At 44.8% G+C, this 70952-nt stretch overlaps 3 protein-coding genes and 2 long non-coding RNA genes across 7 annotated transcripts; 2 read left to right on the top strand and 3 right to left on the bottom strand.

Moving 5' to 3' along the window:
* Window positions 1-2071: 2071 nt before the first annotated feature.
* LOC103634652 (magnesium-protoporphyrin IX monomethyl ester [oxidative] cyclase, chloroplastic) lies at window positions 2072-4274 on the top strand. Its single transcript, NM_001322283.1, has 5 exons — window positions 2072-2574; window positions 2657-2721; window positions 2804-3131; window positions 3230-3328; window positions 3522-4274. Exons 1-5 carry the CDS (start codon window positions 2104-2106, stop codon window positions 3783-3785), a joined length of 1227 nt encoding a protein of 408 aa, NP_001309212.1. The 5' UTR covers window positions 2072-2103; the 3' UTR covers window positions 3786-4274.
* A 21930-nt stretch (window positions 4275-26204) lies between these two features.
* Window positions 26205-26698, bottom strand: LOC109941584 (uncharacterized). The gene is made up of 3 exons (XR_002264243.3): window positions 26548-26698; window positions 26366-26443; window positions 26205-26283 (listed from the first exon to the last, which is right to left on the bottom strand). It is a non-coding gene; the product is annotated as an uncharacterized lncRNA (long non-coding RNA).
* Window positions 26699-26912: 214 nt separating this feature from the next.
* On the bottom strand, window positions 26913-27267 carry LOC109942004 (uncharacterized). The gene is made up of 3 exons (XR_002264595.1): window positions 27180-27267; window positions 27023-27085; window positions 26913-26931 (listed from the first exon to the last, which is right to left on the bottom strand). It is a non-coding gene; the product is annotated as an uncharacterized lncRNA (long non-coding RNA).
* A 3209-nt stretch (window positions 27268-30476) lies between these two features.
* On the top strand, window positions 30477-39581 carry LOC103634653 (COP9 signalosome complex subunit 2). 2 transcript variants are annotated; one of them, XM_035961579.1, is made up of 13 exons: window positions 30571-30767; window positions 30870-30962; window positions 31099-31319; window positions 32497-32575; window positions 36299-36539; window positions 36617-36691; window positions 36771-36905; window positions 37943-38130; window positions 38245-38313; window positions 38389-38479; window positions 38559-38693; window positions 39032-39144; window positions 39234-39581. In XM_035961579.1, exons 3-13 carry the CDS (start codon window positions 31211-31213, stop codon window positions 39319-39321), a joined length of 1323 nt encoding a protein of 440 aa, XP_035817472.1. In that variant the 5' UTR covers window positions 30571-30767; window positions 30870-30962; window positions 31099-31210; the 3' UTR covers window positions 39322-39581. The 2 variants fall into 2 exon arrangements, with proteins under 2 accessions (XP_008655477.1, XP_035817472.1); XM_008657255.3 differs by lacking the exon at window positions 31099-31319 and having other exon boundaries at window positions 30477-30767; window positions 39234-39534.
* A 1997-nt stretch (window positions 39582-41578) lies between these two features.
* On the bottom strand, window positions 41579-45910 carry LOC103634654 (uncharacterized). 2 transcript variants are annotated; one of them, XM_020543372.2, is made up of 5 exons: window positions 44479-45910; window positions 42480-43922; window positions 42305-42397; window positions 42136-42221; window positions 41579-42041 (listed from the first exon to the last, which is right to left on the bottom strand). In XM_020543372.2, exons 2-5 carry the CDS (start codon window positions 43348-43350, stop codon window positions 42039-42041), a joined length of 1053 nt encoding a protein of 350 aa, XP_020398961.1. In that variant the 5' UTR covers window positions 43351-43922; window positions 44479-45910; the 3' UTR covers window positions 41579-42038. The 2 variants fall into 2 exon arrangements, with proteins under 2 accessions (XP_020398961.1, XP_020398962.1); XM_020543373.3 differs by lacking the exon at window positions 44479-45910 and adding an exon at window positions 44035-44390.
* Between the last annotated feature and the right edge of the window lie 25042 nt (window positions 45911-70952).

Below are 70952 nucleotides of genomic sequence, written 5' to 3' on the forward strand. Positions count from 1 at the left end.
TGAGGTAATAAAGTACTATTTCCGCTATTATTTTGAGCAATGTGTGATGATGTCCAACTATGTAATCGCTGTGTACATGAGTTTCTGATCCTGACACGTACATGGTTCGCATTCGGTTTGCCTTCCAAAACTAGGTGTGACACTAACCTACCTTATATACTTGACAGGGTTAGGGTTACATGGTTAAGCATATCACTATTGATATGCGTACATTTGTGGAGTCGTCTACAACTAACCAGGAAGTGTGTGAATCTCTGCTCGTCTTACCTTGTCTTCTACATGCGCGAGAGTTGGTTGTAAATACTTCATGCCCACGTCTTTGAGTTCTTCGTTATCCATTGGTTGAGCCCGACTGAATTGCCTGCAAGGCCCATTTGTCTGCTCCTAATCAAACATTTCCACGACCCATAGACTAAATTTGTGTCACCGAGACCCAGGGATATTTATCCCCCACACATGTGGTTATGGTTGGTAGCTCCTCTTGGCGGCAGCGGGAGTGTGGTTGTGTATCCCGACCTCGTCGTCCAATAGGTTAGGTGTTTCTCCCTTCTTCTATAGAAACAATTTGGCGCGCTGAATTTTGCTCGACACAAGTTCTTTCTTGAAGTTGATAGCTAAATCTTGTAATCAATGGTGGGCCAATAATGAATTTTTTTGCATATGTATTAAGACGCTTGGTCTGATTTCGAAATTGTCCAGAGTTTTTTATGTTGTTTTCATTGCAAAATGTAGCCAACTGTGAATAGTCCTTTGCAGAGTAATAAAAATAATAGTTTGGTTCTTTATGACTTATTAACCTTACAGGCAACTTTACCTTACTATGCAATATAGGGTCCATACCAGATTCCTCCCCATACACATCTTTTATTGTGTATACCACTCTAATCACTAGTGTGTATACTTACCAAAGTTTATATTTCAATTCAAGATTGAGTTTGGTTAATCCATCTTTAGCATGTCGCTTCCCTGTGGAAAATACGATACCTTGAATACTTCCAGTGAAGGGCTACAATAAGACTCCGTACACTTGTAGGGTAAAATCCAATTGGCATAAGAACCGCCGAGGGTTACTGTTTTATATGTTTCCATTTTTCAGATTTGAATTTAAATTTGGTTTTCAAATTCAAATCAAATGAGCTCTAAATCACTTCAAAAATTTACAAAAAACAGAAATATTCAGATGAACATGTTCGTGAATTTTGGCTCTTTTCTTGGTCATAATTTTTGTATAAAAATAATCTCCCCTTTTGAAGTGATTTTGGACTCTTTCGGAAAAATATAGGGTAAATATGCTTAAGGAGGAGAAAAAATTTATTCCCACGAAATTGTAACGTGTTGTTATTGGGTTTAAAGGAAATTTATAACAAGCAAAAGTACGGTGACTTCAAAAAAAAGTTTTGTTATTTAGTTGATGAATACTCCCTCTAGTACTAAAAAATCATTTTGGACAAGATTTAAATTAAACATATAAAACTTTAACTATTAATAACAGTTTTGTTATTTAGTTTTAAAATCTAATAGACATATATATAGATTTATCATAAAAAGTACTTTTGTAAAAATATAAATATATTAAGAGTTTATTTGTATTTAAAAAATAGTCAAGGCTATATTTTAGAGATCGTGTCGCTGTCTTAGATGACTTGTATTTTGATAGCGGAGGAATTAAGAGCTAGAGTCTGAACGAATGAACCATTTCTTTTCACCTAGTGGCCTACAAAATACTCTCTCCGTTTTTTTAGTTATCGCTGGATAGTTTAATTTTGCACTATCCAGTGACAACTAAAACGAAACAGAGGGAGTATATGGTTTGGAGAAGAAATAACACCAAGCGTGGGTGGAGAAAAAAGAAAATTAGGGAGAGAGAGAAAAGATACAGCGAAAAGAGTGTGGCTAGATTTGGCTCCCTCACACATGGCGCGCGGGGATTAGAAGACCCGGATTACACCTCATCGCCACCTTATCTGTGACCGCTCGCAATCCCCGCTGCCATGTCGCCACGCGGCGGCCGCAGGATATGAGCATATACGCCTCCTCCCTGAACTAGAGAGCAGCTCACTCCCGCTGCCCAGTCCTCGCCACCGCCCAGTCCATCGCCAACCAATGGCCTCCGCCATGGAGCTCTCGCTCCTCAACCCCGCCGCGACGCACCGCCACCGCGGCGGCCTCGCCGGCCTGCCCCTCGCGCGGCGCTCCGTGGTCCGCTTTCGCGTGTCCGCCTCCGCCGCGGCCGCGGCGCCGCCCAAGTCCTCAGGCCCCAAGAAGCGGGGCAAGACGGAGATCCAGGAGACGCTGCTCACGCCCCGGTTCTACACCACGGACTTCGACGAGATGGAGCGCCTCTTCAACGCCGAGATCAACAAGCAGCTCAACCAGGCGGAGTTCGACGCCCTGCTACAGGAGTTCAAGACGGACTACAACCAGACCCACTTCGTGCGCAACCCCGAGTTCAAGGCCGCCGCCGACAGGATGGAGGGCCCGCTCCGCCAGATCTTCGTCGAGTTCCTCGAGCGCTCCTGCACCGCCGAGTTCTCCGGCTTCCTCCTCTACAAGGAGCTCGGCCGCAGGCTCAAGGTTCCTTCCTGCTCCTTTCTTCGTGCATTTCCTCGACCGCCTGGTGGGCGTGTGTGCTGATGCCCTGCTTTTTCCTCTGCAGAAAACCAACCCGGTCGTGGCGGAGATCTTCTCGCTCATGTCAAGGGACGAGGCGCGCCATGCTGGGTACGCACCTACCTTATCTCTTTTCATCCATTCGGGGAGAAATTCAGCTGAAAGTTTCATGTGATTTGCACTCACTGTTTAGGTTCTTGAACAAGGGGCTGTCTGACTTCAACTTGGCGCTGGACCTGGGGTTCCTGACCAAGGCTAGGAAGTACACCTTCTTCAAGCCCAAGTTCATCTTCTACGCCACCTACCTGTCCGAGAAGATCGGGTACTGGAGGTACATCACCATCTTCAGGCACCTCAAGGCGAACCCGGAGTACCAGGTGTACCCCATCTTCAAGTACTTCGAGAACTGGTGCCAGGACGAGAACAGGCACGGCGACTTCTTCTCTGCCCTGCTCAAGGCTCAGCCGCAGTTCCTCAATGACTGGAAGGCCAAGCTCTGGTCACGGTTCTTCTGCCTCTCGGTAATTTCGAGCTATTCTCCTGTTAATATACATCAGTTAGCTCCAAAGGTTGCTGCGCCCCTCTCCTAACAGCTGTGTTACTATATGACCTTTTGCAGGTGTATGTGACCATGTACCTGAATGACTGCCAACGCACTGCATTCTATGAGGGAATTGGTCTGGACACCAAAGAATTCGACATGCATGTGATCATCGAGGTATAAATGAGCTGCATTTTGTCATTTCATTTCCACCTGTTTGCCATACATAGTTCATACTTTTCTGAACAATGTCATTACAAAAGGTTAGGAATTCACATGAAATTTCTTAGAGTTCGCCGTCGACGCTTGGGAGAATCTATGATTTGCTTCTAGAAATGTTGGCGTGAATTAAATATGCGTACCCATGCAGACCAACCGCACAACGGCGAGGATCTTCCCTGCTGTCCTAGACGTCGAGAACCCAGAGTTCAAGAGGAAGCTTGACAGGATGGTTGAGATCAACCAGAAGATCATTGCCGTCGGAGAGTCCGACGAAATCCCCCTAGTGAAGAACCTGAAGAGGATTCCTCTTGTCGCCTCTCTGGTGTCCGAGATCATCGCCGCCTACCTCATGCCCCCCATCGAGTCTGGCTCGGTTGATTTCGCCGAATTTGAGCCCCGGCTCGTTTACTGATTCTGTACAAAGATTTATCCTTGAGTTATTCACCCTGAAAGACAAGCTGCTGGTGCTTTCTGCCGAAGGGGCCTTGGATGAATGGTGAAAACCGCTGGATGGTTAGAGGATCTACATCTTCTTGTGTTCTTCTGTAAAATACTGAGACTTGGGCAGCATAAAAAGCTTGGCAAATTTCTGTTGTGTGGCATCTCCATGTAAGTAACAGTGGACTGCATCAGAAGCGAGCCTTCCAGTTTTGCGACAGAAGGGGGCGTCCGAAGTTGTTGTACTGCTAATGAACGTCGAACTAGCATGATAAATGTATCCCAGCACATTTGGTTGATTGTGTAACACTAGAAAGCCATTGAACAGCGTTTGGCTATGATGCTGTACCATCTGAATTTACATAGCTCCTTTTGTTTTAGCGATGTCATTGTCATGCATCATGAGTGACGTCTACAAACATTTGTAAGAAAATCGTGGTAAAAGATTGTCAGTATTAGCATAGTCCTTTCATCACAATCATATTACGTTCGGAAACTCTACCATTTGCGTTGTTAAACCACACACATTTTTAGAAGGTAAAACACGTAAGTTTAATGTAACAAAGTTGAATTCATATACATGGTTATAAGACATAGGAGTGCCCGTGGGCATTTGTATATTGCTCTTCAGGCTATTGTCACAGTTTCTTTGCAACTTTTTGGGTATACGGCCCTATTAGACAATGCTCTGGTAGACTTAGATCTATACCTGATTAAAACAACAATGGGTGATTTTAGGCTGTCCGCAGCAGATCGTGTAAAATAGGATATTGTTGTGCTACGTTTGCCGCTTGGCTTAGATGGAGGCTAGATGCTAGCAGGCTATATTGTAAACCAGTCACTAATAAGACCTGCTAACTCAATATTAGTCCATGTTGATGTTGGTGATGGAGCTCTTAGAGCATCTCCAACAACGTGACCTATAAAAATTCCTTATAATTTAAAAATAAGTAAATTTTATAGAATTTAGGGCACCAACAAAACACCCCGCTCCAACAGTAAAGCCTCAAATCTAGATTATAGGGCAGCCCACTACGGTGTAGTATATTTGAGGCACTTGAGAGGGTGCCCTATAGTTTTTTGACAAAATTTGTTGAATTGAGGCACTGTTGGAGTGGTTTTCCTGTGTAGAGCCCTATATTTCGATTTGAGGCATTAGTTTGAGGCATTGTTGGAGATGCTCTTATGCATTTATCTATGCCTCAACAAAGTTCACTGTTATGCACATTTTTAATTAATATTTTAGTTATTTTTGTAGTCTATATTTTGTTTGAGGTGGTTTTATCTGTTATTTCTAGAGTTTACCAGGAAACTTAAATTAACAATCAAATTCCACTTTTTTTATGCAATCTTGTGTCTTGTCACACATTGTTGATATATGTTATTGCCAATGGTTTGATAGGTTAGACTGCATTTGATGAGTCTAGATTATAACATTATCTCCAATATTTTGATGTGTTGTGATCCGTGTGGTATGATTTGTTGTAAGTTGTAACTGTGGTCGAAGCTGAAAAGAAACAAAGAAAATTTGAAGAGAAATAAAGGACATGACGTTGATTTGAAAGAATTTTTTTTGCAAAGAGCTGCTAACAGAAGAAAACTCAAGAGCACACTCATGACAATATCCATACGGATCCCTCCACAACTAAAGAGGGTTAGATGCAGTTGGTGGTCTACGAAGGTCGATCTAAATATACAAGTGGCAGTGGGGCCTAAATATGCTTCAACTATTTCAATCATTTGAGTTCGTTTTATGATGCACTTGATGAATGAAATATTTGGACACTCAAATAAATTATGCATTGCTTTGCAAAGGAGAAAGCAAAGTATTGTAAATGCAATGGATCTTTTTGGGTTCACTAAGGTGGAACTTAGTGTTTTGAGAGAAGATGATGGATGGAACAAATTTCTTGAAAAGGTCAATTCTTTTTGTGAGAAGCACAAAGTTAAAGTGGTTGATATGGATGTGAGTTCACTAAGGTGGAACTTAGTGTTTTGAGAGAAGATGATGGATGGAACAAATTTCTTGAAAAGGTCAATTTTTTGTGAGAAGCACAAAGTTAAAGTGGTTGATATGGATGGAAAGTATATGTTGATACATAGGGTAAGAATTATTGAATGGTTGTTTGGTTATATTTATTGAAAGAGAATTCTTCTTGCAAGCCAAGGATGGACACATTATCTCTTGTTTTCAAAATATCAAGGATCGAAAACTTGTCTTATAATATAAGCTTTCTTATCATTTAGATATTTATTATCCTTTATATATTTTAAATATTGGCTCTTATCAATAATAATGATGAATTTCAATTTTTGATCAATTTTATGCTCATCTAAGACTTGTTTTTGTTTGATACATATCATGTGTATGATATAAAATTGTTGCTATGTAATATATTACAATATTATATGTACTAATAATTAGAATTTATACGACATTATATACTAATTTTTTATCTCTTAGTAATTTTGAATATCTATCCTTTAAATCATGGCCTCACCACTAGCATTCTGAACTAGATTCACTGTAAAAAATGTAAAATCTCAACTAAATGAGTATAATAACAAAATAGATATATGAAAAATCTATATATTCTTCTAGTAAAATTTAGAATCACCTTCTATCTCATATTTTTAGATTCCTACAGTTTATGTTACCAAGCTATTATATTCTTACAAAATCTATAGTTAACAACTATTTCAAACAAACATATTTTTAATTTTATTTAACCGTCAGCTTGCAACCGTTTTCTTATAGGTCACAATTAAAATTAGATTTTTAGAAATCTACTGCTGACTATAGTGGTGTAAGATGCATGGAGGAAACTAAAGAAGGCGAGATGCTATTTCGTAGGAGAAAAGACGAAGGCTACTAAAAACATGTAAACCGTGAGAAAAGATGAATGCGAGATGCTATATTTTTAAAACATTTTTGTAAATTAACCATGATAAAGTTGTAAATCGTGTTTAAGGTGGTATTTGGCACAACTCAGCTTCACAAAAATCAACCCAGCTTCGTAAACTTCAGAGCAGCTTTATTTTAAGATTTTGTAAATTAACCATGACGAGAGTTGGCTCGGGTAGTGCGAAACGGTGGGTGATGGGGAATATGACCGCGGCATGCGGTTGCGAGGATGTTAAGCTAGCCCGCATGGCGAGGGAGTTACTTATCTTCCCTTACTCGCATAACATCCCCGATGTTATTGCTGCAGCAATGGATCCGAAGGGGAAGGCCTCCGCTCTGGTATACGGGGTGGTGAACCTGGCTGACCGATCGAGGAAATGGAAGGTCCAGGCGTCCGAGGTTTCCACCCCCGCAAAAAGTCTAAACAGGCTAAAACTGATGTCGGGAGCGGAGGCGACTGACAAAGGCGTTGTGCCTCTGCCTATCAAAGACTATGTCCTCGATAATGTGGAAATACTTACGAAGTCACCCCTGATGGTGCCACCACTAAGTGAATTTTTTTAAGAGTGTAGTCTGCTGGAGTTGCGTTTGGTGCCACGGGATCCTTGGGTGTCTCCGCATTGGGAACCTAGGCGTGGGAGGTTGTGCACTCAGTCGTCGTTGCGCCTCAAGAGGTTGATGTCTTAAAGATCAACGAAGGGGCTTTGAAGGAGGCCGTGCGCACACCTTCGCTCGGTGAGGGCTCTTGAAGCATAATTTGCTGCTTTTCGGTTGCGCTCCAGGCTAATAGTGTGTTTTCATGTTGCTCGAGGTGTCGACTGCTGCTGGGTCATGCTGCCGAGCCTTCATCCGACGCTGTTGACGTTGTTGAGAAGGTGTAACTTTTTTCTGATGGGGGTCCTTTTGGTTTGAACACTTGTCGGGTCTGATGTTGTGTTTGGAATAATGCTTTTGCGCAGGTTCCTCTCTGGGGGCCTGCGCAAAGCGACTCTGAAGTCCTTTTGATCAAGGAGGAAGACCCATTGGACGATGTTTTGTGTGTTACTCCTTTAGCTTGCTGGAGTCCGTCGGTGTAGCATCCCAAAAATTCAAATCTTAAAATTTTCTCAAACTCGCTCTAAATTCAAAATGAATTTCAAATTTCATTTCAAAATGTTTGTTTGAGAGTTGATATCAACAAATAAAGTATAGTGGTCTATATTCTCTCTAAAAATCCTCCTCAAAATATCCTACAAATATTTCTCCAGTGATCCCCCTCAAATTCTTCCAGAAATACCGCCCAGATATTTCCTGAGTAATCCCCTTCAAGTTCTTTCCAGAAATACTGTCCAAATATTCCACCGATATATCTCCAAGTATTTTTCTCTTGAGAAATACCTTCAGAATCATTTTTCAAGTCCCTATAAATATTTTCTTCATAACTTTCCTCATGTTCATACGTATACGTATGCCTCCAGTGTCATACGGTGAGCTCTACAAGCTAATCTCACTTATACAAGACAAATACATACTAATCTCCCACTAATCCTCTCATCCTCTCACTAATCCTCTCATCCCTTCCCCTAATCCCTCACCATGGCTATAAATAGAGGGGCAAGGGCCTCCTCTCATCCCACCCCAGGCCATTTCATGGCAACTCTCTTCCCCCCCCCCACACACACCCACTCCATGTTCCACACAAGCACACACTAGCACAAGGATCGTTCGGTCGTTCTTCGATCGTTCGTCCCCCTGTTCTTAGTTTGTTCGTTCGTTCGTCCGATCGTTTGATCGTTCGTCCGATCGTTCATGGTTCGTTCGTCCGTTCGTCCGATCGTTCGATCGTTCGTCCGTTCGTTCGTCCAAATAATCTTTTTCCTGCCATTATGCTGCCAAAATTCTGATCGTTCGTTCGTTCGATCATTCGATCGTTCATCGTTCGTTCATAGTTCCTATTCATCGTTCATCGTTCGTTCATAGTCCCTATTCATCGTTCTTCGAGATAATCTTTGTCCTGCCGTTATGCTGCCGAAATTCCGATCGTTTCGTTCGTCCGATCATTCGATCGTTCGTCCGATCGTTCGTCCAAATGATCTTTTCCCTGCCGTTATGCTGCCGAAATTCTGATCGTTCGTTCGTTCGATCATTCGATCGTTCATCGTTCGTTCATAGTTCCTATTCATCGTCCATCGTTCGTTCATAGTCCATATTCATCGTTCTTCCAGATAATCTTTGTCTTGCCGTTATGCTGCCGAAATTCCGATCGTTCGTTCGTCCGTTCGTTCATCGTTCATCACTATTCATCGTTCGTTCATACGAACTATTCACCATCACTATTCACCATCACTATTCATCGGTACTATTTATCGTTGCTATTCACTGTTACTATTCATCATCGTTACTATTCATCGATGGTATCTATAATAACTTTTCGTCGTTACTATTCATCGTTACTATTCATCGATCATCCGATTGCCCCAAATTTCAACTACTCGTCCATCATGCTGTCCAGTCCACCTAAGACCAGCTAGACCCATATTCCAGTCATACGAACTCCGGTGACTATGATTTTCCTTCCAGTAGGGAACCTCCCATCTGGTCACCCATCCTAGGTTTCTCCAAGTTGAGCATGCTTAACTTTGAGATTCCTTTGAACCAGGCTTCCAAACTCAGATTCCAATAATTCTTGTTTCTAAATTATTATCAAACTATTCCCTATCCAACCATGTCATCCCTTAAGCCTGGTCCATATTCCAGAAAACTCCCAAAATACTCTTGTCCCATATTCTGCCTATAACCCTCCTGTTCATACTAAGTCGGACGATTCATTCGTCACTATTCTCACCAACAGTGAACTTCACTGTGCTACACCACATACACTCAGCTATAAATACACCTAGCTACCCTCTCCCTCTCCACACACATTCAACACCCTCAGCCAAGGCAAACACCCCATCCACTCAGTTACCCCGCTCTGCCGGCTACACGCATAGTGTCGCTTCGCCTCCAGTCCACCCTCCTGTTATCAGAGCGTTCATGCTGTCTCGTGGAGGCCAGATCTGCAAGTCTACGCCAGGCAGTGGAGCTAGAAGCCAGTTCCACGAGCTCCCCTTCCCCCTTCGTCGGATAAGCACGACAAGCTCACTGGATCCCTTTGATGCATAAATTACCTATGATTTTTCAACCACAACCCTCAGCCTGTTATTTTATGCATGATATGATTTTGAGACAAGTTATTATGGCCACCCAAACCGCTTGCCGCAATCAATCCTTAATATATTTGTTACAAATGATTTGAGAAAAGGTGTGAGTTTTCCAAAAGAAAATGCTTTTCAAAATGTGTATGATGAAGGGTTTTCACCCTTATCACCTTTGAGTAGGGATGATCAGGGACTCCCTGGTTTAGGGGAGGGCCTAAGGGATGGCTCAGCTGGTTTAGGCGTGAGCAGAAGGATTGTCCCCTCTTATAAGGACCGGTTTGTCATCTTTCACTACCCGTACTCATGATAACTACAACCACTCGAGACTGTGTGGGCAGTCACTCAATCTGAACTCGTACGGTCCAACCCCAGGGTTATGAAGGCTGGGGAGCACCGGGAGGATAAGGAGGGGGAATGTTTTGTCCGGTTTGGACATGGTGGTGGCCTGACTCCTTCCGGTATAACCGTTAAGGTTAGGACGTGCGGGGAAAGAAAGAGATTCATATTTGGATCTCATTGATCATGAGATCGCAGAGCCGGATTAGTGGGTAAAGTGTACCCCTCTGCGCAGAGTTCAAACCTATTCGAATAGTCTGTGTCCACAGGAATGGACGAGTCTGGTGTGGTATGGCAATTAGTGTTTTGTTTTCAAAAAAGAGGTGCATTTGAGAAAAGTGGTTTTTAAAAGGTCCGGCGGTTGAGTCGTGAGCTATGGTGGATGGGAAGTCCAGTAGCTGTTTTTGAAAATGAAAACCATTGGGAAACTGCTGAGATACCTGGACGATTTAGTCTAGGGGATTTTGTTCTATACTGAAAAACTTCCTGCTCCTTTTGGAGAGGATGCGCTTTACAAAAATACAAAATGTTTTTCAAAACAACCCTGCATAAAATATTGTTGTTTCTGCAAAATATCCTGAGCTCCACATATTCCATGCATTATATCTGATTTCCCCATTCCGCGGGTGAAGGTGGGCTGCTGAGTACGTTTGTACTCACCCTTGCTTATTTGTTGTTTTTCAGAAAAAGGAGATCGGGTAAGAGTTACGATTGTTCCAAACCTTGCCTGTGGCTGTTGGACCGCTGATTTGCTTCGCTGCGTATATCAGGCTGCTTCAGCCCCACTCTCATGATATGTCCCGAGTTGTGGACCAACTCTTAAAGTTCATCGCCACCTTTATAGGTTTGTCTCGTTTAAGCAGATCTGGAATCATCTGATGTATAAATGTGTTTACTAGCCTTCTGGGACTAGTAATTGTATCACATTTGAGTCCCAGAGGATTGGGAACGCTTCAGGTGGTATCGGAGCTATTAGGTTGGCCGCAGGACGTAACCCTTAGCCTGATCCAAAAGTTTTTGAGTCCAAACTATTTTCTTAAAAAAATTCTTGCTCTCATTCCTTCATTTCAAAAATGCTTCCCCCTTTCCTTCTCTTAGAAGTCAGATGGAGGTCCGTTGCCAAACCAGCTTTTGCCAGAATGAAGATGGTTTCCCCATGTTGTTGAGAGCATGCATAGTCTGCCTCGGAATCAGGAGCCAGCCAGAGTATGATGGTCATGAATTCGTCGAGCATGGCACAGAGAAGTGTGTCATGACTGTATACATTGGATCCAGTCCGCACCATGTGGAATGGAGTGTCACTGCTGCTGGGCATAGATTCAAAGACACCTGCCAAGTCGTCGCTCGCAAGGCATTGAGGACCCTGTGTCAGATCTATGAAGAAGAAGTGGCCGACACCCCGCTCAGATTCTTTCCGCCCTTTCAGAGAAACCGTCCAGTTTGGATGGCCAGGATGCGTGCATTGGAAGGGAAGCAGCTGCTTGAGGATGACCCCACAGTCGTGCACCTCACTGCATACCTGCTCACCCTGGATGCGCAGTATGATTTCTTGGCTCGGCACCACCGTCAGATGATTGCCCGAGCAGAAGATGCAGAGAAACGCAACCATCAGCTCCATGTGGATCTCACTACAGCTCAAGCCCGTGCAACTGCCTTGGAAAGTCGTGAAGCTATTGCTGTTGAAGCCCTGAAGCAAGCCAAGGATGAGCACGTCCAGAAGTTGATGAAGGCCTACTTGGTAACCCATAACCAACGTAGAGCCTTGCGGATCCAAGAGCCCGCTTCATCCAACCCAGTTCAATCCGTGAGAGTTGAAGATCCCCAGATTCTTGAAGGTCACCCGGTCTCTATCAAAGGAGAGAAGAAGACTTGGGAACTGCCGGAAGGAGCCATAGTCTTGGAAGGAATTCCAGTCTTCCCTCAGGCTATGGATAAGCAAGAGCACCCTGAATCCTCCCAAGATCCCTCGCCAGAGTTGTTTGAGCCCCTCACCATGAAGAAGATTCCAGCACCATCCCTTGAAGTCAAGGAAGAAGCTGCAAGCACCCCGCCAGCACCACCGCCCTCTAAGGAGCTACAAGAGCCAGTCCCGTTGGAAGAAGAGTTTGACCCCGTGCTGCCATCTCAGTCGCTGCCAGAAGAAGTCATCAACATCAGCTCCCTGTTGACCCATCCAGGAGATGTCTTAGATTGAAGTTGTGTGCAAGCCTTGCCAAAAGAGAAGTTGCCTGGTCTAAAGTTAGTATGCCCAGTCCTCTGCATGCATTGGGTAGTGAAGTTTTTCTTCACTTTGGCTAGAGCCCTGCATGTATGAGAGGTAATCGTGTAGTCCCGTGCTTTGCAAAACTCTAATTGTGTGGCCCCCTAGGGCATTTCAAAATGAATTTCGCTTGATGTTTTCTCCCCTTTTGAGTGCATATGTGATCCTTTAACGTTAGTGCTCATAAGTCCTATTTAGCATACTTCTCAGTTCAGGAGCCGAGCAATAATAGTTATGCTTAGCCCCCGAATATGAGTAGTTCGTGCTTTGGAAAAACTCTATCCTTCCCTTATTCAAAACATTTGATTTGTTTATGCTTATCATTGCCGAGCTTGTGTGTTTTCTTTCTTTTTAAGAAAGGTTTTCTCTAAAAACATAGATCACAAATTAGAGCTAATCCTCACCTTATGCTTCCATTCTCATCTTAACCCATCTCAAGAGAAAAGCACCTCACCCAAGAAGATACCGGGAAGCTTACCCTTGAAGCCTGGAATAAGCTACAGATGAAACCAGTCCAACCGCTCAGTCAAAAGGTCCGACCGTGAGAATCAAAGCACTGCCCCTGAGTCAAAGTAAACAGGAAAAGAGGACAGAAGGAGTTATTACCATACAGAGAGGCAAAGATTCTTGGAACCAGAGACCACAAACATCAGGGTCATTGACCCCACCACTCACCCATGCCCCCCGCATGCGTGCCCGCCTCCATGCGCACTAGCACCGCCGCCCATGCCCCCTTTGCAGCGCACTACCACCGCCCACACCCCCATTTGCAGCGCACCCACCGCCACCATCGTCGCCGGCAACAGGCCCCCCATCCCCTTGTCGCACCTGCTGCCTCGTGTCACCTGCTCCATCACTACCACTCCACATCCCCCTGAGCACCACCGCTCACCTATAACCCCCCCCCCCACCAGCTCCCTCAACTCCCATCTCGCTCAAAGCAAAGCACACTCCAGATAAAATCCCCTCTGCCAAATCGCAAGCAAATCCATTTTCCACTCCATCGCCCCTAAGATCACAATGCTTGGTGATTCTTGGGTTGAAGACTGTTGTACATGGTTCATAGTCTTTGGTTTCCTCCAATGTGTGATGGTAATACTCTTTGATAGAATCCTCCAGTGGGAAGAGCAAAGAGAAAGAAAGAGGCAGTGAAAAGTGAAAAGTGATAAGAGAAAAGAAGATAGTGAAGAGAAGATAAGAAGAAGGGTCTCCCAGAATCAACCCTATGTCAGTCATTTCTCCGCAGCCTGCTCAAGCAGCAACAGCAGAAGAAGGCCCCGTAACACCCTTGTTATGTGGTACTTCAAGGAGTTCAAATCCCCAAGATTCAAGAGTTCTACCCTCATTCTTTTTAAGTGGGGTAGTGTTCCAGTAAGGTTCCTGCTATGGAGAAAAAGAAGAAGGCCTGTAGCAAGCTTGTGGAGGACCAGATCATCAAAGCATATAAGTTTCTGGATGAGAAGTGGTCACCCAAGTTTTGTTGATGAAGAACCAGAAGACCAATCAAGGAAGGAATCCATGTGGGAGTTCGCAAGAGAAAGGTTTGTGTGTTGGCATCGATGCTTCCTCAATAAGCTAGCTGCCAAGCGAAAGCTGAAGCCTGAAGATGATCTTTGAGTAGCCAGAATCAGCATTTGCAATCAGCAACCAGATGCTCCTCAAAGGCCGGATTTTGTTGAAGTTCCATCTCCTCGAAGAGTCTGCAAAGTGAAGATATGTAGTTGAAGTAAAGCTATACCCATAACCCTTCTAAGCCGAATCTCGAGGACGAGATTCATTTTAAGTGGGGTAGATTTGTAGCATCCCAAAAATTCAAATCTTAAAATTTTCTCAAACTCGCTCTAAATTCAAAATGAATTTCAAATTTCATTTCAAAATGTTTGTTTGAGAGTTGATATCAACAAATAAAGTATAGTGGTCTATATTCTCTCTAAAAATCCTCCTCAAAATATCCTACAAATATTTCCCCAGTGATCCCCCTCAAATTCTTCCAGAAATACCGCCCAGATATTTCCCGAGTAATCCCCTTCAAGTTCTTTCCAGAAATACTGTCCAAATATTCCACCGATATATCTCCAAGTATTTTCCTCTTGAGAAATACCTTCAGAATCATTTTTCAAGTCCCTATAAATATTTTCTTCATAACTTTCCTCATGCTCATACGTATACGTATGCCTCCAGTGTCATACGGTGAGCTCTACAAGCTAATCTCAATTATACAAGACAAATACATACTAATCTCCCACTAATCCTCTCATCCTCCCACTAATCCTCTCATCCCTCCCCCTAATCCCCCACCATGGCTATAAATAGAGGGGCAAGGGCCTCCTCTCATCCCACCCCAAGCCATTTCATGGCAACTCTCTTCCCCCCCACACACCCACTCCATGTTCCACACAAGCACACACTAGCACAAGGATCGTTCGGTCGTTCTTCGATCGTTCATTCCCCTGTTCTTAGTTTGTTCGTTCGTTCGTCCGATCGTTCGTCCGATCGTTCATGGTTCATTCATCCATTCGTCCGATCGTTCGATCGTTCGTCCGTTCGTTCGTCCAAATAATCTTTTTCCTGCCGTTATGCTGCCAAAATTCCGATCGTTCGTTCGTTCGATCATTCGATCGTTCATCGTTCGTTCATAGTTCCTATTCATCGTTCATCGTTCGTTCATAGTCCCTATTCATCGTTCTTCCAGATAATCTTTGTCCTGCCGTTATGCTGCCGAAATTCCGATCATTTCGTTCGTCCGATCATTCGATCGTTTGTCCGATCGTTCATCCAAATAATCTTTTCCCTGCCGTTATGCTGCCGAAATTCTGATCGTTCGTTCGTTTGATCATTCGATCGTTCATCGTTCGTTCATAGTTCCTATTCATCGTCCATCGTTCGTTCATAGTCCATATTCATCATTCTTCCAGATAATCTTTGTCCTGCTGTTATGCTGCCGAAATTCCGATCGTTCGTTCATCGTTCATCACTATTCATCGTTCGTTCATACAAACTATTCACCATCACTATTCACCATTACTATTCATCGGTACTAGTTATCGTTACTATTCACTGTTACTATTCATCATCGTTGCTATTCATCGATGGTATCTATAATAACTTTTCGTCGTTACTATTCATCGATCATCCGATCGCCCCAAATTTCAACTACTCGTCCATCATGCTGTCCAGTCCACCTAAGACCAGCCAGACCCATATTCCAGTCATACGAACTCCGGTGACTGTGATTTTCCTTCCAGTAGGGAACCTCCCATCTGGTCACGCATCCTAGGTTTCTCCAAGTTGAGCATGCTTAACTTTGAGATTCCTTTGAACTAGGCTTCCAAACTCAGATTCCAATAATTCTTGTTTCTAAATTATTATCAAACTATTCCCTATCCATCCATGTCATCCCTTAAGCCTGGTCCATATTCCAGAAAACTCCCAAAATACTCTTGTCCCATATTCTGCCTATAACCCTCCTGTTCATACTAAGTCGGACGATTCATTCGTCACTATTCTCACCAACAGTGAACTTCACTGTGCTACACCACATACACTCAGCTATAAATACACCTAGCTACCCTCTCCCTCTTCACACACACTCAACACCCTCAGCCAAGGCAAACACCCCACCCACTCAGTTACCCCGCTCTGCCGGCTACACGCATAGTGTCGCTTCGCCTCCAGTCCACCCTCCTGTTATCGGAGCGTTCGTGCCGTCTCGTGGAGGCCAGATCTGCAAGTCTACGCCAGGCAGTGGAGCTAGAAGCCAGTTCCGCGAGCTCCCCTTCCCCCTTCGCCGGATAAGCACGACAAGCTCACTGGATCCCTTTGATGCATAAATTACCTATGATTTTTCAACCACAACCCTCAGCCTGTTATTTTATGCATGATATGATTTTGAGACAAGTTATTATGGCCACCCAAGCCGCTTACCGCAATCAATCCTTAATATATTTGTTACAAATGATTTGAGAAAAGGTGTGAGTTTTCCAAAAGAAAATGCTTTTCAAAATGTGTATGATGAAGGGTTTTCACCCTTATCACCTTTGAGTAGGGATGATCAGGGACTCCCTGGTTTAGGGGAGGGCCTAAGGGATGGCTCAGCTGGTTTAGGCGTGAGCAGAAGGATTGTCCCCTCTTATAAGGACCGGTTTGTCATCTTTCACTACCCGTACTCATGATAAGTACAACCACTCGAGACTGTGTGGGCAGTCACTCAATCTGAACTCGTACGGTCCAACCCCAGGGTTATGAAGGCTGGGGAGCACCGGGAGGATAAGGAGGGGGAATGTTTTGTCCGGTTTGGACATGGTGGTGGCCTGACTCCTTCCGGTATAACCGTTAAGGTTAGGACGTGCGGGGAAAGAAAGAGATTCGGATTCGGATCTCATTGATCATGAGATCGCAGAGCCGGATTAGTGGGTAAAGTGTACCTCTCTGCGCAGAGTTCAAACCTATTCGAATAGTCTGTGTCCACAGGATTGGACGAGTCTGGTGTGGTATGGCAATTAGTGTTTTGTTTTCAAAAAAGAGGTGCGTTTGAGAAAAGTGGTTTTTAAAAGGTCCGGCGGTTGAGTCGTGAGCTATGGTGGATGGAAAGTCCAGTAGCTGTTTTTGAAAATGAAAACCAGTGGGAAACTGCTGAGATACCTGGACGGTTTAGTCTAGGGGATTTTGTTCTATACTGAAAAACTTCCTGCTCCTTTTGGAGAGGATGCGCTTTGCAAAAATACAAAATGTTTTTCAAAACAACCCTGCATAAAATATTGTTGTTTCTGCAAAATATCCTGAGCTCCACATATTCCATGCATTATATCTGATTTCCCCATTCCGCGGGTGAAGGTGGGCTGCTGAGTACGTTTGTACTCACCCTTGCTTATGTGTTGTTTTTCAGAAAAAGGAGATCGGGTAAGAGTTACGACTGTTCCCAACCTTGCTTGTGGCTGTTGGACCGCTGATTTGCTTCGCTGCGTATATCAGGCTGCTTCAGCCCCACTCTGATGATATGTCCCGAGTTGTGGACCAACTCTTAAAGTTCATCGCCACCTTTATATGTTTATCTCGTTTAAGCAGATCTGGAATCATCTGATGTATAAATGTGTTTACTAGCCTCCTGGGACTAGTAATTGTATCACATTTGAGTCCCAGAGGATTGGGGACGCTTTAGTCGGACTCCGATAGTTTTGATGATTGTTTTGATTCTGTGTCATCGATAGATGAGGACGAACTTGACTTTTTTGCGGGGATGGATCATGAGTTGTCCGGGGAAGACTTAGACTTTTTTTGTCGCGATGGACGTCATGGTGTCGTAGGCCTTCGGGGCAGCTGGGGACACTTCTGTTGGAATGGATAGGGTGCCTCGTGCTCGTGTTGGTGCCTAGGGTGAAGGGCCTCTTTGCGGATAGACGATTCTGGTCCGTTGACCCGAAGGTGTGGTGGTGGCCGACATCGGGAATTCTTTGATCTTGTTGATCTTGTGTCAGGGAGGGAGGTGCGTATTAGGGCTAGTGAGTTGGGGACAAGGACCCAGGGCCTCGTCGTGTGTTGGTGGGGGCCGTAAGTGGTGATTGCGCCTTGAATCAAGTTAGCGAGTCGGTCTTTGGGCTTTTTTACAAGGGATTGAGAGCTAGAGATCATGCTATTTAATTGCAAGGAGCGAGGGCTGATCCCGAAGGAGGATCCCTCTTGTCTGTGACTTCGTAGTTTCACAGTTATGTAATAACGAACTCACGTTGTTTGCACATATGTTGTGTGTGTACTTGTGCATAGGGCGGTTTCACGGCAGTCGTCGTCGATCGAAAAAAATTAGTGTAGAACACTGCCTCTCCCCCTTGTCGATTGGGGGCAAATGCTAGACTTTTTATTGTATTATTGTATAAGCTTCATAACATGCGACTCACTTCATCGAGATATTTGGATCTGACTGCGCTCGTCATAAATGTCTTGCCTTGAGGCGTTGTTCGCACCCGGGTGGTGTCTTCACGAAGATTTTATTGTGATCTGGTCGCCCTAAGGTGTTTTTTGCACTCGGGGGCGTCTTTGCCAAGATTTTGTTTTAATCTAGCGTGGCCCTGAGGCGCTTTTTGCACCATGGGGTGTCATTTCCAAGTTTTTGTTTTAATCTGGCGTGGCCCTGAGGCGCGTTTTGCACCCTGGGGTGTCTTCACCAAGATTTGTTTTAATCTAGTGTTACCCTGAGGCATTTTTGCACCCGGGGTGTCTTGTCGCACACCGTGAATGGGTCTCCTAGTGCAGCGGTGACTGCTTTCATGGCCGAATGTTGGCTTGGAGAGCCTTTTCGGCCGTGACTCATTCGTTGGGGGGTTTTCGCTACTTTATTACAAGGCTCCGCCTCGTTAAAAGCCTCACCCCTTCACGAGGAAAAGAGTACGATCCTAAATGTTTAAATATTACATGGGCATTTGCAGGCCCTTACGATTGAAGTTGTTGTTACACAAAAAACTTCTACAAGTTGTCCACGCTCTAGTTGTGTTCTAGTTGAACGCTTGTTTGGCTAGTGAGCCTGTTGTCGATGTCTAGTGTCCGATCGCCCGGGATACCCTCGTGGTGCTTTTGGGTAGGACAGTGTTGCTGATCATAGCTCGATGGTTCGTGCTAGGAGCACGGGAGTAAAAGAGAGAGACATACGATTTTCTGCAGGTTCGGGCCGCTTTGAGAGGCGTAATACCCTACTTCTTGGGATGGCTCTGTATGTGTGGTGTGTTACAAGTGGCGTCTCCTGAATGGAGAGGTGCTAATGAGATGAAAATGATGGGGTTCTGAAAGGGAAATGTGCCCTTGGGCCATTTCTAAGTATTTTGGTGATTTAGTGTCCAACACAAGTGCCCTAGTGTAAAAAGGTGGACAAAGTACAAATCAAGGATAAAGGTACGTTTCTCAGACTTAGTACATTGTTTTATGGACTAATGTGTTGTGTCTAAGTGCTGGAAACAGGAAAAATCCAATTGGAAATGTCTTGGCTCGAGCAGCCAAGAATCTGCTGAGTCTGGGGGCACCGGACTGTCCGGTGGTGCACCGAACAGTGTCCGGTGCGCCAGGCTGGCTCGAGCGAAATGGCCGCTCTCGGGAATTCACCGGCGACGTACGGCTATAATTCACCGGACTGTCTGGTGTGCACCGGACTGTCCGGTGAGCCAACGGTCGGCCGGGCCAACGGTCGGTCGCGCGATCTGCGCGGGCCACGTGGCCGAGCCAACGGCTAGAAGGAGGCACCGGACTGTCCGGTGTGCACCGGACATGTCCGGTGCGCCAACGGCTCCAAGTCTGCCAACGGTCGGCTTTGCCATTTAAGGAAAGAAATCGGGCACCGGACAGTGTCCGGTGTGCACCGGACTGTCTGGTGCGCCAGTCGACAGAAGGCAAGATCAACCTTCCTGGATTGCTCTCAACGACTCCTAGCTGCCTTGGGGCTATAAAAGGGACCCCTAGGCGCATGGAGGAGTACACCAAGCATTCCTACAACATTCCTAAGCACCAAGACATCGATTTCGCGCATTCTTTTCATTGTGATAGCATATAGAGCTCTAGTGGAGTTGTGAACTCATTGAGTTGTGTTGCGAGCTCTTGTTGCGACTTGTGTGCGTGTTGACACTCTGTTTCTTGTGTCTTGTGTGTGTTGCTAATCCCTCCCTTGCTCCATGTTCTTTGTGAATTTCAAGTGTAAGGGCGAGAGGCTCCAAGTTGTGGAGATTCCTCGCAAACGGGATTGAGAAAAAGCAAGCAAAACACCGTGGTATTCAAGTGGGTCTTTGGACCGCTTGAGAGGGGATGATTGCAACCCTCGTCCGTTGGGACGCCACAACGTGGAGTAGGCAAGCGTTGGTCTTGGCCGAACCACGGGATAACCACTGTGCCATCTCTGTGATTGATCCTTATTGGTTATTGTGTTTTGTTGAGGATTCCTATCTAGCCACTTGGCAATTATAGTGCTAACGATCAACCAAGTTTTGTGGCTTAAGTTTTCAAGTTTCACAGGATCACCTATTCACCCCCCTCTAGGTGCTCTCAGGTTCCCCCTGGGCCTTATATACACGACCGTAGGACACTCCCTACGTACACGATGATCACATTCTTCCATCATATCTCCTAGTTAATAGTGAACTAACTTAGCTTATCTTAAGGAAAATAGCAAAAAAAAATAGTTAGTGGTAATGATGGTTAATTGCCTTCTAAGTTCATGAGGGTACTGAATAACAGTGTTTGTGAATAACCGCTTTTGTTGTTTTATAAAAAAAGTGAAATTGACCTCAACTTCACCTCTTTATGAAGCAAAGCTCATGAATGTGTGGTGTTTGGTTTGACGTTTTCGAAGCCGAGCAGACTTTTTAAAGCTGAGGGGGTGTTTGGTTCCCCTAACTAGGGTTTAGTCCATACCACGTCAGATGTTTGAATGTCAATTAAAATTAGTAAATATAGTTGTCGTGGATTTGAGAATGGGACACAATAGAATTTGTGTTCCAACAGAGGGTTTATATTGGTTCAATCTTGCGCCATAGTCCAGTATAGTACTAATTGTAGTATTCGCTTAGGAACGTGTTACAACAGGTGCAAGTGTGGGAATAAGGAGTGGAGAACTCTAGCCGAATGCTCCTGCACTTTGGCTATTTGACCCTCCCCTTTTATAGTTCAAGTGGGTTTTTACATAAAGACTTATTGTCCGAAGAAGAGTATGCCCTATTGTCTACGGCGGTCTTGCTGATGCAGCTCCCCTGACATCGCCTTCTGGTTAGTGCGCGGTTGTATGCCCGGTATGGTGGGTTGCTTCATCTGCCCGGCATACGGGTCACTGTAGCGGTTTCGGTACTGAGTTTTCCTTTAGTGGCGCCCGGTGGGACCCATGGGTCAGAGTCGGACGGTGCCGAGGGTTGTACGCGGTGATGCCTCATCTCTCCGATGTGTTGTGGCATCATCCAAGACGATATATGCGTGACGACGTGCTCTATCGTGGCTGGAGTGGGAAAACAATGGATACCTTGTCTCCCCGTCAATCGGGGTACATGTGTGCTCCTGGCGCGTGCATGTTAGGAGGGCACGTTTCGAGGGCCCACAAGCGTACTGGCTTCCGACACGGGCCTTGTGCTTCTCCGCCTTGCAAAGTTGCTCGACAGGGCTTGGTTGGCCAATTCTCCTCGCAGAGGCGCTCATCGGAATCTGGTCAGCCCGTATGCCTCGTAAAGTTGCTCGGTGGGACCTGGTCGGTTTAGATGGGTCGCTAAGAGCCATGTGCTTACTTTAGACACCCCGTTCCTGGGTACCCGTCAATAGTTTAATTAAAAAATAACTAGGAGAGTGCCCGTGCGTTGCAACGGGAACGTATAAAACCATGATAAACTATGTGGCAAATCGAGAAGTTTTACATATACCAGTGTTCTCGATTTGTATATCAGCTATGCTTCCTGTGGAGCAAGGAAGCGAACGCAAGCCAGCCTTTTGTATTAGTGCATTCTGTTTAGTTCTTACTTGATCATCTCGTGTTCTCGCGTGTGCCATGGCCGAGTGGCAAGCTCAACACTGGTATTGTTGTCTTGTCTCAAATGAAGTCTGGTTCCACAAGTTAACCGGAAATCTTCATGGGTGATAGCTGTGTCAGATTCTTCCATGCATAGGGCAAGTAATGCAAGTGATAGCTGTGTCAGTTTACCCCCATTTTCTTGGGCATCACTTGTCTCAAATGAAGTCCATTGGAGGTTCGCAATTTATGTCCCGTGGCATCGCACGGGCACCTACCTAGTTACAGCTGAGGTGCTGTTTGGTTCGCGTATTTTCATCCGTCAACGGTTCACAGCGGGACCCAATCACCTTGCTTCTCGTCTGGTTCGGTTCGAACGACATCAATTCACGCGCTATCAGATACAGACCTTCAGAATGATGATACCGCTCTCATCCTAGCGTCTTCCCATCGCATATGCACCCGCTTACTGTCCCATCTCTACCAGAAGCAACCACGCGCAATTACCAAACAAAACCTGGTACCCGTTGAACCGGAACAGCTAGCGGGGGTTTGCATTTACGTTAACATTACCGCTCCTCACAAGGAACCAAACAGCACCTGAATGCAAGATGCCAGCCACATAACCCGCCTACTAACGCGTCCATCCCCACGTCTGGGTTGTGCGGCCGGCCCACTACTGAAACTAAACATGCTCACTACTTCCTACATGCACAGCACGAGTGATCAGCCACGACCAAGCTGATTACCGGTGCTGCCTGAATGACGGAAAGACCAAAACAAAAACAGATGATGACCCACAAGTGCAGGGTTTACAGCAACAGGGGTTTCCCTAGTGAGATCAGTAATTTTCTCTTGAAGCCAATGAAATTTGAGTCCCAGGCTCCAACTTTGCTTGAAAACATAGCCCGTACGTTGCCACGGAAGTTAAAAGTTAGTATAAAATATAGATACAGAATGATAAACATCACTATGATATATAGAATCTGTGTAGAAAAATATCACCGTAACATTAATATTATATTGATGATATAAATTCTTGCACAATAAAATTCCACTGAAGCTTATATTGGCAGCAAAATAGTGTTACGCAAATTCACACAAAAAACGGGTGCAAATGTGTTGGATATTATTTCAAATAAACTAATCAATAGTGTATAAATAGATGCCTAGCTAGTTCCAATCATTTAATATATAGGGATTTTTCCTTTGTACTCTCTATATATATGGACACTCGTTTTGAACTTGGCTTGTCTCAGGCATCCTCTTAGCATATTCCTCATCAACTTCTTCTACAACACAAATAAAAGAGCATGAGAACAAAATCCTCACATAAAATCTCGCTTGAAACAGTAGGCGCAAGCAGATGCAGATCGAATTGTAGACATAGAAGAGAAAATATGCTGGTGTTTTGCACCAAAAACTGATACATTTTGAAACTGGATTCTGTATTATCATCGTTATACATGCCGATTATAAATCCATGTCGTGTATATTTAGCTTTGGTAATTATAGATATGATATAATAAAAATTTCCCAGTCTAGACAATAAGGGCCGGTTTGGTAACAATGAAATTAAGGCTTGTTCATTTTGCTCAACCATATGGACCGGGTGGTTTTAAATTCCAAGTAAATCAAAATCTTTCATTTTTTTCAATTCCATCTAATTCATATGAGATAGGAATAAACGAACAAGCCTTTAAATGAGTCATGCCTTAGGTTAGCCCGCTAGACACAACCCATTTGATCATTTATAGTTTAATACCTCTTTTCTCACCATCCTTGATCTCGTGAGCCTGAAAAAAAGCAAGAGAAGAAACTCCATCTTGTCTGACCCCACATCATATATCTCGTCATTCACACTCAACTAATTTATGAGTTTAGATCGTGTTTAAATAAATATCTCATTTAAGTAATATCTGCCTATTTGATATATAGAAAACGTACCTATACACATAGTTAGATTTAAAGGACAAAGTGTATCTGCACAGGACACAAGACATGGGCGTAGTGTTGATGTCAATACTGCCAACGGTTATCATCACCATTTACAAAAATAGCGAGTACATGACATATAAGAAACAGCACAGCAACGGTAAGCCTAAGTCTGGGAGTTGTTAGGGGTGACTCCATCCTACAGGACCAGCTGATCCCAATCGAAAAATGAAGCTAAGCAAGCAGAGTCTTTTGGCACATGGTGGTTCCCTTGAAGCTCAGGATGGCGTGCTCTACGGCCATCTCCATCACGTCCGAGCGGGTCATGGCGTGGAAGCCCAGGGAGGCGGTCCACATGGGCAGCAGCTCCGGCACGGCGGGCAGCACCAGCCTGCGGACGCCCACCTGACGGAGCATCTTCTCCAGCTCCGTCACGAGGAGGCGGCACATCCCCTGCCGCCGGTGCGCGAAGCGAGTGCCCACCAGAGGCAGCTCCGCCACCTGGTTCCCAAACACCCGCAGCGTGCCCACGGTGATGAGCTCGCCGGCTCTCTCCAGGCCCACCACGTAGTACCCGCGGAAGTTGAGGCGGCGCAGACCCGACTCTTGGTTGAAGACGATGTCGGCGGCGAGGTCAGTCTGCGTGCGGGGCTCCACCATGTCATCGAAGCACTCGTGGAGCACGTCCAAAGCCGCGCACAGCTGCCCGTGATCTGCGACGTCCTCCTCCTCATGCTGCCATCTCGTGCTTCGTGTGACCGTGGACATGTACCGCCGCCGCCGCAGGGTGCTGAGTGATACGCCCTCTACTGTAGTGGGGATGGATCTTGCCCTGGACGACGCAGCAAGGCCCTGCAGATGCTGAAACACCTCGCCACATTCAGGACTGCAAAGCCACGGCCACCATTCTTCTTCTGGTCCCTCTGATTCTGATAGTCGGCGGCACCACTCCGCTGCGCTTTCTTCCTCGGAACCTCCTCGTCTCACGCATCCCACATGATCTGTTTATTTATTTATATACGTTAATTAGGAGGTACACTGTACACACACTATTATAGTAGAAGAGAAGAGAAGAATACGACTTACATTCTCACTCGCATTGCTCGCAGTAGATGATTGTCTTGTCCGTGAACCCCTCAGCGGTATCATCATCCAAGTCGCTGCCGCCGCACACGCCGCATCTGCACAACGGGCAGCACCAGTCGCCCTCCGGAGTGGCCTGCAGCCCAACGCAGGCGTGGTGGAACGCCGACGGGCACTTGTCGCAGAGCAGCAGCTCTCCGCCGTCGATGCAGACGGAGCACACTGAGTCGCCCTCCTCCTCGCTGCATTTCTCCTTCACCCTCATCACGCTGCCATTCCTGTTCCTGTTAGCCGCAGCAGCGCCGACGTCGTCGCGCCTCATGAGCTCCACCAAGCACAGCGACAGGGACCTACCATCCTCGATGAAATACAGAACAAAAAACTAAAGTGTGCTGTTGTGCAATCATATAAATCAAAATTCAATTAAAAGTCTGACAAAACATGTAGTGCTCTATCAAAAGATTTCGAGGTCTTTTACTTGGAGAAATTTGATCGTCGGCTTCACAAATAGAGTCGAGCCATGCAAATGAGGGATCAACAGGACACAATGCGCTGATAGCAACAGATAAAGCCTTTAGCCTCTGTTGCAACACGTGAGGAAGATGGTGGCTGTCATCTGCATTAACATATAGAGATTTGGCCTAGCCGATAGATCTGAGCTCTATTCAGTCAAACAAAGTACATGTACATGTATGCCACTGCTTTCCTCCATTTATTCCTATTTGCTTCAAATGAATAAAGAACCTTATAGATCTGCTTGTTCAGCTAGCAGCAGCTCTCTCTTCTCCGAGTCTACCATCATGTCCTTTACCATGCCCCATGATGATCTAGCACTGCTGCTTCGGCCCAATCCATTTACTGGTTTGGCAGCAACCCTCCGACGCCACACATACACTGACGCCTCAACACGGTTTGCGACTTCCAGGGCCTGGTACTCCATGGATAGATCCAGGCAATCAAGAAGGCACTCAGGGGAGAACTGATCAGAGGTTATGTAGCGGTATATGATATCACCTAAGGTTGACCGTCCATTCTGAAATCAAGTTCAATGCAACATGTTGAGAACTGACACTAAGAAATTCTGTGGACACTGCACATTCATGAGTTCTGATTGCGGAAGAATGCATGGTATACCTTTGGTAGGGAGTCAAGATAAGGTTCAGGGACCTCCATCTCTACTAAAGTATTGCTGTTGATGGCCATGGCAGCCTTCAGGATTTGGTTTGCACAATCACGCTTCCTTAGCATTGCCCATTCGACCAAGGACAAAACTTGCTCCCTTACAAGTTCTTTTTGTGCAAAGATTTCATATGCCTGAATAACAATAACAAATTATCAAGCCTATGATTAACTAAATAGAAAATTTTATGATGTGATTCTTTGGGGAAACTATGACCTTGTCAAGCCTGTAATGCTGACTGGTTAGAAGGAAGGGTAGTAGCATCCTTGTCTCGTAGTCTGCATAAAGCTCCACCTATAATGCAAACAGTTTTGACTTGCAAGTTATTGTCAAAACACAAAGTAGATGTAAAAAATAATTGGGGAAATGGACATGACAATGGAAGGCAGAAAAGATACCTGCATATCATGAAAATCCTTTCCAGCGTGTATATCTATCTCAAATAAAGCATGCAAATACAGGTGTAACAAATATCTCTTGTCACATTTTTTACTGGTATGCAACAGCTGCTCCACAACTTCATATGGGAGAATGATATCACGATGTTGGGTCCGTAGGTGAACTGTTCTTTTATTGTCCACTATCATAAGATTGACAATCTGAAGAATATTAAAAAAAGTGTTTAAGTCAAGGATATGGAATGCTTTTTCTAAAACGTACCACTGTAGAATGTAACTTTGTATTAGCAGCTAAATTGGACTCCTCCATTTTGATACCTTATCATGAATAGCATCATACAAGTTGTATTTCTCAATAAACTCGAATACTTCTGGCTTCAGGAGCTGAACCAAATGGGTTTAATTAGAAAGAATTTGACAATAAAAATGTATATTTTGATATGTGCCTACAAATACAACTTTAGGATGTACTTACTTCAGCATAAAGAGAAAGTGTCTTTTCGTATTGACCATTGATCACATACAATTCAGCTAATGACTACATGGCACATAAGGCAGATATCAACCAAAGAGGGAAAGAATATGAAGTGTAAATATATGTTTTACATTCATTAAATGATGTCCCTCCCCACCTCTTTCAATGAATCAGCCATCGATGAGGAGTTTAGCTGTGGCTCAATGGCAGATATGACCGGTGAGGCTGAGTATAATGTCGGTGGCTTTCCGCTAGCTAGCAGAACACGTGACATGGTCAACCCTCAACATATAATTCATCTGATTATCAGGCTATTACTATAATAAGGTTGATGTTGTCAACTGCAAAACCTCATAGATGACAAATGGATGAGATTGCTATAAAAAATTAAATATTGAAGGGGTTAGATTAGGTTAAATTTAACGTATTTTCATAATTCTGCATAACATTGTTAAATCTAACTAATTGCTGCAAACCAATGTTTCCCTTAACCAATAACATTGGGTATAGGCTCGGACAGGTTTGGACATGTGGATTCTGACCCGATACAAAATGAAGTCGTAAGATTCATTAACATAACATATCCAATCAGAACCTCTGTTAATGACACATACTATTGGCATTCTTCCTTCAACAAATAGTCCATTCAAGAAATTGCTATACAAGTTACCTGTAAATAGCCAAGTCTCCGAAGAAAGCCCAGAACGCACGCGGTGACTTGCCAGCTGCCTCCTTGCAGACAGCAAGCTCCAAGCTCTCCTTCCCTTCAACATCTAGCAAGCCACAGAGTGTGTCCTGCGCCATATCCTAGAAATAAAGGGGAAAACACATTAGAATCCAGCACAAGCAGACCGGCGAATACATTGGGCATATGAATATACATATTCCCACACATACCCCAGCCTCAGAGTCGTCAGGGTTGAGGGTCACGGCACGGTGATAGCACTTGACCGCTCGTTGATTGTCACCGCCGCGCGCATAGTGGTGGCCAAGGAAGCGGAAGGGGACGCCATCGTTGGGGTTCAGCTTGGCTGCCGCGAGAAAATGCTCTGACGCTTCCGCGCGGAGCTTCCGCGCCTCTTCCCCATCACCCTCCTGCTCTGCCTCGGCGCGGTCCCATAGGAAGACGCCCTGCACGCGCAGGACGGCAGGACCAACCAGCAGGTGATTAGGCGCAACGGAGAAGCGCGGGCGCGACCACGGGCTCAATGCAGTGGACAACAAAACCTACAAGGTTGTAGTGGTGGAGCGGGCTGGAGGGTTCAGCGGCGAGGGTTTGCTCCAGTTTTCTACGAGGTTGGCCTCCGCCGCTTGCGAGGGAGTAGAACACCAGCTCAGTAAGAAGGCGCGCGTACTGGAGCCGCCGGCGGCCGTGGTGGAGGAGGCTAGGTCACGCGCACGCTCCCTCTGTGGGCTGGACGATTGAATGGGCCTTAGATCCACAAAATTCATTGGGCCGCACGAAAAAATGCCACAGGCGCGTGCCATTTATTTTATTAGTGCCACATCGGGCATTGAGAGTGAAGGAACATGGCTTATAAGGGCAGCTGTGGATTCTATGTTGCTTACTGAGAGAGATGGAACGGAACGTGGTGTATAAACCTGTGCATGTACTGTTTATTTTGTTGCGCGGGACTAACGACGGCAGAACGGCAGAACGGCAGAACGCGTCAGAGGCAGACTACTATTGCTTACTTAATAAGTAGTAGAGATTATATAGATAAATGCTAAACAATGAAATTTATTAAGCCTAATTCATCTATGATAAGCAAATATTCACTGTACCATTACATGAGCAAAACATGGACTAATTAGCATTAATAGACTCCACTTACTATTTAGTTCTCATGCGTGTAATTAGTTTTATAAATAGATTATATTTAATACGTATAACTAATATCAAACATCCGATGCGGTGAGACTAAAACATCTGATACAGACATACAGTGAGACCAAAATTTAGTATCACCCTCTTAGGGTTCTGTATCCTAAATATAGAGTATCAAATGGTCCTCTACGCTCTCCAGCAGCGTCCTCTAAACGGTCCTCTAAATTTAGAGGGCGCTGCTGGTTTCTTTATATATATAGTTTCTCTAAACGGTCCTTTATCCATTTGAATACTTTAAATAACCGGTTTAGCAAAACTGAAATATGTATAATACATTTGAGAGTATGACAAATATGTATGTACAAAAAATAAAAATAAAAATGTCTCTAATATAGATATTTGAGTATAGAGAACGTGATTTAGAGGACGTTATTGGAGAGAAAAGATATATAGCGGATGAAATCTTTTAGAGGAGACTGTAAAGAACGGATATATAGAATGAATATAGAGGACGTTGCTGGAGACAGCCTAATGCATCACACATGCATTGTCTGTTGATGTCTCTTCATTTTTGCGTGTCCACTACCCACTAACGCATATAGTAGGTTTGCTTGGTTCATTTGCCTTGCGCAGTTGGGATCAGTCTTAACACCCTAAATAAAAAACAACATATTTATTGCGTTCACACAGTATGTTTATCGTGTTCACACAATAGGGTTTCTCTCTCGTGTACCGTTGACTAATATGTATCGTGAGAGGATGTGCATTTTTGGCTCCTCGCCACGCAAAATACATCGTGCGTTTGCATTGCCTATTGTGGAAGGCTGTTTTCATGTAAACAGTATCTTCGGCAAGACAAAAAAGTTATGTGCATTGCGTATATGCATTGGTTCGGTCTAACCCTAAATTTTAAAAATATGTAAAATATGAAATGGAACAAAGAAAAAGAAAAAAAATACCGAAATAGAATACTCCTAAGCACGAACAACCGAATGACACGGCCTTCGAACCTGATTTTTTTTACAACACCTCAAATTAGGACTGAAAAATAAGTTCAAGGAGCGAGCGAGCCAAGCCACCCTTTTAGACTCATTGTCGTAGCGAGCTGAACCGACTCGCGAGATATACCAAATTACTTAATATGTAGAATAATAATGGATGCTAGATAATTTTATAAATAGTTAGTTTATTCCTTAGCTTTTTATGATAGATATATGACAATTTACAATCTAGATTATTTATAATGATGAATGATATCTATATATTTTTTATATTTATATATTAATAATTTATTAATACAATTATATATAACAGAATATGGTTTTCAGCCGAGCAACCAAGGAAAGCTAACACCCCGGAATGCTAAGGTATTCATCTGTAAAGTATACAAGCACATTTCCAATCTACATAAAGATACCAACCAGGTCTCTTACATACTTCAAAGACAGGGCGTCGGCGATCCTCTACTATTAAGAGACAGATAACAATGGTGCCGACAGAACAGAACTTAAGATAATACCTCTCCGGAGAAGTCCTTACATGTCTCAAACTAAATAAATCCAACCTGCAAGAAGACACAAAATAAAAATATGAACTATATGAGATACGAATCGCTAACGCGCGAGCAGTTTGAGCGTTATCTTAAGGATGTGCATAAATGCTATCGTGGTGAACCGCGATAAGCTCGTGAAATAGATGAGCCGAGCTTGGGTTGAGTCGAGCCGGGGTCTGGTTTCCAGACCTAGCCCAAACTGAAAAAATTGTTCTTGCTTCCCGATTTCCAGTCCTCTGTCGTTTGTTGTCCCATACTCCCATCTGTTCTCCGCGAGGCGCAACGAAGGCACAAAACCCTTACCTCCATCAAACCCTAGCGCTCGTGTCCCCGTTTAGCTCCCGTCGCCGCTACCATGGGCTCAGGTAATCCGATCCCTCCGACTCGTGGGCTAAATTCTCTATTATTTGTGGCTTGTTCTCTTGCGGAGAATTTTTTTTCTTGATCATGGATGTTATGGTGATTAGATGCGGATATGGAGGACTACGGGTTCGAGTACTCAGACGAGGAGCCGGAGGAGCAGGATGTCGATATCGAGAACCAGTATTACAACTCTAAAGGTTCGGTCTTGTTCTCCTTCGACTTGCGAGTCGGGTGATTTCTCAGAAAGTCAGAAACTAGCGCGACCGGACTATGCTAGTCATTTTTTATGCTCTTGCTAATTTAGCTATGCCTCATTTCTTTGGTGGGGGAAAGTTAATTTCTTTTGAGGGCAGATCAAGATGAGGAGGTTGAAGACATGCTTATAGCCTTACACACACGGCCACACTTGTCGCTGGTGATATAAAGGCAAATCAATTAAGGGCGGATGCTGGCGGGGTCGCATTCGCCCGTTTGTTGTTCGTTCGAGTTTTCTTTGTATGGTGGCACACAACTCTTAACAAGGAGGCACCAACATTATGTGCTAACTAAGCAAGGTGCCCTCGTGCTCTTTTAGTGCTACCGTCTCCTCTGTAGCTATCTGTTTTAGTTTCCGTATTTGACAATATAGGGACTAAAATGGAATAAAATGAAGGGACTAAAAATTAGTCCGTAGAAACCAAACACCCCATAACAATTAAAATTTGTTTCCATGCAGAATTTTTATTTATACATACACAACTAAACAAAGCTACTGCACAGGAACACCAAATACATGACATCTGTTTCTGTTTGTTACCAAAAAATCACTCTCTCCATGAGCATTTAGTCAGGCAGCTGGACTAGCATATGATTGGCAATAGGTGGGCCTAGGTGGTTGCCTACGTGGAAAAAATTGGCTAGCTAGGCTTGATGACTGCCTAGGGGAACACTTTTAAGAGTTACACCACAATTTAGACATTAGTAATGTCATGGCTTCATGCGTATTTTGAAGCATGAAAATGATCAAGTAACCAACATAATTTTTCAGTGCTTTAGTTAGTTCAGTTTCAGTCAGATTCTGTCACATGCTTCATGCCTTCATGGCTTCATCTCATTGTTTTTGCATCTGATTTGAAACACTATCCTACCTATGTGCGAGGAAGCTTTTTTATTGTCATAAGTTAATTCATTTATGACATTGGACATTCTAGAATAGAAATTATGAGTGTGATGGGTAAATAATTTAGGCGATGATTCTGGGACCTTTGGCCCTTTCTGCTTCAAGGATTAATGTGTGACTACCTAGCCTTCAATACCAGTTGCATGCCACTAATTTCACGAATTGCTTCTATATGCAAGATTTATGTACAATCTAGATCTATTTTGTTCCTTAGATCTATATATTTTTCCATGTAAAGTGTTACATAGCTCATAGATGTCCATGTCATATAGAGGTTTGTTAGTCATAACTTATAAATTATATGAAGATTGTGGGAGTCAGCCCTAAATTCATATTTTCTGCAATCTGCAGTTTCTTGTAACTAATGAACTTGATCTACAGCAGCATTTTCTCAAAATGTCTAACAGGCTTGTTTTTATTAGAAGTCAGATGTTAGTTATACAGGTAGTCCTTCCTCTTTTAGTTCATGGAACAGTAGCTATTCTTTGATCTGTGTGACTAGACTGAAGTATGCATAAATTGTGAGGTTAAAGGAATACAAAATAGTAAATGCTATTACTATCTTTCTGCAGGTTTGGTTGAGACAGACCCAGAGGGTGCACTTGCTGGTTTTGATCAAGTAGTCAGTATGGAGCCTGAAAAAGCTGAATGGTAAGTGAGAATTCGATTTATTTAACATTCTCTCTATTCTGTCTCATATGTTTTTCCTGTTCCTGTGACAGTATGAATGCTAAAGTGTATTTATCAGCCTGGTGAACATTGAGTAAACCAAACCCAATCTAATATAGGAGGTAAACTAATTGTTGTCTCAATAAGATTAAAAAACCCAGTTTTCATGCCGAGATGGTTTGGCTACTTATGTATGCAAACTATCTTTCACTAGCCTTCACCTTTTACTTTGGGCCTTTTCTTGAAGTAGAAGATCTAAGATGGGCCTTACAAAAGTACATGTTCTCAAATGCAGTTGACCGGGATATATTCTCTAATATAAATTATCTTGTGGGCCAAATTAATATTTATTACTACAGAATGCTTTCGTGATTCATGATTGAGTGTCTGCAATTTGTCATGATGTAAATCTCATGGATATATGTACTTTAATGATGTGAGCTGCTGTACTTAGCTGTGCAAATGTTACCGTTAGAATATAAATTTTGTTTACAACTGTGGTATTATAATTGGGCTGGATCGGCTGATGAACCAGATAACTGGTCAGTACTGATAGGAGAAGATTGTGTTAAGCCTGCTTTTAACCGTGTTTCCAGAATTAGTTGGATAAAGGAGGGCGATGCCAATTCCAAACTTTTTCATATGCATGCTAGGCACAGGCAAAGGAAGAACTTTGTTGCCAAGATTGTGTCAGGGGTGGACACATTCACTGACCACGATGAGAAGGCCAGAGCGGTAAATGAGTTTTACTTCAAGCTTTTGGGCTGCAAGGCGAACAGATCCTTGACTGTTGATTTGGAATACCTGGGTCTACCTTCTCATGACCTGTCTGATTTAGATGCGCAGATTGATGAAAATGAGGTTCTGGAATCCATAATGCAACTACCTTCAGACAAGGCTCCAGGGCCTGATGGGTACACAGATAGATTTTATAAAGTTTGTTGGCCAATTATCAAAAGGGATGTGATGGCTGTTATTGCTGCAATTTGGTGCAGAAAATTTAGGCAGTTTGGAAGACTTAACACTGCATTTGTTACTCTTATCCCTAAGAAGGAGGGGGCTGAGGAGGTAAAAGACTTTCGACCTATCAGTTTGGTACACAACATTGCCAAACTTGTCACCAAGTTGATGGCCAACAGATTGTCCCAACGACTGCATGATCTAGTTTCTCTAAGGCAGAGCGCCTTTATTAAAGGCCGTTTCATCCAAGACAACTTCATGTTGGTCCAGCAGACTGCCAGATTGCTTCACCAGCAAGTCAAACCGAGGGTACTTTTGAAGCTTGACCTCACTAAAGCCTTCGATTCTGTCTCTTGGCCTTTTCTGCTTGAAGTCCTTCAGCATTTGGGTTTTGGGCAGATCTGGAGGGATATCTTTAGTGGGCTTCTAGCAACTTCCTCCACACAGGTTCTACTCAATGGAGTTCCGGGGGACATCATTCACCACAAGAGAGGGCTGCGGCAAGGGGATCCCCTCTCCCCTATGTTTTTTATTTTAGTGATGGACATCCTTGGATGCATTGTGGCTAAAGCTGATGAGGAGGGGCAGCTACAACCTCTCTCCTCCAAACCACTACACCACATGATTTCGCTTTATGCTGATGACGCGTTTCTTTTTTTCCACCCAAGGGAGAATGAAATCCATACTGTTCTAGGTATTCTGAATTTGTTTGGAGAAGCTTCGGGATTAAAAACTAATATTCAGAAAAGCAGTGTGTATCCAATTCGATGTGGTCAGGAAGAGCTGGTCACCCTTCATGATTGACTTCCTTGCGAACTCTCGTCTTTCCCCTGCAAATACCTTGGTCTGCCTTTGTCTTTAAAAAAGCTGTCCAAAAATCAGTTGCAGCCCATTATTGACAAAGTGGCTGATCAACTTTCTGGGTGGAAAGCGAATCTCATGACAAGAGCAGGCAGAAGAGTGCAGGTTCAGTATGTGATGACCGGCATGCTTATATATCTAGTCATGGCAGTCGACATACCCACAGGTTCGCTCAAAGCTATCGACAAGATCAGAAAATGATTTCTCTGGCGTGGAAGGAAAGAGGTCAGAGGACACTGTTTAGTGGCTTGGGGAAGAGTTTGTAGACCTCTTGAAATTGGCGGACTTGGGATTTCTAGTCTTAAAGAACTAGGATGGGCCTTAAGAATGAGATGGCTGTGGCTGAGCAAAACGGAGCCGGATAAGCCTTGGTCCTCACTGCCTATGCAGATATCCAACAAAATAAAGGCCTTTTTCTACACTGCCCTGCTCACTGACATTGGGAATGGGTCTTCAACCTTATTTTGGCAAGATCGTTGGGTCCACAGAAAGAATATTGAAGACATTGCTCCTCGACTGCTTGCAGCGGTGCCAAAAAGGATTAGGAACAGCAGAACTGTGTTTGAGGCCTTGACAGACAGAAAATGGTTAACGGATATTAAAGGGGCCTTGACAGTAGGTGTCTTTGCTGACCTCCTTAATCTCTGGGATGAACTTCAAAGTATCCAGCTTCATCCAGACAGGGAGGACAAGCATATTTTCAGGTTTGCTACTGATGGAATTTATTCAGCTAAAGCAACTTATGATGGCCTCTTCATCGGGTCGACCATGGCTAAGTATCGGGAATTAATTTGGAAAACTTGGTCCCCTCCCAAATGTAAATTCTTTTTATGGCTTGCTGATCTTGGAAGATGCTGGACAACAGATCGTCTACAGAAGAGAGGACTTAGCCATCCTGACAAATGTGTCCTGTGTGACCAAGAGCAAGAAACCATAGATCACATTTTGGTGGGGTGTTTTTGCTAGGAGTTTTTGGTTTCAGCTGCTGGGATAGGTCAACTTCTTTGCTTCTGTGGTGGGAGAAGCCAAGACGATGGAATGGTGGAGCAAAATCAGTGAGCAGTTGCAGGGGATTGCTAAAAAAGGGCTCAATTCCTTGATTACCTTTGGGCTTTGGACTCTCTGGAACCATAGAAATGGATGTGTTTTTGACAGAGTTACACCCAGTCTGGAGGGTGCTATTAGAAGAGTTGAAAAAGAAATTATTATATGGAAATTTGCGGGGGCCAAACATCTTGCCCTTATTACAGCTCCCATTCCAGGTGTCCTGTAGGGCTCTAGTAGAGAGTTCAGTAGCTAACTTCATAAGGGAAGGATGTTTTTTGAGTCTAGGTTGTGGGGGCAGGATGGCCTTGTTTATTTTCTTTCTTCTCCTTTTTCTTTTTTATTTCTTTTTTCTGTTGTGTTTATATTTGGTCTAATTTTAGACCCTTCTTCTTAATTCAATGATACACAGCTCTCCTGCGTGTTCGATAAAAGTCTGAAATGTAGAAACCAACTTTAAGTTGATTAGGTTCCAGTGAGACCCTGAGGAAGTGAAGGATTTTTAGATTTGGCTGGTTGGCAAAACATCTGTTTAATTGTTTATTAATTATCTGTCTGGTTGTGGTTCCCCTGTTTCAACATGTTCCATATTGGTTATGAACAAATCTTTGTCAAAACATGTTTCATGAACATTACTGCATGTTGCACTGTGTTCTAAGATTCCATTGAAGTTAAAAAAATCAATTTCTCTAACCTGGATGGTACTTTATACCTGCATATGACTAAGCACTATTTTTTAGGCCACTTTTTTTGTGAAATCAGATGTATTATTTATTATTTTACCATCACTTCGTTATCTTTGCACTTCTGATGCTTTACTCTGTAATGTTATCTTTATAGGGGATTTAAAGCTCTTAAACAAACTGTCAAGCTTTACTATAAGCTGGGAAAATACAAAGAAATGATGGATGCCTATAGAGAGATGTTAACATACATAAAATCTGCTGTCACCCGGAACTACAGTGAGAAATGTATAAACAACATAATGGATTTTGTTTCTGGATCAGCTAGTCAGAACTTTAGTCTTCTGCAAGAGTTCTACCAGACAACACTGAAAGCGCTTGAAGAAGCGAAAAATGAGGTCAGATTTGTTGGTTTATGTAAGATTTTTTTAATGTGCTGAACTGTTCTTTATAGCCTCTATCATTCACCGTGCAGAGATTATGGTTCAAGACAAACTTGAAGCTCTGCAAAATTTGGTTTGATATGGGCGAATATGGTCGCATGAGCAAGGTTCTTGGATCACTTATTTAGTTATAGTCTTCGATGCAGTAAGTTTGTCTATATTATTAAATTAGATTCTTACTGGCAGATATTGAAGGAGCTGCATAAATCTTGCCAAAGGGAAGATGGTTCTGATGATCAAAAGAAAGGCACACAGCTTTTGGAAGTCTATGCTATTGAAATCCAAATGTACACTGAAACAAAGAATAATAAAAAGCTTAAGGTATGGCGTCCTTGTTTGCCCATTTGCAAGTGACTCTTTGGTGGGTATTATCTTATTAAATTATCCTTGTGAATTGTGATGATGTATGTTTCTGAAAAATCATTATTCTATCACTTTATTGTGGCTTTCAATTACTTGATCTGGTCCCTTCTTCATGTATATGTAAAGTCCTATTGTTTGAGTTGTTAGCTGTTATGCAATTGCATTATACATATTTTTTTTCCTGTTTCATAAAAGGATTCTTCACTCTTAGCTTAAAAAGGGTGCGATATATCTAGTACATTACTGTTGTTGACTAGTAAGAATAATTGCCACATGCTAATTGTATGGTTATGCTGCCTGAAATTGGATGGTGTTATGGACTGCGATGGAATTGGGGAATTGGAGAGGGAGTTGTAGTTGCAGGAACGTCGGCCGGGGGCTGTGCCCACGGCCAGGCAAGAAGGCTTGCTTCTAATTCTTGCTTACCCTTAACTGATACAATATAGTTATAGAGATGACTGACTTATCTCTTTCCAACTAACCAAATCTGATCTAATCTTATCTCTTCCCTAATTAATCTGATCCAATACTTATCTTTTGCCTAACAAACCAACTATCCTGATCTAATTTCGGTACTGTTCACGTGAATAGGCTTGCTTCTAATTTCGCGTGAACAGTGCCCGTGCCCTCATTTGGGCCTCCTTGACACATGGGCTTGAGTTAAGTTAAATATGGGAGAATATTTAGTTACGCTAGCTGAAATTGGATGGAGTACTGAGTTTAGCTCAATTTATGGGAGAATGTTTTGCATTTTTATGATAGTAATATGTTCTGTACACAAGCATTCATAAGGCAAAAAGTACCATCACTAGTTTTCTGCTTTTTATAGCCTTGGATCCTGAAGAGTGATGTTTCTTGTTCCTACCTTATTGCCCTTTTCCATCATACTATGTAGTTTATTTATTTAGTATTGTGTATTCAGTGCAAAAACCCTGCTTTACATTGTTGGTTGCTTGAAATGCTTAATTTGAATCTGAAGTGAATTGCTGCTGCAGGAATTGTATCAAAGGGCTCTTTCCATCAAATCGGCGATACCACATCCAAGAATCATGGGTATAATTCGTGAGTGTGGTGGGAAGATGCATATGGCTGAGAGGCAGTGGGATGAGGCTGCCACTGATTTCTTTGAAGCTTTCAAGAACTATGATGAAGCAGGCAATCCGCGGAGAATTCAATGCCTAAAGTACTTATACTTATTTAAACTTCAACAGTTCTTCACTTCTTCCTGATCTTAGTTCATAGGTACATAAATTCTAGAACACTGTGATACATATCATTTTTTTTTGCTGTGCATTAGATATCTTGTCCTTGCCAATATGTTGATGGAGTCTGAAGTGAATCCTTTTGATGGACAAGAGGCCAAGCCGTAAGACAACTGATGATCCCGCATAAATCTTGTAGCTTGATTTACCTCCCACCCTGAAAACTCAAATGCTTGCAGGTACAAGAACGATAGTGAAATCCTTGCAATGACAAACCTGATTGCAGCGTACCAGAAGAACGACATCATGGAGTTTGAAAAGATCCTGAAGGTCAGCGTCTATTTCTTCAGAAATTTTATCTCTTAATTTTCCATGTACTAATGCAAGTGTTATCAACTTCTTTTTGCAGAGTAATAGAAGAACAATAATGGATGATCCTTTTATCCGTAACTATATTGAGGATCTGTTGAAGAACATCAGAACCCAAGTGCTGCTCAAGCTTATTAAACCGTATACACGAATCAGGATTCCATTCATTTCGCAGGTAGATATTTACTCTTGCATGTCTATAATATTCTGAAAAATGACAGCTGAGAATATTTTGTTGGATGGTTCTTGCTGACCGTTCAATGCTCTAAAACAATTAGATCATGTGGGCTTGGTACTATTATCCTACATTGCAGCTAAGTTGAAAACATGCTTTGCATGATTCACTCATGTGACACAATATGTTCTTCACTATCCTGCAAGGCGCTTCAGTCTTCCCTGAGCATGTCTTTTTATGGTGTACAGTGGCAGGAGTTATTCAATCACCATCTGCATTTAGGAAGTAAGTTCACAGCGATCGATGGCACTAATTATCTTGTCAATATATGCATTTAGGAACTCAATTTCCCGGAGAAGGATGTGGAGCAGCTGTTGGTATCGCTCATCCTGGACAACCGAATCCAAGGCCACATAGACCAGGTCAACAAGTTGCTAGAGCGTGGAGAGAGGTGTGTAGCCCCCCCAACTTGATTTCCCTGTTAATTCAGCATACTATACTTCGTGCGGTCAGATTCAGATATTGTATGGTTTCTTGCAGGTCCAAGGGGATGAGGAAGTACAATGCCATCGACAAGTGGAATACTCAGCTCAAGTCCATTTACCAAACATTGTCCAACAGAGTTTGATGAGACGAATCGTGGCTGCTGTATGTTTGCACACCTAGAATTGTTGATAGCCTGTTTTGGGGATTTGAGGGCAACTGCAAAGAGCTGTATGGCAACGCTTGCAGTAGAATCTTGGATCTGGGTAAAATGAGATGTCCATGTAAGCATTTGATATTAGCTTTTTCAGTTATATTGACTATGAGGATGTCCATGTAGCGATTTCGTTAGGACTGCTTTCAACGGTTCCCGCCGCCCTCCTGTTTAGGGGGCCTCTTGGTTCACAATGGTAAGCTCTACACCTTCCTCTACCAGCCTGCAGGACGGGAGCAAGACGCCAGAGCACGCTGGATGTAGCGCAACGGCAGCTGGCTTTCTGCCCTCGGGTTGTGTGCGTGGCTGTGTTTTTTAGTTGGAAAAAAATGATAATAGATGGTGAATAGGTATGAAAAATGATATTTTATGATTATAGTGGGGTATAGGGGAAGGATTTAGGGGAAACCGCTGAACAGGGTCGAGATATAGGGGAAGAGAGATAGCCGACGTGGCGAGATAGTAAGGTATAGGGGGAGAAATTTAGAGGAGATGATTGAAGACAGTCTAATCTCGAGAATGTCACTGGTGCCTTTTACTGTTGATATCGTTCCCTAAGTCGTCCTCAAGCAGGATTACCTTCTTTACAGTCTCCTAGTTCTCCATATCAAATTTTAATAAAGAGAACCTCCATAACAAACACCGGCAGCTAACTAGTCTTGCAGGCAGGGTAATTACTGCAACCCGCCAACCCTGCAGAATCGCCTGTCAGGCCTGTGACTTACGTGGATCAGCTGCAGTCGTTTCACGGGCCAGACTTGTAAGCCCACAAGGGCCCGCTTTCGTTGGCAGCCAACAGTCCTTTAGGTTCCCATTGGTTGCGTGTATGCCTCAACCTGGCGTGTAACTGCATCATGATGTTTAGGCTACCCGCAGTCACGGACTTCACAGGTCACTCTATCCGTTTACAGTCCACGATCGAGTGTGTAATCAGCTGCAGCGGGCAACGCTATCACCTACGCTAAAATACAGGCGGACAACAAAAACCCCATTTACAGAGTACCCGTGCCTTTACTCTATAGGTACAGGAGCACCAACCCGTGAAGCATGCACTGTGGCGAGGTAGTTGGGTGGCAGTTGAGTAGAGAATGAAAGAGAATTGGAAAAATAATATTATATATGGTAGTTGATATAGAGTTGGGATATAGAGTAAATATGACTGCGGAGAATTATGGTATAGAGTAATGAAGTTTGCTGACAAGGACGGAATATTCCTTTTAGAGTAGAGATTTAGAGTTCAATGAGTGTGGATAGCCTTAGTTGTATGTATCTAGTTAGCCTGATTAGAAAGAGACAATGTTGGGTTGTTGTATAAAGATGTGTTGCATGAATAGAAGCAGCTAAAATTATTTTACTATAACATTTATTTTGTGCAAGTGCATTTTTATAGACCTTATTTTATCTCACTGTGGCAAACTATTCTTTGAAATATGTTAATATTACTTCATATGTCTCAACCACACTAATAAAATCATTAACTGGTTAAGAGTAGGTCTGTCTCCACAAAGACACCCAAAATCTACAGAGCCCCTTTTTATATGGGCTTTTCTAGATATATGTCATTATGAAAATCGAGTATTCTAAATATGCCATTATAATTCGTGATACCCGGTGGTTACCATTACTAGATCTACAAATTTGGCCCCGCCATTATCCACACCCACGCGTGTAATGTACATTAATATTGTCCCTTTTACCCTTCTCCCTCCCTCCCGTTCTCCTCCCTCGCAAGAGCAGCAGATGCAGTGCGCAAGGTCGTCTAATCCGATCCCCATCCAACTCCACCCCTTCTTCCTCCTCCCTTCTTTGCTCCGACTCTGATCAATGTTGCCAGCACCACAACGTTGGCCGCTCAACAAAACACAAAAACCAACACCATAGTTTCCCTACTACTTCCTCGTGGCGCTGGAGGCCACCTCTTGCGTCCAAGCGCTGCTGCTCCTCACTGTGCCGCTGTTGCTGGCTCTCTACATGCTGGTCTCTGAGGCGGCGACAATGGTGCTGCTGGCATTCGTTACGTTCGTGGGGCTTCGTCGTTGCCACCGATGGGCAAGCCAGGAACACAACGTCGGAGTCGGACCAGGGTTTACCTTACCAGTAGAAAAAAAACCGGAGCTCACCGAGAAACGCATTTCTCGGATTTCTCGTTTTTTTTCGTTTTTCTCAGAAAAAAATTCGGCCAGGATTTAAAAAGAACAGCTCAATTTAATAAAAAACATATAGATCTTTTCTAAACCACCTAATGTCATTATATACATATAATCATTCTATAAATGGAAAAATGAATCACAAATTGACTACCGATATATATCCTTAGAACATAGAATAATTAGAGAACATAGAATAACAAGCCGATCCAAATAAACCAAATATTACGTAAATAAAGTTCTTTGGCAACATCCATGCACCGGTGAATATAACACTAGTGGCGAGTCACAAATATTTGGTAGTCAATAGTTCAAATAATGCATAGAAATCAATCACAGTTATAAATATTGTTAGGCCACATGAACCAAATATGACAGCAATATTGTGCTGAAACTGAAACAAAACACACAATTGATACAATAGAGCCACATGTTCAAAATCTTGCCATTGAATCAGTCCATGTATACGCCATATTCTTGTGCTTGTGCTTGAAGATTAGATCACTGTATTTTCCAACAGTAAGACAACAAATTAATTAGTTAAATGAACTTTTTGAAACAGTGAGACAACACATCTATAATCTTAGATGTACTTAACCTTCTGAAGCATGTACAGACCCTTGATGGAGAGCTTCTTCTGCCTTTTTGATCTTGGACGGAGAGGCACTGCTTGTTCATCTTGACCTACAAAACATGTATAAATATGAAAACAAAATACATTGTTGAATCAATTATTTGCAAATACATTGTTGATTTCCCTTGCTTACCAGGACCATTATATTGGTCTGTAGCTAATTTAGGTTGTGTCCTAGCTGCAAAACATGGACCACTAGGTTCACCATCTTCGTCATCACCACCACCTTTCACAATGATATTGAAGATAATTTGAATCATAAAAAGGACATGACAAATAGTGCATAATTAACTCAAAATTGAACTCACCATCATTAGAGTCACTATCACCTGATTCGTTGTAGGTTGGGCTACCTCCTCCCTCACTACTATCTGATAAGAAATCATCTCCAATATCTTCTTCTACATCATTCCTTTTCCTACCATTTTTCCTACCAGAACCAATCCTAGAATTTAAAAGAACCATCTCTTCTTCATTCAATCCTCCTAACTCTTCTAAAACGAATCCACTTGGTCTGTTAGGCGATTCAGACTCATCATTTTCATCAAGTGTCGGCACTGATTCACTCCTAGAACTGCACAACCATTCCATAATCGGGTTGCCTTCATCATACATAGCAACATCTATCATGATGCTACATGGATCTATGTTTCTATCTTTAGAGTTTTTCATTTGTTCAAGACTTTCCATATCAGTTTCAAAATGTTGAATGCGCAACTTCAAGTTGTAGTGAACATAAACTAGTTTATGCAACTTATCATAACTCAACTGATTCCTTAATTTGGTATGAACCAAAGCGAAGGTACTCCAATTACGTTCACAACCACTAGAGGACATGCATTGAGAAACAATACGACGTGCAAACTCTTGTAATTCTAGATAGTCTCCACCATATTGATCCCACCAATCAGCTAGGAAAATATGAAAAAATAGAACAATCACCACAAATAAAGAGGCAACTCTCAAGGACAAAACAAGAATAAATCTAGACAACAATGACTTACCTGCACTTGCGCGACCATTAAGTGCTGAATCTTTAGCCTCTTCTCCTCCAAATAACCCAGCTTGCTTTCTGAAGAAAGTATATTGATCAATTGCAGCTGAAGCCTTTGAAGATGAGCTTGAAAGTTTCTTTATGGCCATTGTCACAACATGTTGGAACTTTGGTTTTCTTGCCATTTTGGAAGTATATAGCGCTTTAGGGTTAAGGGCAGTAGCTATGAAAATAAAAGGGCAGCAACAAATCAATAACTATAATGTTTAATCAGCTAGAAAATTTTAAGGGTTAAGGGCAGCACATACCTGCAAGCATAAGAGTATCATTGAGCATATAGTCAAGTCTTCTATTGATTACTTGCATTAATCTATCACACAGATTTTTGTTGATAGGATCATCACCCAAATTGGATCGTATTTTAGCCATAGCACTCATCATTTTTGGAAGAAAAGACGACATAGACACACTCTTCTATTGATCAGCTAAACGAAGTACAGAGTAGATTGGGGACACCGCTTTCAAAACCTTTTCCATGTCACTCCACCATTTATTTTTTGTCAAACAATCATATGCGAATTCATGATCTTCTTCACCAGCCCACTTACAATTCTCCCAATCAGCTGATGCCATCCACAACTTAAATTTATCTTTTCTATCCAAAAAACTATGCAGAAAAATAAAAACAGTACCAAACCTAGTTGCGTTCCACCGAACTAGCTCACCACCAATTTTCTCTCGCATCATAGCATGTAACCTACAATAAAAAACAACAATAAATTATGAAAACATCAATTGATATGAATTATGACAAAATAACAACAAAATATGATTATATTTATGACAAAAAAACAGAATTGAACTATAACCTGTTATGATTATAGAAGAATCTACAAATTCTCTTTGCACCTATCCACTACTTCTGCAACATCAGGAAATCGTCCTATATCCTTCAACATTAAATTTATGGTATGTGCAGCACATGGCTGCCAAGTAATATGTGGATATTTTGTTGTGAAGTCTTGGCAGGCCTTTTTATAGTTTGAGCCATTATCAGTGATGATCTGAACAACATGCTTGATCCCAATATCAGCAACCACATCAGATATAATTCCATAGATATAATCAGAATTTTGAATTAGACCAGTTGCATTTACTGACTTGTGGAAGAACATACGACCATTGCAAAAGATCATAAAATTAATAATGGATATCATGGTAGGACCTGTACAATCATGACATAGAAACACAAAAGTAAGGTCATTTATGAATAACAACATAAAGTAGGGTTAGCTAACTAAACAAGTGTTTACCTGTCCAAGAATCACACATAATTGTAACTCCATAATCCTTCCAATCCTCTTTGAATTTATCCATGTGAGCCTCCATGTCTGCATAATTCATATCCAATAATGGACCATCTATTTCTCTCCCACGTGGAATTGGTACTCCATCACCAAGTTGTTGAGCTAAGTTAAGTGCAGAACGGAAGTATGGGCAGTCTGCCTTTCTTCCAAGGTTATATTAAGCGCTAGGCGTTAGGCGGGCGTTAGGCCACTGCTTAGCGCCTATAAAGCTTAAGCATAGATTAATCGTGCTTAAGCGTTTGTAGAAATATTACAATATAATATATATATTTGCACAGAAAAACAGTTTTACCTAGGAACTAGGGGTACTTACTTGGATTAATGGACATGTTTTTGCAGCCTTGCTGCACTTTCCCAGCTTCTTACCTTCAGCCCTTCACCAAACAACAGCAGCATCACAAATCTACAAACAATAGATTAAACTATAAAAGAGATGAACAAATCAACAAGAAGACTAAAAGAAAAGAAACTTATCTTCTTCTTATCTTCTTTTCTTCAGCCTTTCACCAAACAACAGCAGCAACACAAATATAAGAAAATTCTCATAATCACAATTCACAAATAAACATTAACAGCTCATAGCAGACTTAAACTATTTTAAATAGATAATAGACTAGTTCATGACACACAACACACTAGTAGTGCAGTGGGGCAATATAAATATTACAAACTTAGATTAGTTCAAACTTCAAATAAACTGATAAACGTAACAACAGGTCAACTGTAGTCCTGCAATTCACCATCACTCCACATGGACATAGTCACTGGTGTTTGAAATCTCACAGTTGTCCTCTTCATAATCAATATCCTCATGCACATTGTCTTCATCTTATTTTTCAGATTCCCAATCTTCTTCGTCCACCTCTCTAGCCACTCTTGCGCTCCTGCGAGGTTGAAGCTCATCCTCTACTCCCATTGCATCTCCTAGGACAGACCATGGTATACCTGTCCCTTGCATTTCTCCCTCATCCTCATCCCTGATTTGAACTAATGCTTGTTCATCCCCTCCCTCAAAGAAAAATCCTTAAGCTTCTGAACAATTAGAACTCAAGAGCACCTCATAGTTCTTGTTTCGGGAAATTCTCTCTTTCTTGGACAACATTCTATTGTTGAATTGGATGAAGACAAGATTGTTGAGGCGTTCTGTTGTTAATCTGTTCCTTCTCTTAGTATGAGTTTGCAAATATGCTCACAAGTCACAATCCTTGTCATAAGTGTAAACAATTGGTACTAGAAAGTCATTTTAAGAGTTAAGGAGCAATCTGACCTGTTCAAAAACGCTCCAAGTTCTTTCACAACCGGATGAGCTAGTGGTTAATGAAAGGATCCTAATGGCAATTGCTTGCAAATAAGGTGCTCCACCCCCATAGAGCCTCCACCAAGATGCTGCAATGAAGAAATGTCATGCCTCAAACCATGAAACATGGAGTAGCTGCAATTCAAATATGATTTATGGCTTTATTCACAGCACAATATTACCTGGATTGAAATCAAAGCGTTGGCAGCTCCTTGCTATATTTTTTGAGAAAGATCCTTGTTTTGTTTGAAACCTATCCAAGTCATCATTGACAGCTCTATATGCTTTCTCGTCCTCACCATGATAAAATGTCTCAACACATAGCATGAATTTTTCCATAATGGTTGAATCACAGAAGATGCTACTGTTGGTGTAACTATAGTATGGATTCAACATATATGCAGCCACATGAAGTGGGGAATCAAGCCTGTCTTTCATTTTTTTCTCAACAATGGACATAACTTATTTGTATTTTATCTCAACATTCCCAAATGCTTCCTTAATGGCCTTCTTTGCATTGATTAGTTCTCCATAGAGGAAACCCATAGATGGCTTCACATCCCCATCTACCAAACGAAGAAGTTTGACAAGAGGCTCAAATACCTTCAAGCAAAGTGACACACCTTTCCAAAATGGTATGCTTAACACCATTGCTGTTGCCTCCTTTCCCTTCTTAGACTTCACATCGGGTAAGTCATACCACTTTGAATCAACAACAATCTTTCTAAGGTCATCCTTCTTCTCCATCATGCTTTGCAAAGTAAGGTAGGCTGTAGCAAATCTTGTTACCCCAGGTCTTATAATATCTCTCTTCAATGTGAATGATCTCATACATGCCAAGGTGCGGTGGTGACCATAGACAAAGATGGTGAATGATTTAGCTTGGTCAATTTTCTCTTCTTGAATCTTGGAAGGTTGCCAATGCCTTGTAGCATTAAATTTATTGTGTGAGTTGCACAAGAACTCCAAAAAATGTTAGGCCTCTTGTCATGCAACAATGCCTTAGCTCCCATATTGTTAGAAGCATTGTCTGTGACAACTTGCACTTTGTAACAACACTACCAACATGACCAAGATGCTGTTTGAACCTGTGTATTCCTCCTGTGCTCTCATGGCCACAAAGTAGACACTTCACTCGGTTCTTGTCATTTGGATCAACTAATCGCCCCCATTCCCATCCTATGTCACTTGATTTCCTCTTTAATTGACTCTCAAGCTCAGTGGTTGCATCAACTTGAGGCTCAGATGAAGTCATCCTACACAAAGCATGTACATGTACTAATTAAACATCCAAGCCAAAGTGTCCATGTTAAACATTGCATAGAACATAACAGAAGAGGTGGAGGAGCAGCAGAAAAATAGCAAAGTAGGGAGAGGGAAGAACGTCTGGAATACTGGATTATTGGGGGAAGAGGAGAAGGGTTGTGCTGACCTGGACGATTGGGGAAGACCCGAAGAGGACAATCCCGCAGGCGGCAACAACAGACTTGGATAAAGTGGAAATGCAGCAGCTCCCGCTTTTTTCCCTCCTCTGTCCTCTCCCACACAGTAGCTCCCACCACTTTTCCCTACTCTCAAATGAAGCAGCAGCTCCCGAGCAGATAAAGTGGAAATCCCGCCACTTTATTTCCCGCCACCCTTCTTTTTCCCGCCACACTTCTTTTCCCTGCGCAGAAACTGCATGCGCTTTCTGCATGCACTTTTACTGCATGCGCTTTTCCCTGCGCCCAGGACCGCTTTAGCGCGCGCTTTTCCGCTTTAGCGCGCGTAGCTCAAATTAGGCGCCGCCTAAGCGCGCCCGACGCTGAAAGCAACACCTTTGGCCTAAGCGCAACGCTAAGGTACCGCTTAGCATCTAATCGTGACTAAGCGGACGCTTAAGCGCGCTTTTTTGAACATTGCTTTCTTCCAGGAATGTCATTAGCATGGAACCATTTTGCCAATGCTATCCCTAGCTTCTCCTTATGACCCTTCTCTAGCATAACATCTATGCGTGGTTGCACTTGTGTCCTACTGCGTGCCAAGTCAATGTCAAAAGGACCTCTAGAGATATCTTGTGTATTCTTGTAGTAACTTGAGAGCCTACTTTGCTTCCCTGTAGAACAACTTGCAGCTCCACTTGCACTACCCGTTGACTTACCAAAAGGTGGACAACTATCATGTTCCAATGTGGAAAAAGAATCCCTCAATGAATTTCTCATTGCCATATCAATCTGTGCTTGTTCATCAAGAGGAATTCTTGCACTTCGATAACCTTGTCTTGTTGCAGAAACCTCCTTTTCAACAAACAGACGAAGCTTCTTACCACGTGCCCTCCTGATTCTCCCATCTGTTACTTTTTGAGACATTAGGTCCTTCACATGATTTGGCACTTTACGACATGCCTCCACACTCCCAGATATGTGACCTAGATGCTCTTTTAATCGAGACACCTCCCGCCTTTTTTGGTGGTCAAACAATAAAAACACTTAAAGCCAGCCCCATGAGGCCCAGGATATGGCTCACCATGGCTCCAAGTCACATCAATTGGTCCATTTAACTTCACTGGTTTCCCTACATTAGCAAACATAACACTATTTTAGCAAATATGTCATTTATGCAAGGTCTCACAATTTCTCACAATGTTCATAAATATGTACACTAGATATAAATCTATCTGATCATAAATTCTTCTAAAATTTGTAACAAGTAGTATACCAGTATTTTACAATGGTCATAAATATGTGCATTGGATTGAAAACCATATCCTACTGTACAACATTTCATCATTTCAGTTTTTCAAAATTAAATCTAAAGTTAGATATATAACAATGAAAACAATTACCATATTGATCCATCACCATCACACCAGCAACACTTGAAGATGTACCGGCATCGGCCATAGCCTTTCCTTTCTCTGCCTGAGTAGCAGCACCAGCACGACGCTCGCGAGGATGGTCAATCATGCGTACTTCACAGTCGCTGTCGCTGTCCCAGTTCAACGCCATGGAGGAGCTTCAAACTAGAGTGAAATCAGCAGTCCACGCTTAGTCGGGACGGGGTGGCACTAGTAACAGCAAGCAGCACGGTTGAGAAGTCATCGATGCCGGCTCAGCACCAACAGTGGTTGCAAGATTGAAGGAGGAGATGCGACATACCTGAGCGCAGCGTCGGTCTAGACCTGCCGGTGCCGAGGGACGACGGACGAGGACAGCAAGCAGCTGCAGCAGATAAGGCGCGCGCACTGGACCTGGCGCCGGATGAGAAGCAGCTGCTCGGCTGCTTGCCGGTGCTGTCTGTTGTGCACTGGCCGTGCGGCTGGCTGCTCGTGCGGCTGGCCGGAGCCGGGCGGCCTGCTTGCTGCTCGTGCGGCTGGCCGGAGCTGGACGGCCTGCTTGCCTGCTCGCGGCTGGGCAGCAGCTGTGGCGGCGGCCGGTCTGCTTGCCTGCTCGAGCGGCTGGGCAGCAGCTGTGGCGGCGGCCGGGTGACACGTTTTGAAAATGTGAGTTGAGCAAAAAGTTAGGGTTTCAATTTTACATGTGGGTGATGTTTTGGGCCTCCTTTTTACAGCCCAAACAAATAACTTTTGAATTGGTCCAACAAAATTCAAAAACGCTGAAAAATTTGGGCGGTAATGGAAAAAACCGGGGCCCACCGAAAAACACGAATTTCGGTTTTTCTCGTTTTTTTTCGCCAAGATTTTTTCCCTGAGTCGGACACGACACCACAACGAGGGAGAAAAAAGGAAGGGAGGAGAGCAGAGAGGAAAGAAGGGGGGGGGGGGTTAAAAGACCACCAATGCCTGATCGGTTTGGGCTAAAGGCTTTCCGCCATTGAGTCCGGTCGGTTCAAGTCATCAACTCCAGCTACATGTCCTCAGCCGACCATCTCTTGTCGGTCCCACGACATGACAAGCAGCTTCGACTGCATATCACCATCTCCGGACTGCTCAACGGCTCGATACAGCTAGCCGCGTAGCCTCCTTAGATGCATAATCCATCTTGACCTCTTCTCCCTGCCGCTTTATGGCTTGTTCGGTTACACCAATCTAGAGGTGGATTAGAGGGGTTTAAATCCCCTTCTAGTTATTTTTGACTAGGAGGGGATTTAATCCCCTCCAATCCTCTTCTGGATTGGTGTAACCGAACAAGCCCTTAGTGAAGGGGCATCACCTTTAGTCGTGGATAGAGGTGCCACCATGACAATCACGATTATAACATCCTCTCATTAAATCAGATAATCGGTGCTTAGTGCTTACAATATATGGAATACAACTGTAAACTAATAGCTTTTGAAGCCATCTTCGACAAATTATCAACTTACCAACATATTAGCAACTTACAAAGGAATTCGTGGAATGCGGAAATCGGTTAAGCCCACCAGCTATCGGCAACAGAGACGACGTCGCACTGAATTGTGTGCCATGGCGGTTGAGAACCTGTCATTGCGAAACATGCTAGGGGCCACCTTGGCAGCCAACACACCAGAAGAGCTACTAGGTGTACTTGTTGCTATTGTCGTCCCTCCTGACCGTGGGTCCCAGTACGAGGTTCACGATATGTCACCTGGCTTGACCTGCAAATCAGGAAGAGTATACCTCTGCGTGTACACACAATCAATTGAACATTAAATTTGGCTAGATCACGGGGATCGACCTGTGAGGTTTGTCGATGGTTGATTCTTTTCTAGGTTGGTGATTGATATAATAAATGTGTTCATGCATCAAAAGCGACCGACAACATAAGTAAACCCTACCTAAAGTAGTACCACCATTATTATCCATGCCATTAACCAAAGATAGGGCCATATAGATAGTAATCCATCTATAGGAACATCCTAGATTTGTTCTATAACATGTATCATACCAGTAAACCTAGGAACATCTGTCATTAAGAACTGCTGACAACACACATGAACATGGATTAGTACATTCAAAGAAGTCCAACTAAAGCAAACAACGAGACCAAGCATGTAAGACAAGGTGTCAGATATGCAATAGACTCCCGAGTTATCGTGTGGACATGTGTAGCTAGCATGTCATGGAGTGTAGCAATCGGTAGAGTGATGCATATGTGGTGGTGTAAACTCAATCTAATAACATGAAGCATAGAGATAAACATATAGATTGAAAGTACACATGACAACTAGCAGATCTCGCCAACAACAACACTTGTATAATATCTACCAGGTGGTGACACTGTGTCATCCTGTTACGATCAGAGACCACATCAGGGCAGCATGACACATACCTTAGAAAACCCTTGGGGAAGGGGTGGTGATGCAGCGAGAGGATGAAGCACCCACACCTTTGGTGAATAGATGGCTTCCTTTATCCATGAGCATATCCGTTACAATATATAACCTTGCGGGCTAAAGTGATAAGCACTTCCTAATGCATCTAATCTGCTAATTAAAAACTACTTCTATTTACATGTTTATTTTTCCTATGGTCGAATACATCCTTTGTGGTATTTCTTTGACATCCCCGTCTGAGCTAGGATTTCGTGCCAACACATGCCCCCTATTTTTGGAAAAAAACTTTTGTGCCAAAACTAAATCTTTTCTTTTATAGAGGATCAACGTGTTCTGTTGACTAGTCACATTGTATTAGTCGTCTCTTCAATACGTAATCATGTATTGGGTTTTTGTCTGACTCTTCTTCAAACCATTCGATTTCTTATGCTAGTATTAGTATGCACCGAAGCCTTTTCTCTGTCTAGCACAAAAATCACCATAAGCAATGATGCTCCCTTCTCCTTTTCATGGCGGTGATTCTTCCTACTTTTCTTGGCCATCCACCTCCCTGTCACCCCTCCTTATGAGCCTCCTCCTCCCGAGGAGGATTGGGATTTCCATTAGGATAACGATCCTTTGTCAACCGACTACACCATGATAGAGTTGGTGACTCTAACATGGACTCGTTAGTGGCCAATGAGGCCAATGAGAGTCGTCTATCTTCTACATGCTCCGCTTGTCCCCTTGTCTTCATATGCTGATTATGACTATGCCTAGACGACCCTCTACTCTTTTGAAGAGGAGGTTTTTTACTGGTTATGCGATTTCTTCTGAGGGAGACTTGGAGGAGGAAGAGGCGATGGAGATGTGGCCACATAATGATGGCTCTACCACCGAGGAGCTCGAGGACCTTGGGTGGGATTACTGTGACGATCCCAGCAAGGAGAGTTTCTTTGATGACAACGACAACGACGACGATGGATAAAGAAAATTTTAGTTAGCTCTATTTTGTTTGTATCTCCCCCGCATTTGGCATACTTTGTTTATTCCAATCTGCAATGTTCATGTCCTCCATGCTTGTGTACAAACAATCTTCTCTATGCTTCCATTGCTGCATGTTTGTCCTTGACGTTGTTCCCTTAGCTGATATAAAAATACATATCCATTGGCTCTTTCTAGGGCACCAATGCTCCTAGCTGACCGCCCTCAAGGTTCGCGAATGGTATCGTCAAATCTCCCTCGAAGGGTATGTCGATTCTTGATGCCCCTAGATAGTCGATGAAGATCCGATGTATCTATATCCCTTTTGGCCATTTGTCGACCTTTTATCATTATTACCTTTTGTTTTTAGTCTAAAAGGCGATGACAATGCATTGGCTATAATACCTTTTATCTTTAACGAGCCAATAATAAGCATATCGACTTTCATCTATCAGGCCTCGACCCATAAACTTGGGTAGTATTTCTTCAGATATTACTCATTAATATTCCAAGTGAAACAGACACCTTCCAATGTCTCCATCCCGAAGGAGTTTAATGGGGTAGTTTCCCTGATTTGGTAGAGAACATGCCAATTTGGGGACCATTTCTCATAAAACCAATTGGCAAAACTAACTCCCATATGAGGTCGCTAGTGTGAAATGTTGTATGTCCGGGCTACTTTAGCGTTGTTTTCTTTGTTTTTCTCCAAATACCATAACCTCAGACCGGTCAGATCCTTGGTGTTACTATTCATCGTCATTGACTGATAACTCATTTTGAAACGTTATTCTCCTTGAGTTGATGTTTATTTCCTATGGCTTGATGGCCTCCTGGTTATAGACTAGTTGGTAGGGCATGTTCTTAGTTGCCCCGTGACAAGACATCCTATAGGTCCATAATGTCTCTGCTAGCTTGTCATGCCATTGTTTCGGGTATTCATCGTGCTTACGCTTGATCAACTTGATCATGATCTAATTTGAAGCCTTGGTCTGCCCATTGGCCTAAGCATAATAGGGTGTTAGGGTGACTCCTGTTTCTTCAACAAAATTTCTAAACTCTTCCAATACGAACACTGACCCCTAATTCATAGTAATAGTCTATGGTATCACGAATCGATATATGATGTGTTCTTTTACGAACCTAATCACATCCTTAGTCGTGACATTGTTCATCAGGATTGCTTCAACCCACATTTTTGTGAAATAACCAGTGGCTGCCAATATCCATTTATGTCCTTTGCTGGTGGATGAGTATTGTTGGGGCGAAGGCGAAGACGCCACCCTTCGCTCGATGCCTTCGTCTACCTCGCTGGATCAACGGAGACAAGACGACGGACAGACTTACCCTTCGCCCGACACGCCGCCGGACGAAGACCTATGACGAGGTCATCTCATCTCGCGACCTCGTCCTACATGGAGGCCCACGTGTGATCCGGCCCATTGTAACAGGCCATGCGTGGCCGCTGCGCGTTACGGGCCTATTTTGTAAAAGTCTCCCTGTAATTATGGTCTGTAACCCTGCTTTATGGGAATATTCAGGGGATAACCTAGGCGCCTAGGGGCACATGCGTCCTTAACACTGGACGCTGGGCACTCAGATACCTATAAATACCCCCGCACAGTGCCCTTGAGAGGCTAGATTAATAGAGCTATTGCCATCTCATACGAAACCCTGTTTACGTTGCTACACTCCCCCGTTGGATCAACTTGCACCGAAGAACAAGTTCCAACATTTGGCGCCCACCGTTCGTGCTACGAAAAAACCACCCGCGATGGCACCCAAGAAAGCTAGCTCGAAGGCTGACGAGGCTGCGAAGGCAGCACCGCTGGCCGCAAAAAAGGGCAAGGCCCTCGCCCTCACCCACACCACCCACCAAGAGGCCACTGAAGACGACGCTCTCCGCACCTGCGGCTCTGAAGGACAGCCGCAACCTCCCCCAGGCTTTGCTCCACCGGAGGGCGCGGACCTCACCGAGGACAGCGAAGTCATCGGTGTCTCAGCGGAAGAACAGCTACAGCTTCGCGCCCTGCGCATCAAGAACCGCAATCTCCAGAAGCAAAAAGAGATACTTGAGGCCAAGCGCCAACGTGTGTCTGCACAAGCCAAGGTGCGGCAAATGATACGAGATGAAGAGCAGAAGGCCCAGGAGCTCGAGCAAGAGATCGCGCTAATGCAGCGCGAAGGCCACTTCGGCCCGCAACACGGGCCACCCCTGCAACAGCGTGCACAATTCAAAGACCTGCACTTCCCCCAGCGCGACCACACCATCCCACACGCCGCGACATTCCAAGGTGTCAACTACCTCGACGAGCAAAGTCCCCTGGCGCCACACCTGCAAGTGACACCCTGGCCTGCCAACTTCCGGGTAGGGACCTATCCCAAGTACAACGGCAGCACTGACCCAGCACAATACATCATGAGTTATCAGGTCGCTGTTGCATCTTCCGGAGGGGACGACGCCACGATGGCCAAGTCTTTCATCATCGCCCTCAAGGGCCCAGCTCTCACCTGGTTCACCAGGTTGCCCCCGTTGTCCATTGACTCCTGGAGAAGCCTCCGGGACAAATTCCTGCTCAACTTCCAAGGGTACCGCCCAGACACCGATGCCTTGGCCGAACTCTCACTCTGCAAACAGCTGGAAAAAGAGACTCTGCGGGAGTACTACCGCAAGTTTCTGACACTCAAGTCACAGCTGCCCTCGGTCGATGACCAGATCGCCATCCACTACGCCATCAGTGGCCTTCGGGCCGGCGTCCTTTACAGCCACTGCATCAGGGATCTACACAAGAACCTCCAGGAGTTGTATCAGCTATTCGAAAAATACGCCAAATCCGAAGAGCTCCACCAGCGCAAAGTTGAGTCTTAAAGGAAACCCAAAGATGCTCCACAGTCCAGCCGCACGTGGACGAGGACTCCGCAGCTAGACTCCGGTCGGGACGGCCGCAATCAGCAGCAGGTGCACAACATCGCCAACCAGCACCCCGCTGGTGAGGCCCCTCGCCGTCAGGAATATCCCCCCCAGGGCCGCGAAAACGGAACTCGCGGACGGGGCCGGGGACGTGCGCAGCCGCCGCGCCGATTCTACTGCCTGTTTCACGGCGAAGACTGCGCCCACCAAACCAGAGACTGCCCAGAGACGAAGGCCACCACAGACAGGATGGTACGGGCACAACCAGCCGACAACCCTAGAGTTGTCGCACACACATAACAGCAACCCCCTCCGCCATACATCCACGCCCCCGCTCCGCATCCACAGCACCACGCATACCAACACCACCAGGAAGTACAAATCGTACCTCCCCCACCCCCACCTCCACACCAGCAACAACAAAACATCCACCACCCCCATGCCCCAAAGCAAGAAGACTTCACTGATCAGCCGTATCGCGGAGTCATTCATATGATCACTGGGGGGTCCAGCGCCGACTTCGACACGAAACGGAAGAAGCGGGACCACTACCGCAGCATCAACCACGTCGCCATCACCGGTCCGGTCGTGCAGACGAAGTGGTCCCATGTGCCGCTAACCTTCGACGCCCGAGACGTCGATCTGCGCAGCGCCCCCCACATCGACGCCATGGTTATCAACTGCAGCGTGGCAGGCTGAGACCTGCACAAAGTCCTAGTCAACAATGGCAGTCAAGCAGACATCATTTTCCTCCATGCCTTCTGAAAGTCGCCTAGAGGGGGGGTGAATAGGGCGAAACTGAAATTTACAAATATAAACACAACTACAAGCCGGGTTAGCGTTAGTAATAAAGAAACAAGTCCGCGAGAGAGGGCGCAAAACAAATCCCAAGCGAATAAGGAAGTGAGACACGGAGATTTGTTTTACCGAGGTTCGGTTCTTGCAAACCTACTCCCCGTTGAGGAGGCCACAAAGGCCGGGTCTCTTTCAACCCTTCCCTCTCTCAAACGATCCACGGATCGAGTGAGCTTTCTCTTCTCAATCACTTTGGAACACAAAGTTCCCACAAGGACCACCACAAGTTTGGTGTCTCTTGCTTCAAATTACAAGTGAGTTTGATTGCAAAGAAAGGATCAAGAAGGAAGAAAGCAATCCAAGCGCAAGAGCTCGAAAGAACACAAGCAAATCACTCTCTCTAGTCACTATGGCGTTGTGTGGAATTTGGAGAGGATTTGATCTCTTTGGTGTGTCTAGAATTGAATGCTAGAGCTCTTGTAGTAGTTGGGAAGTGGAAAACTTGGATACAATGAGTGGTGGGGTGGTTGGGGTATTTATAGCCCCAACCACCAAAAGTGGCCGTTGGGAGGCTGTCTGTTCGATGGCGCACCGGACAGTCCGGTGCACACCGGACAGTCCGGTGCCCCCTGCCACGTCATCACTGCCGTTGGATTCTAGCCGTTGGAGCTTCTGTCTTGTGGGCCCGCCTGGGTGTCCGGTGCACACCGGACATCTACTGTTCCTTGTCCGGTGTGCCGGAATGGGCGCGCCTGACATCTGCGCGCGCAGAGCGTGCATTAAATGCGCGGCAGAGAGCCGTTGGCGCGGAGATAGCCGTTGCTCCGCTGGTACACCGGACAGTCCGGTGCACACCAGACAGTCCGGTGAATTATAGCGGAGCGACTGAAGTGAAATCCCGAGGCTGGCGAGTTCCTGAGGCCGCGCTTCCTTGGAGCACCGGACACTGTCCGGTGTACACCGGACAGTCCGGTGAATTATAGCGCGCCGGCCTGGAAAATTCCCGAAGGTGGCGAGTTTGCGTTGAAGTCCTCTGGTGCACCGGACACTGTCCGGTGTACACCAGACAGTCCGGTGCTTCCAGACCAGAGGGCCTTCGGTTCCCACTTTGCTCCTTTGTTGAATCCAAAACTTGGTCTTTTTATTGGCTGAGTGTGAACCTTTTTACACCTGTATAACTTGTGCACTAGAGCAAACTAGTTAGTCCAACGATTTGTGTTGGGCAATTCAACCACCAAAATTATATAGGAACTAGGTGTAAGCCTAATTCCCTTTCAATCTCCCCCTTTTTGGTGATTGATGCCAACACAAACCAAAGCAAATAGAGAAGTGCATAATTGAACTAGTTTGCATAATGTAAGTGTAAAGGTTGCTTGGAATTAAGCCAATATAAATACTTACAAGATATGCATGGATTGTTTCTTTCTTATATAACATTTTGGACCATGTTTGCACCACATGTTTTGTTTTTGCAAATTCTTTTGTAAATCCATTTCAAAGTTCTTTTGCAAATAGTCAAAGGCAAATGAATAAGATTTTGAGAAGCATTTTCAAGATTTGAAATTTTCTCCCCCTGTTTCAAATGCTTTTCCTTTGACTAAACAAAACACCCCTTAAATGAAATTCTCCTCTTAGTGTTCAAGAAGGTTTTGATATATCATTTTTGAAATACTATTTTCTCCCCCTTTTGAACTCAATAAGATACCAATTGAAAATATTCAACACTAAGTTTTTGAAATTGGTGGTGGTGCGGTCCTTTTGCTTTGGGCTCATTTCTCCCCCTTTTTGGCATGAATCGCCAAAAACGGAATCATTAGAGCCCTCGAAGTGCTATCTTCCCCTTTGGTCATAAATGAATGAGTTAAGATTATACCAAAGAAGAAGTCCTTTTCTTGGTGCTCATGCTTTTCTCCCCTAAGAACAAAAGTCCCTTTGCTTTGAATTTTCCCCCTAAAGATGGAGGGAAGCGCGGAGTGACGGCGAAGGATGAGTTACGTAGTGGAAGCCTTTGTCTTTGCCGAAAACTCCAATTCCCTTTCAATATACCTATGACTTGGTTTGACATAGACTTGAAAGCACATTAGTCATAGCATATGAAAGAGATATGATCAAAGGTATATAAATGAGCTATGTGTGCAATTTTTAGCAAAAGAAATTCCTAGAATCAAGAATATTGAGCTCATGCCTAAGTTTGTTAAAAGATTGTTCATCAAGAGGCTTGGTAAAGATATCGGCTAATTGATCTTTAGTATTAATGTAAGAAATCTCGATATCTCCCTTTTGTTGGTGATCCCTAAGAAAATGATACCGAATGGCTATGTGTTTAGTGCGGCTATGCTCGACGGGATTGTCGGCCATTTTGATTGCACTCTCATTATCACATAGCAGGGGGACTTTGGTTAATTTGTAACCGTAGTCCCGCAGGGTTTGCCTCATCCAAAGCAATTGCGCGCAACAATGACCTGCGGCAATGTACTCGGCTTCGGCGGTGGAAAGAGCCACCGAATTTTTCTTCTTTGAAGCCCAAGATACCAAGGATCTTCCCAAGAACTGGCAAGTCCCCGATGTGCTCTTTCTATTGATTTTGCACCCCGCCCAATCGGCATCCGAATATCCAATCAAATCAAATGTGGATCCCTTAGGATACCAAAGCCCAAACTTAGGAGTATAAGCCAAATATCTCAAGATTCGTTTTACGGCCGTAAGGTGAGCTTCCTTAGGGTCGGTTTGGAATCTTGCACACATGCATACGGAAAGCATAATATCCGGTCGAGATGCACAAAGATAAAGTAATGAACCTATCATCGACCGGTATACCTTTTGATCCACGGACTTACCTCCCGTGTCGAGGTCGAGATGCTCATTGGTTCCCATGGGTGTCTTGATGGGCTTGGCATCCTTCATCCCAAACTTGTTTAGAATGTCTTGAGTGTACTTCGTTTGGCTGATGAAGGTGCCCTCTTGGAGTTGTTTGACTTGGAATCCTAGAAAATACTTCAACTCCCCCATCATCGACATCTCGAACTTTTGTGTCATGATCCTACTAAACTCTTCACATGTAGACTCGTTAGTAGACCCAAATATAATATCATCAACATAAATTTGGCATACAAACAAGTCATTTTCAAGAGTTTTAGTAAAGAGTGTAGGATCGGCTTTTCCGACTTTGAATCCATTTGCAATAAGAAAATCTCTAAGGCATTCATACCATGCTCTTGGGGCTTGCTTGAGCCCATAAAGCGCCTTAGAGAGCTTATAGACATGGTTAGGATACTCACTGTCTTCAAAGCCGGGAGGTTGCTCAACATAGACCTCTTCCTTGATTGGTCCATTGAGGAAGGCACTTTTCACGTCCATTTGATAAAGCTTAAAGCCATGGTAAGTAGCATAGGCCAATAATATGCGAATTGACTCAAGCCTAGCTACGGGTGCATAGGTTTCACCGAAATCCAAACCTTCGACTTGAGAGTATCCCTTGGCCACAAGTCGAGCTTTGTTCCTTGTCACCACACCATGCTCATCTTGCTTGTTGCGGAAGACCCATTTGGTTCCTACAACATTTTGGTTAGGACGTGGAACTAAATGCCATACCTCATTCCTAGTGAAGTTGTTGAGCTCCTCTTGCATCGCCACCACCCAATCCGAATCTTGAAGTGCTTCCTCTATCCTGTGAGGCTCAATAGAGGAAACAAACGAGTGATGTTCACAAAAATGTGCAACACGAGATCTAGTAGTTACCCCCTTATGAATGTCGCCGAGGATGGTGTCGACGGGGTGATCTCGTTGGATTGCTTGGTGGACTCTTGGGTGTGGCGGCCTTTGTTCCTCATCCTCCTTGTCTTCCTTATTTGCATCTCCCCCTTGATCAATGCCATCATCTTGAGGTGGCTCATTTGCTTGATCTTCTACTTCATCAACTTGAGCTTCATCCTCATTTTGAGTCGGTGGAGATGCTTGCATTGAGGAGGATGGTTGATCTTGTGCATTTGGAGGCTCTTCGGATTCCTTAGGATACACATCCCCAATGGACATGTTCCTTAGCGCGATGCATGGAGCCTGTTCTTCACCTATCTCATCAAGATCAACTTGCTCTACTTGAGAGCCATTAGTCTCATCAAACACAACGTCACATGAGACTTCAACTAGTCCAGTGGACTTGTTAAAGACCCTATATGCCCTTGTGTTTGAGTCATAACCAAGTAAAAAGCCTTCTACAGTCTTAGGAGCAAATTTAGATTTTCTACCTCTTTTAACAAGAATAAAGCATTTGCTACCAAAGACTCTAAAATATGAAATGTTGGGCTTTTTACCGGTTAGGAGTTCATATGATGTCTTCTTGAGGATTCGGTGTAGATATAACCGGTTGATGGCGTAGCAAGCGGTGTTGACCGCCTCGGCCCAAAACCGATCCGAAGTCTTGTACTCATCAAGCATGGTCCTTGCCATGTCCAATAGAGTTCTATTCTTCCTCTCCACTACACCATTTTGTTGTGGAGTGTAGGGAGAAGAGAACTCATGCTTGATGCCCTCCTCCTCAAGGAAGCCTTCAATTTGTGAGTTCTTGAACTCCGTCCCGTTGTCGCTTCTAATTTTCTTGATCTTTAAGCCGAACTCATTTTGAGCCCGTCTCAAGAATCCCTTTAAGGTTTCTTGGGTTTGAGATTTTTCCTGTAAAAAGAATACCCAAGTGAAGCGAGAATAATCATCCACAATAACTAGACAGTACTTACTCCCGCCGATGCTTATGTAAGCAATCGGGCCGAATAGATCCATGTGCAGGAGCTCCAGTGGCCTGTCGGTCGTCATTATGTTCTTATGTGGATGATGGGCACCAACTTGCTTTCCTGCTTGACATGCGCTACACACCCTGTCTTTCTCAAAATGAACATTTGTTAGTCCTAAGATGTGTTCTCCCTTTAGAAGTTTGTGAAGATTCTTCATCCCAACATGTGCTAGTCGGCGGTGCCAGAGCCAACCCATGTTAGTCTTAGCAATTAAGCAAGTGTCGAGTTCAGCTCTATCAAAATCTACCAAGTATAGCTGACCCTCTAACACTCCCTTAAATGCTATTGAATCATCACTTCTTCTAAAGACAGTGACACCAATATCAGTAAAAAGACAGTTGTAGCCCATTTGACATAATTGAGATACAGAAAGCAAATTGTAATCTAAAGAGTCTACAAGAAAAACATTAGAAATGGAATGGTCAGGAGATATAGCTATTTTACCAAGACCTTTGACCAAACCTTGATTTCCATCCCCGAATGTGATAGCTCGTTGGGGATCTTGGTTTTTCTCGTATGAGGAGAACATCCCTTTCTCCCCTGTCATGTGGTTTGTGCACCCGCTGTCGAGTATCCAACTTGAGCCCCCGGATGCATAAACCTACAAAACAATTTTAGTTCTTGACTTTAGGTACCCAAATGGTTTTGGGTCCTTTGGCATTAGACACAAGAACTTTGGGTACCCAAACACAAGTCTTGGAGCCCTTGTGCTTGCCCCCAACATATTTGGCAACTACCTTGCCGGATTTGTTAGTTAAAACATAAGATGCATCAAAAGTTTTAAATGAAATATCATGATCATTTGATGCACTAGGAGTTTTCTTTCTAGATGTCTCACCCTTATACATGAAGGCATGATTAGGGCCAGAGTGAGACTTCCTAGAATGAATTCTCCTAATTTTGCTCTCGGGATAACCGGCAGGGTACAAAATGTAACCCTCGTTATCCTGAGGCATGGGAGCCTTGCCCTTAACAAAATTTGACAATCTTTTAGGAGGGGCACTAAGTTTGACATTGTCTCCCCTTTGGAAGCCAATGCCATCCTTGATGCCAGGGCGTTTCCCACTATAAAGCATGCTACGAGAAAATTTAAATTTCTCATTTTCTAAGTTGTGCTCGGCAATTTTAGCATCTAGTTTTGCTATATGATCATTTTGTTGTTTAATTAAAGCCATATGATCATGAATAGCATTAATATCAATATCTCTACATCTAGTACAAATAGATACATGCTCAACAATAGATGTAGAGGGTTTGCATGAATTAAGTTCAACAATCTTAGCATGAAGAATATCATTTTTATCTCTAAGATTGGAAATAGTGGTATTGCAAACATCTAGTTCTTTAGCCTTAGCAATTAAATTTTCATTTTCTACTCTAAGGCTAGCAAGAGAAATGTTTAATTCTTTAATCCTAGCAAGCAAATCATCATTATTGTCTCTAGGATTGGGAATTGAAACATTACAAACATGTGAATCAACCTTAGCATTTAAACTAGCATTTTCATTCCTAAGGTTGTCAATTATCTCACGGCAAGTGCTTAGCTCATTAGATAACTTTTCACATTTCTCAATTTCAAGAGCATAAGCCTTTTTAACCTTAACATGCTTCTTATTTTCCTTAATAAGGAGGTCCTCTTGGGAATCCAAAAGGTCATCCTTTTCATGAATAGCACTAACCAATTCATTTAATTTCTCCTTTTGAGCTATGTTAAGGTTGGCAAAAAGGGAACGTAAATTATCCTCCTCATCACTAGCATTATCATCACTAGAAGACTCATATTTAGTGGAGGAGTTAGATTTAACCTTCTTCCGCTTGCCGTCCTTTGCCATGAGGCACTTGTGGGTGACGTTGGGGAAGAGAAGTCCCTTGGTGACGGCGATGTTGGCGGCGTCCTCGTCGTCGGAGGAGTCGCTTGAGCTTTCGTCGGAATCCCATTCCCGACAAACATGGGCATCGCCGCCCTTCTTCTTGTAGTACCTTTTCTTCTCCTTTCTTCTCCCCTTCTTGTCGTCGCCTCGGTCACTGTCACTTGATATAGGACATTTAGCAATAAAATGACCGGGCTTACCACATTTGTAGCAAACCTTCTTGGAGCGGGACTTGTAGTCTTTCCCCCTCCTTTGCTTGAGGATTTGGCGGAAGCTCTTGATGACGAGCGCCATTTCCTCATTGTCGAGTTTGGAGGCGTCTATTGGTTGTCGACTTGGTGTAGACTCCTCCTTCTTTTCCTCCGTTGCCTTGAATGCGACGGGTTGAGCTTCGGATGTGGTGGGTTCGTCAAGCTCGTTGATCTTTCTCGAGCCTTCGATCATGCACTCAAAACTTACAAAATTCCCGATAACTTCCTCGGGGGTCATTTTAGTATATCTAGGATTACCACGAATTAATTGAACTTGAGTGGGGTTAAGGAAAATGAGAGATCTTAGAATAACCTTAACCATTTCGTGGTCGTCCCACTTTACGCTCCCGAGGTTGCGCACTTGGTTCACCAAGGTCTTGAGCCGGTTGTACATGTGTTGTGGCTCCTCCCCTTTGCGAAGCCGAAACCGACCGAGCTCCCCCTCGATCGTTTCCCGCTTGGTGATCTTTGTGAGCTCGTCTCCCTCGTGCGCAGTTTTGAGCGCATCCCAAACTTCTTTGGCGCTCTTCAACCCTTGAACTTTGTTATACTCCTCTCTACTTAAAGAGGCGAGGAGTATTGTTGTCGCTTGAGAGTTGAAGTGCTCGATTTGGGCCACCTCATCCTCATCATAATCTTTGTCCCCTACGGATGGTACCTGTGCACCAAACTCAACAACATCCCATATACTTTTGTGGAGTGAGGTTAGATGAAATCGCATTAAGTCACTCCACCTAGCATAATCTTCACCATCAAAAGTTGGTGGTTTGCCTAATGGGACGGAAAGTAAAGGTGCATGTTTAGAAATGCGAGGGTAGTGTAGGGGGATCTTACTAAACTTCTTACGCTCTTGGCGTTTAGAAGTTACGGAGGGCGCGTCGGAGCCGGAGGTCGATGTTGATGAAGTGTCGGTCTCATAGTAGACCACTTTCCTCATCCTCTTTTGCTTGTCCCTACTCCGATGCGGCTTGTGGGAAGAAGATTTTTCCTTCTTCTCTTTGTGGTGAGAAGAAGATTTCTTCTCCTTCCCTTTGTTGGAGGAGATCTTCTTCTTCTCCCTCCTCTTGGTGCGGGACTCTTCCGATGAAGTGCTCCCTTGGCTTGTAGTGGGCTTTTCGCCGGTCTCCATCTCCTTCTTGGCGTGATCTCCCGACATCACTTCGAGCGGTTAGGCTCTAATGAAGAACCGACCTCTGATACCAATTGAAAGTCGCCTAGAGGGGGGGTGAATAGGGCGAAACTGAAATTTACAAATATAAACACAACTACAAGCCGGGTTAGCGTTAGTAATAAAGAAACGAGTCCGCGAGAGAGGGCGCAAAACAAATCCCAAGCGAATAAGGCAGTGAGACACGGAGATTTGTTTTACCGAGGTTCGGTTCTTGCAAACCTACTCCCCGTTGAGGAGGCCACAAAGGCCGGGTCTCTTTCAACCCTTCCCTCTCTCAAACGATCCACGGATCAAGTGAGCTTTCTCTTCTCAATCACTTTGGAACACAAAGTTCCCACAAGGACCACCACAAGTTTGGTGTCTCTTGCTTCAAATTACAAGTGAGTTTGATTGCAAAGAAAGGATCAAGAAGGAAGAAAGCAATCCAAGCGCAAGAGCTCGAAAGAACACAAGCAAATCACTCTCTCTAGTCACTATGGCGTTGTGTGGAATTTGGAGAGGATTTGATCTCTTTGGTGTGTCTAGAATTGAATGCTAGAGCTCTTGTAGTAGTTGGGAAGTGGAAAACTTGGATACAATGAGTGGTGGGGTGGTTGGGGTATTTATAGCCCCAACCACCAAAAGTGGCCGTTGGGAGGCTGTCTGTTCGATGGCGCACCGGACAGTCCGGTGCCCCCTGCCACGTCATCACTGCCGTTGGATTCTAGCCGTTGGAGCTTCTGTCTTGTGGGCCCGCCTGGGTGTCCGGTGCACACCGGACATCTACTGTTCCTTGTCCGGTGTGCCGGAATGGGCGCGCCTGACATCTGCGCGCGCAGAGCGTGCATTAAATGCGCGGCAGAGAGCCGTTGGCGCGGAGATAGCCGTTGCTCCGCTGGTACACCGGACAGTCCGGTGAATTATAGCGGAGCGACTGAAGTGAAATCCCGAGGCTGGCGAGTTCCTGAGGCCGCGCTTCCTTGGAGCACCGGACACTGTCCGGTGTACACCGGACAGTTCGGTGAATTATAGCGCGCGGGCCTGGAAAATTCCCGAAGGTGGCGAGTTTGCGTTGAAGTTCTCTGGTGCACCGGACACTGTCCGGTGGTGCACCGGACACTGTCCGGTGTACACTGGACAGTCCGGTGCTTCCAGACCAGAGGGCCTTCGGTTCCCACTTTGCTCCTTTGTTGAATCCAAAACTTGGTCTTTTTATTGGCTGAGTGTGAACCTTTTTACACCTGTATAACTTGTGCACTAGAGCAAACTAGTTAGTCCAACGATTTGTGTTGGGCAATTCAACCACCAAAATTATATAGGAACTAGGTGTAAGCCTAATTCCCTTTCACCTTCGACCGCATGGGCATAAGCCACAGCCTGCTCAAGCCTTCGGACAACCCGTTGTATGGTTTCGGCGGCAAGGGCACATTTCCCGTCGGCAAAATAGAGTTGCCTCTCTCCTTCGGTGTAGCACCCAATGCCCGAAGTGAGCAAGTGACCTTCGATATCGTCGATATGGTGTATCTGTACAACGCCATCATGGGTCGAGGCTCCATCAACAAGTTTGAGGCAACCATTCATGGACTTTACCTGTGCATGAAGATACCAGGTCCGCTAGGCGCCATCACGGTCTCCGGCAATCAGCAGACTGCGCGAAACATAGAGCGGTACTTCGTCCCCGGGCAAAGAAACGTGCACTGCCTCATGGCCCAGCGCGAGGTCCCCACGTCCGCCAGCCAAACTGACAAAGAACACGACAAAGCACAGCTACAAAGCAACGACGGGACCAAGACTGTTCCCCTCGACCAGGCCACGCCCAAGCAGACGGTCACCATCAGCGAAGACCTCACTTCGCATGACGAGGAGAAACTCCTCTACTGTTTGTCCAAGAACAAAGACGTCTTCGCCTGGTCCGCCCTCGACCTGGTCGGGGTCAGCCGATCCATCATCGAGCACAGCTTGGGAATCGACCCTTCGGTGAGACCGAAAAAACAGCGGCTCCGCAAAATGTCTGATGAGAAGACAGAAGCCGCCAAGGCCGAGGTACATCGCCTCCTGGAGGCCAAATTTATTGAGCCAGTGGCCTACCCCACGTGGCTCGCCAACGTTGTGATGGTGCAGAAAAAAGCGGCAAATGGCGGATGTGCATCGACTTCACCAGTCTCAACAAGGCCTGCCCAAAGGACAACTTCCCGCTGCCCCGGATCGACAAAATAGTCGATAGCGCGGCCGGGTGCGAAGTCATGTCACTCCTCGACTGCTTCTCCGGTTACCATCAAATATACATGAAGGAGGAGGACAAGGCCAGCACCAGCTTCATAACACCCTTCGGCACGTATTGCTTCATCAGAATGCCGGAGGGACTCAAGAACGTCGGGTCCACTTTCTCCCGGCTTACCAAAACGGTGTTCGAAGGGCAGGTCGACAGAAATATATTCACGTATGTGGACGACATCGTCGTCGCCAGCAGAAGCAAGGAGGATCATCTTACTGACCTCGCCGAAACGTTTGGGAACATGTGGGACGCACGTCTTCACCTAAACCTCGAAAAGTGCGTCTTCGGCGTTCGCCAGGGAAAAATATTGGGCTACCTGGTGTCACACCGCGGAATCGAGGCCAACCCAACCAAAATTTAGGCCATCATCAACATGACGCCCCCACAATCAGCCAGAGACGTCCAGTGCCTAACAGGCAGATTGGCCGCCCTGAATAGATTCATCTCCAAGTCCGCAGAGCGAAGTCTCCCCTTCCTCAAAACTCTCCGCGGCGCAAAAGACTTCGCTTGGGGACCAGAGCAGGCAGCGGCCTTCGCCTCATTAAAACAGTACCTATCGGAATTGGCAGTCCTTACAAGCCCCGACTCTTCGCTACCCCTGTTGCTTTATGTTGCGGCTTCGCCGCATGCGGTCAGCGCGGCACTGGTTCAGGAGCAGACCGTAGAGGGCGTGATCAGGCAGTGTCCAGTCTATTACGTCTCCGAAGTGCTAACACCATCAAAATGTAATATGACGGAACTGGAAAAGATTGCCTATGCAGTTGTTATGACTTCGCGCAAATTGCGCCACTATTTTGAAGCATTCAAGGTTCGGTTCACCTCAGATAGGGGACTAGGCGAATTGTTCAGAAACCCGAAGGCATCGGTCAGGATTGCCAAATGGGCGGCCGAACTCTTCGGCTACCACATCACTTTCGAGCCCAGGACAGCCATCAAGTCACAAGTTCTGGCAGACTTCGTCGTCGACTGGACTGGGCCAATAACACAGCCGGACCCGTCCGCAGAGAAGGTTTGGACAATCCACTGCGACGGCGCATGGTGCCATGCGGGGGCAGGCGCTGCTGCAGTCATCACCTCACCCGCCGGGGTCAAGCACAGATACGCGGCACGCCTCAGCTTCGCTCTGGAATCTGACAGATGCACAAACAACATAGCAGAATATGAAGCTGTCATCCTCGGCCTCCGCAAGCTAAGGGCTCTTGGTGTCACCACCTGCATTGTCAGAACAGACTCCAAGGTAGTCGCCGGCCAAGTCGAGAAAGACTACGCAGCAAAGGACCCCGCACTTATGCAATACCTCACGGCCATCCGAAGTCTCGAGAGGCAATTCAAGGGATTCACCTTGCAGCATGTGGACCGGGCCAAGAGTGAAGAAGTCGACGCATTGGCCAAGGCTGCCGCCAGAGGCGAGTCCCTGCCCTCCGACGTATTCTACCATGTTATTGGCACGACAGCCGTCCGGAGCCCCGAAGGGCTCCAAATAACCAATGACAGCGAGGGCCACCGCATAGTCAACCTTATTATGACCGAAGACTGGCGGGCACCAATAACCCTGTTTCTACAGGGGTACTACCACCCAACCGACATCAACGAGGCCAAGCGCCTCAAACATCGAAGCCAGGACTTCGCACTGATTGAGGGCCAGCTTTACAAGAAGGGGGTCAGTCAGCCAATGCTTAAATGTGTCACCGAGACCGAAGGCGTCCAAATCCTGCGCGAAGTCCACAACGGTACTTGCGGATCTCACGCAAGGCCAAGGGCCCTAGCCGCAAAGGTGATCCGTCAAGGTTTCTACTGGCCCGCAATGATCTGCGCCGCAAATCGGGTCACAAGGTCCTGTGAAGCCTGCCAGAAGTTTTCTCCTCGATCAGGCAGCCCTTCGCAATTCACAAAACTAATCGCCCACACATGGCCTCTCCAGCGCTGGGGCCTGGACATTGTCGGGCCCCTGCCCACGGCTCAGGGGAACCTCAAGTTCACCTTCGTCGCTGTCGAGTATTTTACCAAATGGATCGAGGCGAGGGCTGTATCCACAATAACATCAAAGACTGCACAGAAATTCTTCTGGCAAAACATTGTTTGCCGCTTCGGAGTACCTTCCGAACTCACAGTTGACAACGGCAAGCAGTTTGACAGCCAAGACTTCAAGGATTTCTGCTTCTCCATTGGCACCAAGCTTGCCTTCGCCTCAGTATACCACCCGCAGTCCAACGGAGTTGTGGAATGCGCCAATGGCAAAATTTTCACAGCTGTCAAGAAGATGCTCCTCGACGAGAAAAAGGGCAGGTGGGCCGATTTGTTACCTGAAGCGGTCTGGGCGCTAAACACGACTGAGTGCAGGGCGACTGGGTTCACCCCTTTCCTCCTTCTATATGGATCGGAGGCCATGACCCCGCAGGAAATAAAACATGGGTCCCCACAGACAGTCTCGTCAGCTGTCCCCGACGTGGACGAACCCACTTCGAAGGATCTCATCGATGGATACCGCGTCTTCGCCCTACAGGCTCTAAATAAATACCAAGCCCAAACAAAAGCATGGCACGACCACACAGTCATCTCGAGGGAATTCAGCGAAGGGGACCTCGTACTCGTTCGGACAGCTCGGACAGAGTCTAGGGGCAAGCTGGAGTCCAAGTGGGAGGGCCATTTCATTGTCAAGACGAAGGCATCCCCCAACGCATACAGGCTCGCAACGCCAAACGGCGAAGACTTGGAGCATTCCTGGAACATTGATAATCTCCGCAAATTTTTGTTTGACTCATCAGGGCTAGCTCGCCCTTGTAATTCGCAAAAAAACAATTTTATTCTGGCCCGCACTCTTTTCCTCCCGGGGGGTGAGGTTTTTAACGAGGCGGAGTCATGTAATATACAAGTGAAAAATCCCCCGCAAAAATCTACGTCGAAAAAAGACCGCGCCGACGGTCTTCGACATTCGACCAATACAAAGTCACCGCGAGGTCCAGCGCTAGCTACCCTCGCGTGCGACACTCCGCGCAAAAGTCGCCTAAGGGTGCAGCCGGACCAAGCACAACAAGTGCGAAAAATCGAAGTCTTCCTCAAAAAGACTATCCGTGCAAAAGTCGCCTAAGGGTGCAGCCGGACCAAGCACAACAAGTGCGAAAAATCGAAGTCTTCCTCAAAAAGACTATCCGTGCAAAAGTCGCCTAAGGGTGCAGCAGGACCAAGCACAGCAAGTGCGAAAAATCGAAATCTTCCTCAAAAAGACTATCCGTGCAAAAGTCTCCTAAGGGTGCAGCCGGACCAAGCACAACAAGTGCGAAAAATCGAAGTCTTCCTTAAAAAGACTATCCGTGCAAAAGTCACCTAACGGTGCAGCCGGACTAGCACAACAATTGCGAAAAATCGAAGTCTTCCTCAAAAAGACTATCCGTGCAGAAGTCGCCTAAGGGTGCAGCCGGACTAGCACAACAAGTGCGAAAAATTGAAGTCTTCCTCAAAAAGACTATCCGTGCAAAAGTCGCCTAAGGGTGCAGTCGGACCAAGCACAACAAGTGCGAAAAATTGAAGTCTTCCTCAAAAAGACTACACCAAACTGTCCGCGCAAAGACCGACTACATGCGCGTCGGACCGACATAACAAATACACCAGACCAAGTGCGCAACGCCTTTGTGAGCATAGCCGAATGTGCGAAGGCGCACAACCTCATCATACAAGCCATTACATATGTACAACGAGGGCATCACACCTTACATCGGTTCAACCTTCGGAATGATTCCCATCTCCCTATAGTTAAATAGCATTATCCTCAGCTCCTCACCCTCAAAAAGACTTCGCAGCTCCCCCTCACCTACACTCACAACGGCCGACGAGGACAACAGTTCCTGCTTGCCAGCCCTGCCGACACGAAGCCGACCGTCGTCCGCCTCACTCACTCTACGCTTCGCAACCGCCCTTCGCCGCCTACGGCCAGCACTTGGACCAGGCACAACTTCAGCATCCGCAGCACGCGGCGAAGCCTCCGCCGCCGCCACATCCAAGGCCGCAAAGTAATCCAAGTCCTCATCCGACGACTCTTCCGTCCACTCAACCGAACTCCCAGAGTCACCAAAATCAGAAAACTTAGACGCAGACTCATCCGATTCATTCCCAGCATCCACGGTCGAAGCCGCCAAAAAATTAGCAGTAGCGGTTGCGTGCGCAGGCCCAAAATCTTGAACCTGCGCAGCAACCAAGGTTCAGCAACACATACAAAATTCCCTAACTACCCACACCCACTAAGCCACCTGCGAAGACCCAGCCGCCGTAGGATCCTCCGCTGCCAGCTCCGTCGCCGTCTTCGGGGGATCCTCAGCCCTCGGCACAGCGGTTGGCGACGAGCCACCACCGGCCGCAGTAGCTGCGGGGGCATCGAGGGAGCCTTCGACGGTTTTTGGGGGCGGCGCCGGGGCGCCCTCGGGCCCAGCCGCCACCGGGTTCGACTCCGCCTCAGGCCGCGCGCTATTCAAAGCCCCGAAGTCCTCCACTTTCTCGTCACGCGCCGCCTGAAACACAACACACAGATTCAGCAAGCCCACATATAACCCACATTCAACAACACTAAACAAAAGTCAAACATTACCTGACCCCTCGCCGTGTCGGACCGCTCCCTGACCACCTCCCGACCGTGGGGGCCCCACATCCGGTCAAAGAGGGCTCCCGCAGATTCCTTCACCACAGGGTCCTCAACCTTGTAAATCTCGCGCTTGAAATCCTCATCAGATCGGTCGAAGACCTCATAGTGACGACACCCTTCGCGGGACAGCGCGTTCATCGCCCCTTCGCAGGTGACCAGGGAGGCATAGGTCATAAATCCCTCCACAATGGTCGGGAGCGCCAACAACTCCTCTTGCAGCCACTCGAGGCAGCGAAGGCCTGACTCTCGGTCAGGCACTTC

The sequence above is a fragment of the Zea mays genome, chromosome 8, assembly GCF_902167145.1.
Source record: "Zea mays cultivar B73 chromosome 8, Zm-B73-REFERENCE-NAM-5.0, whole genome shotgun sequence".
Classification (NCBI taxonomy): Eukaryota; Viridiplantae; Streptophyta; class Magnoliopsida; order Poales; family Poaceae; genus Zea; species Zea mays.

Excerpts from the sequence above, each read along its gene's own strand:
- LOC103634653 (XM_035961579.1), top strand. The coding sequence starts at position 31,211 with ATGCTGGCGGGGTCGCATTCGCCCGTTTGTTGTTCGTTCGAGTTTTCT. Across the intron at positions 32,576-36,298 it reads GAGCCTGAAAAAGCTGAATG|GGGATTTAAAGCTCTTAAAC; the intron begins GTAAGTGAGAAT and ends TTATCTTTATAG. Across the intron at positions 36,692-36,770 it reads AATATGGTCGCATGAGCAAG|ATATTGAAGGAGCTGCATAA; the intron begins GTTCTTGGATCA and ends TCTTACTGGCAG.
- LOC103634652 (NM_001322283.1), top strand. The coding sequence starts at position 2,104 with ATGGCCTCCGCCATGGAGCTCTCGCTCCTCAACCCCGCCGCGACGCAC. Across the intron at positions 2,575-2,656 it reads AGCTCGGCCGCAGGCTCAAG|AAAACCAACCCGGTCGTGGC; the intron begins GTTCCTTCCTGC and ends TTTCCTCTGCAG. Across the intron at positions 3,132-3,229 it reads CACGGTTCTTCTGCCTCTCG|GTGTATGTGACCATGTACCT; the intron begins GTAATTTCGAGC and ends GACCTTTTGCAG.
- LOC103634654 (XM_020543372.2), bottom strand. The coding sequence starts at position 43,350 with ATGGCAAGAAAACCAAAGTTCCAACATGTTGTGACAATGGCCATAAAG. Across the intron at positions 42,398-42,479 it reads TGATAGTGACTCTAATGATG|GTGGTGGTGATGACGAAGAT; the intron begins GTGAGTTCAATT and ends TCATTGTGAAAG. Across the intron at positions 42,222-42,304 it reads AGACCAATATAATGGTCCTG|GTCAAGATGAACAAGCAGTG; the intron begins GTAAGCAAGGGA and ends CATGTTTTGTAG.